This window comes from Nicotiana tabacum, chromosome 3 (assembly GCF_000715075.1).
Source record: "Nicotiana tabacum cultivar K326 chromosome 3, ASM71507v2, whole genome shotgun sequence".
NCBI lineage: Eukaryota > Viridiplantae > Streptophyta > Magnoliopsida > Solanales > Solanaceae > Nicotiana > Nicotiana tabacum.
This window is the reverse complement of record NC_134082.1, coordinates 94,756,644-94,828,732: the sequence shown is the minus strand read 5'-3', so window position 1 is coordinate 94,828,732 and position 72,089 is coordinate 94,756,644. Positions and strand designations below refer to the sequence as shown.

At 38.7% G+C, this 72,089-nt stretch overlaps 2 protein-coding genes across 3 annotated transcripts; one reads left to right on the top strand and one right to left on the bottom strand.

The window, feature by feature from the left end:
* The first annotated feature begins 41,846 nt into the window (after window positions 1–41,846).
* Window positions 41,847–43,209, top strand: LOC107805069 (chalcone isomerase-like protein 1). The gene is made up of 4 exons (XM_016629048.2): window positions 41,847–42,283; window positions 42,441–42,681; window positions 42,784–42,875; window positions 42,967–43,209. The coding sequence occupies exons 1-4, from the start codon at window positions 41,923–41,925 to the stop codon at window positions 43,098–43,100; spliced, it is 828 nt and encodes a 275-aa protein (XP_016484534.1). The 5' UTR covers window positions 41,847–41,922; the 3' UTR covers window positions 43,101–43,209.
* A 275-nt stretch (window positions 43,210–43,484) lies between these two features.
* On the bottom strand, window positions 43,485–53,320 carry LOC107805071 (putative glucose-6-phosphate 1-epimerase). 2 transcript variants are annotated; one of them, XM_075249652.1, is made up of 9 exons: window positions 53,222–53,320; window positions 52,884–53,001; window positions 46,444–46,518; window positions 45,134–45,190; window positions 44,896–45,053; window positions 44,653–44,784; window positions 44,282–44,384; window positions 43,978–44,077; window positions 43,485–43,882 (listed from the first exon to the last, which is right to left on the bottom strand). In XM_075249652.1, exons 2-9 carry the CDS (start codon window positions 52,962–52,964, stop codon window positions 43,665–43,667), a joined length of 924 nt encoding a protein of 307 aa, XP_075105753.1. In that variant the 5' UTR covers window positions 52,965–53,001; window positions 53,222–53,320; the 3' UTR covers window positions 43,485–43,664. The 2 variants fall into 2 exon arrangements, with proteins under 2 accessions (XP_075105753.1, XP_016484535.1); XM_016629049.2 differs by having other exon boundaries at window positions 53,100–53,304.
* Between the last annotated feature and the right edge of the window lie 18,769 nt (window positions 53,321–72,089).

Sequence of the window (72,089 nt, the reverse complement as noted above, 5' to 3'; positions counted from 1 at the left end):
TGAAGCAAGAAACTCACGGGGCATACCTAAATAACGAGCAAAGTATGATGACACATAAGAAAAGGTGGAACCGGGATCAAATAATACAGAGGCATCTCTGTGGCAGACTAAAACAATACCTATAATAACAGCATCTGAAGCAATAGCATTGGGTCTGCCTGGAAGAGCATAGAAATGGGCCTGACCGCCACTTGATCGACCTCCCCCTCTGGGACGACCCCTAGCTGACTGGCCTCCGCCCCTAGCTAGCGGGGTGGGTGGTGGTGGAGTAACTAGTGCTGAAGCCAATGACTGATTCACCTGCACGCCTCAAACTGGAACAAACATAGCACATAACCTTACAATTGACTAATTAATAGTGGATTCCCCCACTTGGCTCGAAACCATAGACCAAAACATACACAATAACTCATAACGCATATACTTTACTGCTGCCATAATACCATAGTGAGATTAAACTCAATCCTTCATAAGCTCATGGAACACAGATCATCCGGTACTTTATATCTTCTACAAATCTCGCATTCACTCTCGTAGTAGTCAAGCCTACTCTCTTGATTAACCCAAATTCAAATTGTAAAACATATATTTCCCTGGTAACAGAGATCTTCCAATAAATGACACAATTGGTTACGCAAACTTCAGAACAATCCGCAGGAGATAACCCCACCTGCTTTGCCTCAAACTAACACTTCTATATACCTTCCATCGTCATAAACATTACGTAGTCACTTAAACTTCCTGAATTGGAACTCAGACCGCAACATGAAATTTACTCCACTCCCAACTAAGAAACATGGAAAGATTCTTCACACACCCATAACTTGGGGCTATACCTCAAATCAAGATGCAAAACGAGCACCTAATAGTCCTTTTATCCTCCAGCAGACCCTTCTCGTCGCTTCCAAAACACATGAATACATTTCGCAGTTGTCACACCACCTTTTTAGACACCCGAGGGTATATAAGGGAGTTTTTCCAATTAAAGTGACATTATTTGAAATGGGATTATTCATTTATCAGAGTCGCCACTTGGAATAAATTATTTGGTGTTCCAAGTCACCGGTTTATTTTAAAATTCCAAATCGAGGAAATTCGACTTTCCTTTTGAAGTCTGCGAACCAGAAATTCTGAATAAGGAATTTTGTTAACCCGGGAGAAGGTGTTAGGCATTTCCGGATCCGTGGTTCTAGCACGGTCGCTTAAACTACTATAATTGGCCTATTATCTGATTTTAATACATGTTTTAGCCTATGGTATATTTTAACTTATTAACTGCTTTTTAATTATTTTAGGAAAGATTCAACGTTATTTAAAATACGCCTTGAACCACGCCACATGAAATTCACCCGCCGTTCATGATACATTTTATTTAATGTTGTTGAGAATTGGAGTTGGGTCATATGAAATGCATACCCGAGTTTAAGAAAATTAATTTAAATAGCGCACCTAAAGCAACTACGCCCTTTCAAGTTTGTGAGGGCCATGGAAAATTCAGCTAATAGCACACCTCGATTTCTAAAAAGTTAAAATTAATTATCCGAGGGCCGTGGGTTATCTATTTTTGCACTATGGCACACCTCGATTCTAATTTTAAATGAAGTTCGAACTAAACTTTTGAGGGCCATAAATTATATCTTACTTAATATGGCACGCCTCAAATCTAATGTTCAAATGATTTCTTTTTTTAAAATTATGAGGGCCATAAAATATTAGTGTTATTCAACTTAAGTAAAAGAAATATTTTAAACAAACACCATTTGGAATTATAATTTACACAATCACTAAAACTACGCTAGATTTTCATACATTTGGACCATGCTTGCTATAAACAGAGCTGACCACATCATTTAAGTGGACAAATGGGTTCTAAGTGCAAGCCCAAGCGTTATAAGGCTTGCCCTTCCAATTTGCAACTGACTTTGAAATACGAGCACAAAATAATTCGGCTCTTATGAATGAAGAGATGAAAAAACTCAATTTTGTAGCAGTACGTAAAACTTTGTAAGAAAAGAAATAAAATCACATGTTTGAACTTCTGAATTTAACCTTCATGCATTTTGGGCCAAGTCTGCTATGGAAAAACGCAACAGTAACAAACAAAACAAGCTACTGGGCCCAGGAGGCAGGCCCAAACGGCAATGGGCACTCCATTCTCCCTTGCAAATGACCTCAAAGTCTAAGGCCCAAGGAACCTAAACCTTGCAAAAGCTAAGGCTAAGGAGCAGGACTCAAGATCGAGTCCATCTCAATACAAAACTGCCATTTGCACCCCACAATACCAACAAGCCTGATAAACTTCATCACTACACAATAGCTAGGACGCCAGGAAGCTTTAAAGGCTATTAACTCATATTACACTCAAAAAAAACAACACGGTCTCGACTTCAATGGCATTGATAACAAAACCAATAAATGTCCATGCTTGAATTCAATTCTAGGCTAACTCATAAATAACATACGAAATTTAATCTTAGCTAGACCCCTTTCTTAATACCAACAGTAGCAAAAACCCAGGATGTTCACATAGCATTCACTTGAATCCAAAAATCTCACCCAAACTCTCAAATAGCATTGATTCATTTTTACAACATATTAATGACATGAGAAAAGCTAAAATAACATGCCTAGTATTAAATTTACAACAAAATACTAAAGAAATGGAAGAAACCAGAAAAAATAAAACTCAAATACAACTTGTATTCAATCAGGTTTCAACTCGAAATACATGTTCACATTCACTTGTTGTGCATAGTTTGAAGAGTACTTGGAATGCAATAGAAAAACAAGGAGTCAATAGCAGCAGCAAAACAACAGCAATGTAACAGTGCTAAATCAATAAATCAACCAAACTTTCAAACCAGCTCAACCAATTTAAAAGGCAGATGCCCGATTTGGATTTTCAGAAACTCTAGTGAGCCAAAAGGAAACAAAGAACCAGAAGCCAAAGCCAATTTTTCAGCAAATTTCAGTATTTTAGAATTTGAAAGAGACTCGGCATTTTCTAAATTTTTCAATGTTTTTCCATTCTAAAAAAATCTCTCTTGATAGTGAAGAAACAACCTTTTATAGAGAAGTTTTAAGGCAGCAGAAATGAACTTCAGATTTTGCCCTTTATTCCTTTTGAATTTTCGTTTTTGCTATCATGTCCTCAATTTTACAATCAATTTTTCAAGACAGCCCTAATCCCACCTTCCTAGCAATTTTCTGAGTCAGTTATAATAGATTCCCTAACTTAAAATTTCTAAACTACCCTTAAAACCCCCTATTTTTACCCTTAAGACCACATGGGTCAAATTGACCCAACCAAAAAAGACAGACCTGGGCTTGAAAAACCCGATTAATCCCTATCTTTGGGCCTCTGATTAATAGAGCCCAAGTTCAAATCACAAACAAAGCTCACAAATTAATGGGCTAAATGGAATTGCCCAAAAAATCAGAGTTCTCTTTTCTTGAAAACAAAAAAAAATGAAATAAACAAAAGAACACAGAAATTAAAACAAACATGAACTAACAAATTTCTAATTTTAAACATGAAAATAGAAAGTGATCCAAATAATCAAGAAAAGAAAAAATGAAATCTAAGTGAATGAAGATGAGGAGAAGAATAAAAGAACGGGAAAAAGTAGAAGAGCGAAGGTACCTAACAGAAGACGCGAATGAACATGGCTTGAAGGATCTCAAATTTCTTGATTTTGAGTCGAAATTGACCTCAATCGTATGTTCTTGTCAAGAACAAATGAGAAAGGCCATTTTCGACCTTTGCGACCATAATCGTATCTTCTGAACTATAGGAGAAAATCTGGTCTCGAGTCCTCCAGACTGGCCCAACATCAACGCACAGAGAACACACCTCGCCCCTTGATTGGGGAAATCACAAGTCGTCGATGCATATTCGATGCTGAGGGCTCATGAGTGCATACGAATGCGTGGAAGGAATTCAAAGAGTTACTTTTCAAGCTGAATCAAGGACGCACGATAAGAATTCAAGAATGTAAAATTTTTCCTAAAGGTTTTACAGCCTCTTGAGGATAAATACAAATGTCTATGTACCGATCCGCGAGACTCTACTAAACCTGCGCATGACTCGTGAAACCTATGTAACCTAGGCTCTGATACCAACTTGTCGCGACCCTAAACCCGGACCCGATCGTGATGGCACCTCTCGTGAAGACAAGGCCAGCCAATTAAACCCAATTCACTTTTTAAACAGTTAAACAACATAAAAGCAGTCTAAAACATGATTTAGCAATACTAAGTAGTGGATCATATCAATAAAGTGCGGAAGTACAACCCAACACAGCCCTAACTGGGGTGTCACAAGTCAAGAGCATCTATAAGTCAAAATACAATCCACTAAGTCTATAAACTAGTACAACTGTCTGAAAAGAAAGATAGAACTGATAAAGGAGTAGAGACATGGGGCTACGGACGCCAAGTAGCTACCTCGTGAGCTCCGAATGTCCGCCTGAAGCTGGAGGGATCAGCACTCGGGAGCGGAACATGCTATGCCTGAATCTGCACACAAGGTGCAGGGAGTAAAGTGAGTACTCCAACTGAGTGAGTAACAAATGTAAATAAAGATTTAAAGCAAGAAATCACGTAAAGCACAAAGCATTCTATAATGAAGCAGTAAAACCAATTAAAAATCAGTGATTCAGTGACAGATAGGCAAAATCCTTTGTATCAAATTTTACTTCTTGAAAAGCCTTTTTCAACAATTAAGCAGGTAATTGACAAGCAATTATGAAAAATAAACACATAAAGGTTCGCCCCTCGGGCACAGTATCAATAAATCCGCCCCTCGGGCAATCACATAGAACAATACCAACCCCTCGGGCTCAATCTCACATCATAATAGGTACTCGCGCTCACTGGGGGTGTGCAGACTCCTGGAGGGGCTCCTTACAGCCCAAGCACAATATCAATCCACCTCGTGGAATCATCACTAGGCCCTCGACCTCATATAAATCAAACCACTTCGTGGCATACATATCTCAGGCCCTCGGCCTCATAATCAGTATCAAATATTTCCTCACAACATAGGCCATCGGCCTTACTCAGTCAAAAATCTTCACAAGTCACTCGGGTAGTAGTAAAACATGTTTCTCAGACCAAAAATATCATTTAAAGATCATGTAAGTGTTTAAAATAGAGTAACCATGGCTGAATACAAAAACAGTAAAATATAACATGACTGAGTTCAAGTATAAAGTCAAAACAGAGAGGAAATACTAGTAAAAATCCCGGAAGGGTTCAAATAGTTGGCGCAAGGCCCAAATACGTCATTCAGGCCAAATAATGATGATAACAAATAGATTTCAGTCAAATACGCGGTAAAATTATCAATCGGGACGGACCAAGCCACAATCCCCAATAGTGCACGACTCCACACTCGTTATCAATCATGTGCCTCACCTCAATATAGCACGGTTTCAAACCCTTAGAACATCATTTACAATCATTACTCACCTCGAACCAGCTAAATCTCTAGCTCACGATGCCTTTGCCCCTCGAATTGGCCTCCACGCATGTCGAATCTATCCAAAATCAGAATGAGGACGTCAAAATATGCTAAGGGAACGAAGCCCAAGCGAAAACAATTAATTTACAACATAAATCCCGAAATTACCAAAACTCGACCTCCGGGACCACGCCTCGGAATTCGATAATTTTTACATCAATAGATTCCTTATCTCCCCACGAGTTCATACTTATCAAAAGTTCTAAAATCCGACCTCAAATGGTCCTTCAAATCCTCAATCAAAGATCTAAATTTCCAAGCCCTAGTTCTTCAATTTTTGGCTTATTTTCCATGATTATTTAGGTGGAATTCACATTAGAATCGAGTTTTAAGTCCAAGAATCTTACCTCCAAGTGATTCCCCTTGAATCCCTCTTCAATATCCTTTAAAAAGCTCCAGACTCGACCAACTATGGAGGAAATAAACCCCACATTCACGGACAAGACGACCTTTTAAACTTCTGTCCAGGCCTGAAAATCCTTCTTCGCGAACGCGATCAAAGCCTTGCATTCGCGAAGCACAAAAATAACTTTGAACAAAATCCTCTTACGCGAACACGACAAGACCCTCGCAAACGCAATGCTTTACCTGGACAACCTTCGCGAACGCGTTCCATCCATCGCGAACGCGTTGGGTTAATTCCACTGAAACTCAGCCTCTCAATTCCTTCTATGTGAATGCGACTACACGCTCGCGAACGCGTTGCACAATCTCGTAGCCCTTCGCGAACGCGTAACCTGCCTTGCGAAAGCAAAGGCTAAATTTTCACCTCCCTCAGCTGACTCTTCACGAACGCGAGGGTCCACTCGCGAACGCGGAAAAAAAATACCTGCAACTGCTGAACCTGCAATTTCTGCAACTTTCTTAACTTCAAAATGATCTGGTTGACCACCCGAAACTCACCCGAAGCCCCCAGGACCTCAACCAAAGGCACAAACATATCCCAATACCTTGTCCAAACTTGTTCCAATCTTCAAAACACCTCAAACAACATCAAATCAACCAAAACACATCGGATTCAAGCCTAACTTTCTAAAATATTCCAAATTCTGCTTTTGATCAAAAACCCAACCAAACCACATCAGAATGACCTGAAATTTTGCACACACATCCCAAATGACACAACGGAACTACTGCAACTCTTGGAATTCCATTCCGACCCATATATCAAAATCTCGCCTACCAACCGGAAATCGCCAAAATATCAACTTCGCCAATTCAAGCCTAAATCTACTCTGAACCTCCAAAACTCATTCCGATTACGCTCCTAAGTCACAAATCACCTTCCGAAGCTAACCGAACCATCAGAACTCACATCTGAGCCCTCTAACACATAAGTCAACATCCGGTTAACTTTTTCAACTTGAGTTTTCTCAAAAGAGACTAAGTGTCTCAAACCTTACCCAAAATCATTCCAGATTCAATCCGACCAACCCGATACCACATGACACGGATAACAAAGCATAAAGAAGTAGAAATTGAGGAAATGGAACGGTAACTAATGAGACGACTGGCCGGGTCATCACAACTTCTTCACACTTCTTCATCAAGCCTTATGTACAATCCTCTTTTCTTAGCAAATCCTTCAAATTTGAATACCACACTTCCTTAATTACTATGTATTCTGATATTTATTTCCCCGATAACTCATCTTCTGCCACTAAACAACACAGCCTTATTTTGACTTCATCTCTACTTTCATCCACCAATGTCAGTACTTGTATCGACGGCGGGCCATCCAAGAAGACCAAGTCCAAGAAATCTAATGTTGGACCTCTCATAACAAACACAACTATCCCTTCTCAATGGTCTTTCAAAAAGGATCTCCAGATCCGAAAAGAATCCTCTGACCCTAGCAACGATAGAAACATTAGTCGGTGAATATCCTTCATCTATTCACCTGGCCAATTTTTCCATCGTAAATGAGAATTGTGATTGGAAGAATATTGAAGTTTTGGCCCCCCTTGAAGTGGAGAGGGTAAATTTCAGCAAACCATAGTATATTTTTATTTATACATACCATTTTACCCTCAGACTTGGCAAAGCAAGAGACCCAATTATTTTGGAACTTTGCTGGAACTACTATGTTTGCTTGGCTGAAGTGGGTCAAGCCTTTTGGCATACAGTAACTTACCTCCGCTACCTGTGTTCTCAGACACACGAAAACCTCAACCTTGTACATCTGGTTTATCTTTATGCTCTTAAGATTTTTCGAGGAGGCGTGATAAAATTTAATAAACGTGGCCACAATGCCATCATCACCAGTATGGATAATGACAATGACCGTGATTGGATGGAGAGATTTGTTATTGTCACTCATTAAGATCTTTTACCAGCATCAGCATCCCCTATCTATGAATCTTGGAACTACACTCGTAAGCTTTCTCAAGTATCTCTTACTGTGTTATTTTAAAAGTGTTTTCACTCTCTTTTAAACTTTCCTTCCTTCTATTTTATCCACCCTCTAGGTTCTCCCAGTAGTAGAGAATTTTTGAATACTTTCACACCGGATCTACACTTGTGGAAGGAAATTTCAAGAAAGAAAAAATGGAAGGGTGAAGTTCACGGTGAGAAAAGCTTCATCTTTACCTTATTGACATATGCCTCCATACATTAATAGATTGCTTATTTTACTACTTCAGGCCTTCTAAAGGGATCATCCCCCCTATTATTGAGGTTTTACTTTATCCAAAGGTAGCTCAACAGCGGTTTCAAAAGGTCCTTGACTGAAAAAGAGTGTTTCCACTGAAGGTGCGTCATTGATCATTCCCCAAACCAAGGAGAGGAAACCAAAGATGAGGCATTCGTCTAAGACTGAGGCTAAAGAGAAGCCACCGATCATAGAGGAGATATCGAGTGGACACAGTGGTCATTGATGAAGAAGAAATCAAGGATGACACCGAAATTGTTTCTCTCCAAAGAAGAAGAAGAAAAATACCAATAGATCCATCGAAGGGTGGGGGGGGGCTATTTTGAGAGTATGACTTGGCTGATTCTCACTTTCGAGCTCTGATTATCCCTAATAATCAAAAAGGCTATGCTTTAGGTGCTGCCCAAACTTCTTCTACACCACCGGCACCTATCTCGCCACTGGTCTCCATCAAACAAGATCAAGGTGAATGTTCCCCTAATCACCTGATCAGGGGAACATAGGCATCTTTCCGGCTTTCATCTGAAATCCTAACAGTAAATGTTTTACCTTTACAGTTTCAGATGAATGCTACTTACTCTCCAAACCGATTGGGGTAGCCAACTACTTGAAACCTCTGGCTTCGAATAAGGATTGGAGAAAAATGGATGCTCTCTCTATTGAATGCTTAATCAACAACAGCATGCATCTCTCTGCTCAGGTATCATTCATCTTCCTCTCCTCTTCTTTACACTTACTTTATACCATCTCTGATAATTTTAAAATTAACCTTATAGACTAACCTTCTTTCCCTTGAGAGTTTGCAAAAGATAATACTGGTCAAAAAGCGCTTCAGCTTGAGTAGGATCAACTCACAGAGCGTCTTCTTATTCTAGAGGCCAAACTTTCTCGGATGGGCGAACTTGAAGCCCAACTCAGAAAGTAAGGTCCTTACATATAATTAAAACCTATAAAAAGGATTCCCTCGACAGAGCACTGCCGTGAATGGCTAAAACATTCAAGTAACTTAAAATGCTTCATTTTTATCGAGTATTTCGAAGCCTTAGCAACTCAGAGTTATTACCAAAACGGGGCCTTAACCGAGCTTCGGGGAAGCGATTAATCTAGGCTATGTCCATTTTTATGCTAAGATTTTAATGATAATCTTCAAAATAGGAAGTTGCAAAAAAATACTAAAAAGTAAATGACGCAATATAGCCGAAGGAAAAAAAAATTTTATTCCAAAAATATTTACAAAGGCACGATAAAAAGGCCTCAAAATTAAAAAAATGTACAAAAGAAAAAAATAAGCTAAGGCATCTCCGCCTAATCTTTACTAGAGCTCGACTCAGCACCGGAACCCTCGGGCTCATATCGCTCTTTTGCCTCGACCTCTTGGCCTCTTCAATCTCAGCTGACAGATCAAACCCCCTGGCATAAATCTCCTCGAGGGTCTCCCTCCGGGATACCCACTTTACATACTCGACCTTTGTTCCTAAGAGGGCCTCAGTTATTTTCATGTCAGTTTTTTATTGGGCCAGCATCTTCTTGACCTCATAAGAATCAATCGAAGTCGCCTCTAAATTGAACTTCAGAGCGGTATACTCCTGGTCGAGGTTGTCCTATTCCGAAACGACCGAACCTAGTTGAGCTCAGAGCTCATCATTTAGCCGAGACCATTTGTCGACCTTTTCCCTCATCACCCAGAGCTGGCCCTTGACCGATGCCAACTCCTCTTTGGTGGCCTCCTTTTCTAAGGCCAAAAGGTCCATCCTGCTCCTCAGCATATCGGCCAAAGCTTTGAGCTCATTCATCTCGGCCTGGAGCTGGTCAATCAATTCTACCTTCTCCTATACCTGTGAGGTTGCGTCGTTGCTACTACGATCAACCTCTCATTTTTAATCTCAAATATCCCTACCTTCTCAACCAGTTCTGCATGCTCCCGTTTCACGAACGAAGACTCCCTTTGAGCTTTTTCTAGCTCAGCTTGGAAGATGGGGAGATCCTTGAGGGCCTCATCTTTTTGCTCATTGAGGGCCTTGTACAAATCCTTCTGGTGGACTTGCTCCTACAGCTCAAATTCGAGATGGCTGACTTGCATCCGAGAGAGGTGGAAGCTTTCATGATGGAGCATCGAAGCTTGAGAAAAAATTGATGAGATCATGAAAAGACGCTAAGGTTAAATGAACTATACAAAGGACACAAAGGAAGGGAAACTTACCCGGTTTTGTGCTTGTTGTGCCTCGTTGAAGAGACCCGGTGTGCTCTCTTCGTTGATCATCGTCTGATCCTCTTCAGTCACCAAACAGCGAAGGTAGTTGGCCACTCCAAAGGGTCCGGACGGCACCCAGGTCCACTAGGATCGTAAATACGATCATTCTTTTGCGGTCGGGATCCACACTCGGAGCAGGGAACTGCATCACCAGCTTCGGGCTAAAGCTCAGCCCAACTGCTTCTGACAGCACGTCCTATTTCGGGATGTCCCGGTGACCGAACCCGAACTAATCCTCCAGTGCACCAATGTCCACACCCTCAAATAACATGTTGAGGGCCTCGTCTGTGGCCCGGGATGTCTAGTTGGGTTTCTCTTTGACGGCTTGAGCCTCATAAAATAAAAACTCTGTATGAGACGGAGACTCTGTAATATCAATAACATCGGAGGTTTCACTCGAAGCAGGAGTAGCTTCTCGGGATGCCGTAGCTACCAGTTTTCCTTCGGGCTCCCGAGCCAAGGAGGAGTCAACCTCCCGGTCACTCCCCCGATCGCCGCCCGCTCCTCTTCATCAACGGCCGGCCCATGGGCGAAGAACTTCAGATTGTCATCTTCAAGGTAATCCCTGAGCTGGAAAAAAGGAGTTGGGGCACAATGCCCTAGACCCAGTACTCTTCTTGTTTCTCTTTCAGACCCAAACTACGACCTTTTTTTTCTTGGCCTAAGCGTCCGCATCCAAGGAGCCCACAGATTTCTTTTTTTCTCTTTTTCTCTCCTTTGCAGCAGCTCCAGGCTGTCTCGAAGCAGAGAGTTTATCGAGTGAGGACGAAGCCTCGTCCTTGTCTAATGCCCCAAGCTCAGTGGTCTTGGGAAAACCTATGAAAGAAAGAAAACTTAGTTGAAATGACGGTTGAGTATGAGAATAGACTTGGTCGGGAGGAGCACTCATCATGGAACGGGCCTCCCACTTGCCCTTTGAGAGTTTGCGCCATTCGCACTCGAAATATGGTAGTTGTTTGCAGATCCCTCGACCCACTCGTTGAAGCGGGGAACTGCGTTGGGAACTCAGGCAACCGCTGCACGATGGTAGAAGCAAGCAATAAGAAAAAAAGAACAAAAGAAATTCTAAGTACTCAAAAGGGAAATAAACTTACGGGCTAAGTTCCACTTCTCAGGGAACGGCAAGAATTCAGAGGGAATGTGATCCTCGGGTTTTACACGAACGAATCCTCCTGCCAGCATCGATCGTAATCTTCATTGATGATCTAAAATAGAGCTTTTCTTGCCTCACGAACGAGTTTGATTAACCCCTCTCAAAAAATTCGAGGACTGTAGAGACGAAGCAGGTGGTAGATGGTAAATCTCGGTGCTTTAGTATTGTTGACAAAATAGTGGAGGAGGATTACTATCCTTCAAAAGGACGAGCGAATCTGCCCGAGGCAGACCTCGTACCTTTTGCAAAAGTTAAGTATTATGGGATCCATCGGGGCAAGTGTGAAGGGGTAAATGTGAATGCTTAGATACCCCACCACAAGAGTGGTAATATCCTCATCCGGACTAGGGATGACCACTTCTTTGCCCTCCCAATTACAGTCCTCCTAAATTGTAGGGAGCGTATCCTCGGTAATGGAGCATATGTACCTCCATAACTCTTCACCTTGGTCCTATTGGCTGGAGGCTTTTTCGATCTTAAACTCATTTCCAATGGAACAGCCTCCGGGGATGAAGTTCTTCAAGGGAGGCTCCGGGGCCACTTCAGGTATGTCTACCTCAGCATCCATGGTCGGGTTAAAAGCTGAAGGGCGATCTGTTGAGGTATAGATTTCGAAGTCTTCGCCATCAAATTCTAGGAAATATGAAGATTTGAAGGTGAGGATGAAAATTTGAAGATAAGAATAAAGGTTTGAAAGTCGGACTTGAAAATTTAAGTATGGCATATGAAGTTTTGAATATGGGAAGATGCAAAATATGAAGATATATGAAACAAAGTATGAAGTTTTGAAGGGGTTAAGAATAAGTGAAAAGTTCGGGGGTAAGTTAGGGAGTTCTGGAATCGGGAATTAAAAAGTGAAAAAAGGGGACCAGGGCTTTTATAGACACAGAGTAATTAATGCGTGACATTTCGCATTCAAGGACGGTCAACCGACGGCTGACACGTGTTTGAAGTCAGAACAATGCGACTGATGGGACATTTCGCTGACCCGTTGACTCAGTTATAGCGTACGGAAGAAGGAACCATGGTCAATTAATCGCTTTCCGTCGCTCTGATAAATATGTTCCCGGAAAAGCGAGGGAACTATCTATCTACGGGTAAAATCGGGGAAACAGTTATCCCCAATTCCCCGCTAAGGAAACAAGAGGGAAGCACGGGTCGACACCACTACAAGCAAAGCCGAAGAACCCCTTGTATCGAAACTCAGAAGGAGTGAACGATGTATCTGGGATCAGGCACAGTAAAATAAAGGACCCGGACCGAGAAGAGTTTCAAGACCACGGGAAAAGGAGGAACGGTTAGGCATGGCAAGTAGGAGCAGTAATATTCGCCCTTAACTCGATATTATGGTACGAATCCCGACCGATATCAACTGCGGATTGGCATTTACCAGGAAAAAAAAAAGATTTTTACCTTATTTAGACATGTATTAGGACTGAAATTCTCCTACTATATAAAGGGGAGAGTTTTTTATTTTGACATGTTGACACGAAAAACAAAGCAATAAAAGTTAATTTTCGTCTTCTAGTTATTATTCAAAGTGTTCTTCAGTTATTCTTTTCTTTATTTGCAACCGAGTTTATATCGAGGATCCAATCAAAGGCTGAATTTTAGTATTCAACTTAAGATCTTACTTGATCATCACATTATGATTGGTTCGACCATTCTTTTTTTCTTTAATTTAATTACTTATTATTTTTTAATCATGTATATTGAACTAAATCACGTATCTTTTAAATCACATATAAATTTAATTGTTACTCGTTTTTTATATGCGAAAGTTAAGCTAGCTTAAAGTTTGGGTTGACCTTGGGATCTCGATAAAGCCTTCTTCTTAATGATTTCATCTTCCAACTTCCCATGAAACTTGTTTAAAGAAAGAAAGAGGAGAAGTAAAACTTCCATTTTATATAATAATATATGTGCATAGTGCACGTATATATTGTTTTATGATAAAATATTTACTCGTATTTAGTATTTAAATCAAACTAAACATATAAGTCTCTAACATTACTCGATCTTAACTTGCATCTTCTGTGCTCATGAGAATTATTGAATAAACTTAATCGAGATAAAAGAGATAGAATTTTCGACAAATATAAATATTCTCTGACAGATAGCTCCGAAATTTACAATATCACCGATACAAATTTAAATCTATTCACACACTTTACTATTTTCTAAATAGAACATTATATGCAAAATTGAATACTATTCAACAAAATAGGCATTAGAAAAGCGCCAAAACTAATTCGGTTAAAAATTTTAATATAGCAAAAATAATTATAACCTAATCTACAACTTATGAAAAAGGCTGAAGACATAGCGGAGACCACTCTCAAATGTAAGTGCAATTCACTCTTACTCACATAATTGATCATGTATTTTTAATTAGTTAGCTCTTAGATTTCCTACGAATTGAAAAAAGTTTCAAGAGTTTTACGTTATTTGTTTAGAAATAATGTTTCTAAAATACATATTTAATATATGCGTATTTAAGTTTGATTTTTAAATATGTTCAAAAAGTTTCTCCTATTAAAAATAGAAAATCTGTCACACTAAAAAGGGGGAAAAAGTAAAATGAAGATAAATATCAATGCTAGCCAAAATGATGTTTGACATCACATTATTATAGATCAATTTTGTATTACGTGTGAGCACGTGATTTTTGCCCTATATATGAATTATTCCCAAAATTCAAACAAAATAATTTTTCTTTCATTATTTGGCAATTTTGTGCATTTTTGTGTTATTTTTGGTTAATTGTTGAATTTTATCTGTGCATTATAATTCATATGAAAAACACAAAAAATATTCATTTGCAATTAGGATTTAATTTCATAGTTTGATATTAATAAGAAGATTAATTTGTTTTAGAACGAAATATGAAGAAAATAACAAAATGGTCCGTTTTGCATTTTTAGTTTAAATTTGTATTAGTTTGCATTTTTTATTAAGGAATTAATTAAGAAATATATTTTTTAATGTAATTTGATTGTGAGTTTTTATTTCAGCATTTTTGATAAAATCAGAAAAAATATATACAAAATGAAAGCATTAAATAAAAAGAGAAGAGAACAAATTGGAAAAGAAAACAAAAGGGAAATGTATAGGAAGAGGGCTGTAATTCAAATTGGGCCACTTCTTTGCTAAATTCGCCTGGCCCAATGCCCCTTTTTCACTCATCCAAACCAGCCCAAGTACCAGCAACCCGGTCCGTTACCCCTTCTAATCGAAACGACGTCGTTTCGTGGTCTCCGAATCAGGACCGTTGGATCTCATCAATCCAACGGTCCGGAACTAACGAGGTTTCTGATTTAAAATGGTCGGAGAGCCCACCCCAGTCCCTCGTCTTCCTTACCCTACCTCTCCTCTCAAACCCTAATCCAAGCCGCCACCAAACACCTCGCCGGCGGGAAACGCAACATACGTCGTTCACCCCCAAACTTACACCACAGATTCCCCATGAACTCCTCTTTCCAACCATACCGTTGGTTTCCCTCGAATCACAACCAAGGCCGTCGAATATTGATTTTAAATTTTCCGACCAAGTCGTTACTTTGTCCAAACTGGCCCAAAATCACACCACACCATCCCCAGACTTCCCTCAACCCAAATCCATGACCATCTTCCTTCGAATCTCGGTGAAGCAGCTCGAATTTCAAATCTAAGAATTTCCGGCCAAAAACCCTAACCCCAAATCTTTGTGATTTTGGACCGTAACATCCTTAACCATGTGTTCTCTTGTGAAAAACACATGGTTAGGGATGTTGCGTATCAAAAATCTTGAAAGATTCAGACGGCAGTGGCTAACCGGAGTTTTCTCTCCATCAGTGAGTTTCTCCCCAACTTTCTAAGCTCGATTTCCATCAGTGTAGCCTAATAGTCTCTTCTTCTTCTCTGTTCCAGTTGGTCAATTTTGAAGACCGTTCATAGTTAATTTTGAGTTCATGCATGTTCGATTTTAATCTTGTCATGTTAATTTAACTTCGTTTGGATTCTTTAGTCTAATTCCTTATTGATTTTAAGTAACATTAGTCCATCCTTGCGTTCGCTTAAATGTTAGAGTAACTCTTTGATTAGTTCGTTGAATCCGGTCTCTCTAGTTTTGATTCGATTTTACCGTCTTGGTTTAATTCTTATTCTATTGGAATTGGTTGTGATTCAATTCACAATTATGTTCTATTTTTAGTGTTTAATCCGTGTTTACTGATTCATGATGCTAGTTTTATAATTTCAGGGTTGTCTGTCAATCACCAGTCTATTTCTTTCGTTTAACTGTTGTTTACTTTAGTTTAATGATAGCACTGGTTGAAGCATTTAGGTGAGTTAGGATTAAATCTTAAGTTGTGTTGGTTGGTTATAGCTGGTTTAGACTCATTAGGGTTAACTTCAGTTGGTTCTTAACAGGGGTAAGGGGTTTTGTGTAGTTAGCATTAGTTTGTAATTCCAGAGTGAAAGTAAGGGTAGTTTAGGCATGGAAAAGGGTAACTTTTATTAAGTTTGGCAATTTCAAAAGCAGGGCAGGGGTAGTATAGGCAATGTATAGCCAAAAGAACCTTCCAAGACATTCCAAATGGGGTTTTAGTGTAAGTTTTAACAATTTTGGTGGCCATTACTTAGAGAACAAACTAGGAAATAAGGGACTAAGTTTGAAGCAGAAAATTGAAGGGATGCCCTTATCTTTGCCTATAAATGGGCATTTTCATGCCTGGGGAAGGGGGATTCTTTTTGTTCTTCAGCCATAAAAATCACCCCTCGCAAACATTCTCTTCATTTTAGATCTGAGAACTGAAATTCAAAACTTCAAAAACCAAAAACAAACAAAAACTTTAGAAAATCCAAAAAAAACTCACTGTTTCATTGGAAATTGTATGTTAATTTTAATGTTCTAGTTATTAATTCACATCTCCTTTGATCTCTCTTTAATTGCTGAAAATCCAGAGGTGTTCTAGTTTGATTTCGAGCAGTTTTTGAGTTCAGTCCTTCTGTTTTGGGTGTTTTGTTGCTGCTGCTGGGTTTACCATTCTGTCCGATCTTGGTTGAGTGCATTTTCTGGGTTAAGTCCGAGTTTGCTGTGTTGACTGAGCAATTACTGGATTTTGAAACTTTCCGAAGTCGTTAGTTCTGGGTTTTTTTTCTGGGCTTTGCTCATTACTGTTGCTTATTCTCTGATTTTTGCTGTTGATCCTCATCTCCTCTTGTTGAAATTCAATTTCCAGGTACATGTTCGAAATTACATTGATATGACCACAACTTGGAGTGAATGCAATGGAATTGATTGTTCTGTGTTCGTCTTTGGATGCATATAGCTGTAACTGTTCAATTAGAAAAGATGTATGTGTGACTCATTGAATTCGACGTGTAATTAGGACCGTTAATGTAATGGACTGTATAAGTAGGTTTGTGAAAATTGATACATGATTTGATCTCAACAGTTATAAATAGATTCAAATGGACTTATATTTTCAGCTTGCTATACAGTGGTCCCGTTGTGAAGTCATGAACCATTTAGTTGACTAGTGTTAGCTCAAAAGAGATCTAGGAATTACATTAAGTTCGTTCCTGCAGAGTGCTACTGCTACTGTTGCTAGAAGCGATTTACAACTTTGCTTGTTAATTGTTGGCTTTAGTAAATGTTCACCAGTAAATAGGGATCAAAATGAGCAGGAACTGCACTTCAAACAAGCAGTGCTGTATAATTACCGGTCTCAATAATTAAGGGTATAAAATGTCAGTTGAATTAATTCGAAAACAGTTAGGCATGTTTTGTATTTCAAGCTGATTTGTTAGACGTTGCTTCCCTAGTTACCCGTGAATGCATGCTAAATTAATATTGTGGCCAGCTTTAAGCTTCTGTTAACTTTCACGTTAGAAATATTCAGGAATTAAAATTCAAAACGTTGATATCTAAATTGACTTGGACGAATGCCTTGATTTCCTTTTGTAAATGTTAAATGATCCCTCAGTTTTGCCATTCATGAGACTCGATCTGCTCCCCCCCCCCCCCTTTTCCTACGCTGTCTGATTTGATGTGGCCTGATTTGGGCTAAATTCAGGCCCAATGATGTTGGCCATAGGGAAATTAGACTAACGTGTACCTGAGTTGGTTTTCTTTTATTGTTTTCATTTTTGAATGGTTATTAAAATAATTAGACTTTGGGAGGGCCGTTTAGCGAATTTCACGGCCTTCCCCAAAATAATAACACGTTGGAATCCTTAGGCACTATTTAATTAAATTATTTTCTTAAACTCGGGTGCGTATTGATGCGACCCAAATCAAAATCTCGACGAAATCGAAATGTGTTGACAATCACGGATGCATTGATTGTGAAGTGGTTCGAAACGCATTTTCACGATGTCATAATTCTTATAAAATAAATAATGATCGAAAAATAGGTTCATAAAATGAGATGAGCCTCACCGAACAAAAATAAATAAATGTGGGGCCCTCAATAAATGGTTGTTAAAACTGATTAGAACTTGGGAGGGCCGTTTAGTGAACTTCACGGCCTTCTCCAAAATAATATTACGTTGGAACCTTTAGGCGCAATTTAATTAAATTACTTCTTTAAACTCGGGTGTGCATTGATGCGACCCAAATCCAAATCTCGATGAAGTCGAAATATGTTGACGACCAGGGGTGCATTGATTGCGACGTGGTTTGAAACGTGTTTTCACGACGTCGCAATTCTTTTAAAATAAATAATGATAAAAAGCGGTTTACGAATAAAAGGCACATAAGCTAGCATGTATCAAAATCAGATAAAATCAAATACAATATTTAAGCGACCGTGCTAGAACCACGGAACCCGGGAATGCCTAACCCCTTCTCTCGGGTTAACAGAATTCCTTATCCGGATTTCTAGTTCGCGGACTGTAATATAGAGTCAGTATTTTCCTCGGTTCGGGATTAAACCGGTGACTTGGGACATCATTAATCTCCCAAGTGGTGACTCTGAATAATTAATAATTAAATCTCGTTCCGATTGTCCTTTAAGTGGAAAAACTCCTTTATGCCCTTCCGCGGGTGTAGGTGTAAAAAAGGAGGTGTGACAGCTCTGGCGACTCTGCTGGGGACCGAACCCAGAATCTCTGGTTCGCGGTTCAGAATTCGAGCTTAGATAAATTGTTGTATTTGATTGTATCTGATTTTCCTACATGTTTTGTGCTGAATGTGCTAAATGTTACCGCTTTGATATTATCTGAACTGTATATAAACTGTGCCGACACCCTTCTCTGTTCACCTCCGGGGATGTGCTTACTGGTTGAGACTCCCTATTCTGTTAGTGTCATACCTTGAAATAAGAAAGTGGCCGAACAAGTTACGAAGCCGGATGGCCTTTTGGTTCCCGGTAAGTTGCCCCCTCCTCGACTTGAGTTGTCCGCTCGGGTATACAGTCTAGAACACCGACTCAGGATTTGAACATAGAATAACATGACTTCATGCCGGATCCCTCGTAGGAACGATTATTTGCATCATGTTGCATTTGACTTAGGGAACTCAAAACAGGGGTTGGGTAGACCATCCTGATGCATCATATTTGTGTTGTGCATTTCTTTGTTCCGAACCCGCATGTTGACCGATTTTTTTGAATCTCGGGAACGTTGGAAAATTGAAAAAAAAAGAGGAGAAAAAGAGAGAAATAACAGTTAGGGAGTTAATTGATTATTTTAGAAAAACCCAATGCCCAAACACTGTCGAAATTTTGAGAAAATGAAAAAAAAGGAAAATGTTTTGTTTTGTTTTACTAAAAAAGGTAAAGAAAAATAGGAAAAGATTCTTTTATTTCTGGAAAGTTGGTTGTTGAAAAGAAAAGGGATAAAAGAGTCTTTGTTTTAATTTGAAAAAAAAACATAAGTTGTTTCATTATTTGTTGAAAAGAAAAAGGAACAGAGTCTTTTATTTTTAGTTTGAAAAAATAGGTCGTTTATTGTTTGTCGAAAATGAAAAAGAAAAAAAAGAGTCGTTATTTTGTCTTGTTTTCAAAATAGAAAAGGAAAAATAGTTTGTCTTGCCATGGAAAATGAAAGGAAAAGAGTCTTGTTTTCAAAGATAGTTCGGTTAATTTGCCCGAACTACGCCGGTTTGATTCTCACAGGGTGTGGGATACGTAGGCAACCCTCATCGGGTCCAACCTTTCCTTTGCAAAAATAGCCAAAAAATGTCAAAATTTTTATTTTCGTCGTAAATAAGTTGGGTGATGCCGTTTTGTCAAAAATAGCCAAATGTGCCCAAACGGAACGCCGGAAGGCTGACCTTGCATAAATAGCCACCTTTGGTCATGTTTTCATTTTTCAATCCTCACAGCCTTATGTTTTCGCCCTCAAGGCATTGAAAGGCCGTGTTGCAATACTGGGTCTTTTATTTTAATTTGAAAAAAAAAAGTGAAGAGTTATAAATAAGTCAAGTAGGGTCATCTTGTCATAAATAGCCAAATGTCCCCAAAAGGAACACTGGGAGGATGACTTTGCAAAACGGCCGTCTTGGGCAATTTTGATTTTTGACCGGTTGACTCTCGCACACTTAAAATCTTTGTTCCCGAAGTGCTGAAAGGCCGCATTTGAGAATCGAGTCCTTCATTTTCAAAAAAAAAACTGAAAAATATACAAATAGTTTTTTTTGAGTCGAAAATATATAGATAGTTTTATTTTGAGTTGAAAAAATATATAGATAGTTTTTATTTTGAGTTGAATAAAAGTTTTTCTTTTGCTTAATCGTCTTAATAAATATGCAAGATGAGCACGATGCTAAATGAACCCTTTTCAATAATGACCAAAATCCCTTTTGAGTTGCGATTATGGTGGAATGACTTAGGCAAAGAAGGGCAAGACGAAGTGAAAAAGTATTTGAAAGATCTCCCGGATTTATTAGACATCCAGCCTCGGGAGGATATTATCAGGGCATTGGTCGCTTGTTGGGATTCGACACATAATGTATTTCATTTCTCGGACTTTGAGCTCACCCCGACATTGGAAGAAATAGCAGGGTACATCGGAAGTGATCAAGCTCCGTTGAGGTTCAAATACTTAATTGCTCCCAGGGCCGTTACCGTACACCGGTTTTTGGATTCCTTGAAAATACCCCGAACAGTTCATCATCTAGATTTTGAAAAGGGTTTCTGCAGTTTCCGCTTCATATATGATAGATATGGCCACGTGGGCGGGTTCAATAATCCAGACTTTAAGCTATGTAGTAGAAGTAACCGACAAAAATGGGAGGAACACAGACGGGTGGCTTTTATGATAGCCTTTTGGGGCCTCATAGTATTCCCAAGGAAAGATGGAAATATTGATTTGAAAGTAGCTGGGGTCGTCAGTACCTTGAAAACCATGGGAAAAAGCACTTTAGCACCTATGATCGTGGCTGACATCTTCCGGGCTCTCATTGCTTGCAAAGCTGGGGGCAATTTTTTTGAGGGATGTAACTTGTTGTTACAAATGTGGATGACTGAGCATTTATGCCGCCGCTCTCAGCTCTTGAGTTATGGTTCGTTTGAGAAAACCTGTATAGGAGAATTTTACACAAGAATCAAAGGGGCTAGTCTACCTGAAGGAGTCACGGCTTGGACATCATTATTTCGGACCCTCACTGCCAGCCAGATACAGTGGGTTCTCGGATGGTTGCCTGTCGAAGAAGTCATATATATGCCAGCAGCTAGGCCGCATTTTCTGTTGATGGGACTCAAAAGCATCCAGCCCTATGCGCCGTATCGGGTTCTGAGGCAACTCGGGAGGTATAAAGTAGTACCGAGAGATGAAGATCTGAGTACCCAAGTGGTCAAAATTAGTCCTGACGGTCGGTTCCCCGAAGAAGAAGTTCGCCAAATCTGGAGTGAGTGTCAACATTTGATGGCGAACACTTGTGTGTCAGATAGGGATAAAGGGGAAGTTGCCCCGGGGTATCATGATTGGTTCAGAGGTGACTTGGCGTGCGGGAGACCGGCTAAAAGACCTCATCTCGAAGATTTCGCCGAGTCGTCCCAAGAGCAGTGGGACTGGTTAGCAAAGGAAGAAGGCTATCGAGCTGAGATTGGTAAGCTGAAGCAGCAAGTTGAGAGTCTGAAATTCGAGAACAGTGTACAGGTTGCCGCGGATCAAGGTGATAAGAACAGACTGGCTCGAGAAAACGAGACGCTTAGGGCCCAAATCCGGCAATTAAGAATAACCGTCGATAAGCAACCAAGGAGCCGATCAGATGAGCAATTGATAAAATGGCTGGAAAATGAAGTCAGGGAATGTCGGGATGAGTTAGAAAAATCTGAGAATATCATGGCAGAGCTTAAGGCGCAGTGGGATACAAGAATAGAGGAGCGTCGCCAGTACTTGAATCAGTTGAAAAGGGACCACGAGAAAATTGTAGCCAATCTAAAGAGAAAGGTGGTTGCCCTTGAGGGTAAAGCGGTTAAGCAGGCTAGAGATTTTGAAATTGAAAGTGGACATTGTTACGACTTGTTGGCCCAAATGGAGACAGAAGTGCAACAGTTGCAAGATCAACACCTGCAGGACTCTCGACCATTAAAGACGTGCAGCGATCAGATAAAACGCTTGCTTATAGAAAAGAAGCAAACAAGAGACAGGATTGGAGCCATTGCTCACGCCATTTTCAGGAGATGTCGGGTTTGTGAAGACATGACCTATACTACTTTTGTCCCAGCAATAATGATCTATGTGAAGCGAACCATGAATGAATTAGAATAGCCTGAAAGGGATTTGGATCCTAGGCCCGCGGCGAGGCCGAACGACGCCCCGCGGACACCTAAGTTTGAAGCATTAGAGTATGCATAGTCCGTGTTTGTAGTTCTCTACTTTTGAGTCTGTCTTTTATCTATCCATTGTCTTTTCATGTCAAGTATGTTTGTAGTCTTGGAGTTTGTGTTTGTTTTAGTTTGCGTCTGTTATTTTCATCCTGCAAAAGTGTCTAATTTGTAATAGTTTGTTTTAGCAATGAAACTAAGATTCCAAAAAAGTATTTTATCCTTTGTTTTTGCAGTTATTTTCACGAACTACGCTTGGTATGATTCGTGCGGGGTCACGATACGTAGGCAATCTCCATAGAATTCGACCGTAATCGTAAAACGGGAAAAGAAAAAAAAGAAGAAACAAAGAAAGAGAGGGAGATAAAAAGAAGGGAGCGAAAATAAAGAGAAAGAAAAAAAAGAGCGGAAAAACAAAAAGAGAAAGAGAAAAAAAAAAGAGTGGGAAACAAAAGAGAAAGAAATAGAAGAAAGAAAAGGACACAAGAAAGGGATAGAGTGAGAAAATTGAAAGAAAGGTAAAAAGAAACAAAGAACGAAATGCCGGGATGACGCATGCAATCGAGCAAACGCATAATAGAAATGATTAACTGTATAAGTGCATTCATGCCAACGTGCGGTTGTCAAATCTGTTAAGACTTAATCACTAACAAAGTGGTTGTCTAAATGTGTGAGTCCAGGCAGGTGGTTAGTTGATTGGCAGTTCTGGCAACTCACCCGTACAACACCCGGTCGAAAGATAAAGTAAACATGACAGGAAAGGACTCGGAAATCAGCCTCGTGGACCCTTCAAATGAAGTTGAGGTAACAGATATGGGTGCTATGAAAGAAGATATGAGGAAACTAAAAGCGCAAATGGCCGAAATGCATCTGGCATGGTCTCAGGGACATCCGGCACCACTATACCCCGCTAATCCATCTTATATCCCACCTCTGGCTCTGGCTCAGGAGCCTACCACTCCCCACACATCTTCAGCCTTCCCCTATCATACCCAGGGCTATGGTACCACTTCATATGCCCCTCCAGCTCTACCACCCAAACAGAACCCTCCCCCACCTATGCGTCCAGTCTTCGTGGCACCTCCCCCAGCCACGTTACCTAGATCGTCCAGTGAGCCACTATTCCAAGCTCACGACACCCAAATTTACCCTCCTAAACCCACTTTTAAAACGCCTGAGCCATATACCTATATTCCCCATTTTGAAATCCCGGGAGAAGTTGAGAAACCGGTTAAGAATGCAGAACAGGAGGAAGTGATTCGTAAAGTCAAAAGCCTGGAGCAATCCTTCAGGAACATGCATGGTTTAGGCAACCAAGTCAGCGTTGCATACAAAGATTTGTGCCCTTTCCCTGATGTCCAGTTGCCCGCAGGCTTCAAAATGCCCAAGTTTGATTTGTACGAGGGACATGGCAACCCGGTGGCCCACCTTCGGGGTTTCTGCAGTAAAATGAGAGGAGCCGGGGGGAAGGATGAATTGCTGATAGCCTATTTTGGTCAAAGTCTGAGCGGGTCCGCACTGGAATGGTACACGAGATAGGACCCCGGCCGATAGTATACATGGGATGATTTGGCACAAGCATTCATTGGCCATTTTCAGTATAACCTTGAGATAGTCCCCGATCGTCTGTCATTGTTGAAGCTGGAAAAGAAGCCCGGGGAAAGTTTTAGAGAGTTTGGTTTCCGCTGGAGGGAACAAGCAGCAAGGGTTGATCCTCCGATGAGGGAGAGTGAGATGGTAGATTACTTCTTGCAAACATTGGAGCCTACCTATTTTGGTCATCTAGTGACATCTATCGGAAAGTCATTTAATGAAGTGGTAAAAATGGGAGCCATGATTGAAGAGGGATTGAAGTCTAACAAAATCTTGAGCTACTCGGCATTGAAAGCAACCACCCAGGCCATCCAAAGCGGTACTGGTGGTATGCTTGGAAAGAAGAAGAAGGAAGAAGTTGTTATGGTTGAAACTAGAACTTGGGCCAGGCCCAACAACCCTCCACCCTACTATAACCAACCCAGACCCCACCATCCAAATTATCCATATACCCTGTATGGCCCACCACAACATTACTACCCACCACCAGAACCCACTTTTCTGTCCACCACGCCCAGACATATACTCAACCTACGGCGCATCCGCAATGGCGTGCACCGGTTCTCCAAAACACATATCCACCTCCACAAAACGCCTACCCACCTCCAAGGGCTAGTAGACCAGGAACTGGCTTTCGCCCAAACCAAGCTTTTAGAAATGAGAAGGCCTCGAAACAAAAAAAACATTTACTCCGCTGGGAGAATCTTACACCTCTCTCTTCCACAGATTGAAACAGTTGGGAATGTTGACCCCAATTGAGCCCAAAGTACCAAACCCCCCTCCCAGAAACCTGGACCATTCTGTTAGCTATGAATATTGCTCAGGGATGTCGGGGCACGATACTGAGAAGTGTTGGAAATTGAAAAACGCCGTGCAGGAACTTATTGACAATCGCCGTATTGAGGTACAGGCTCCAGAGGTGCCAAACATCAACCAAAACTCGTTGCCATCACATCATGAGACTAACATGATTGAACTGATACATAAGGGAGCAGAGCCTAAAAAACCCTCACAGACGGTCATGGTGATCCATTCTACGGAAGCCAAGGTCAAAGAAAAGACAGTTAGCGCGAGGCCAGCGGTTCAGCTAAAAGCGATAAAAGATAAGCCAGTGTTGGTAATGGGAAAAGGACCATTTGTTGCTGCAAAGAAGCCAGAGCCAGTCAAGTTAGTGGTACCAGGGTCATCATCTGCACCCGTGGTTGTTGTGAAAGGGGCCTACATAGAACCAGTTGTCATAAAGCTGGTAGTCCAATTACCCGTGGCTGATAGCAAAGTCATGTCGTGGAAATATGACAAGGTAGTGGTGACATACAAAGGAAAGGAAATTGAGGAAGAGAGTTGTGAAGCACAAGGATTAACTCGGTCGGGGCGTTGTTTTGCTCCCGAAGAGTTGATAAAGGCTAGGGGCGCTAAAGACAATCCAGTGCTAGTCAAGAAGGCGGTGACAGAAGAAGAGGCAGAGGAATTTCTGAAAAAGATGAAAGCACAGGATTATTCCATTGTTGAGCAACTGAGAAAAACACCGGCTCAGATCTCGTTGTTATCATTACTGATCCACTCGGACGAGCATCGCCGAGCTTTGATGAAGATATTGAATGAAGCTCATGTGCCCGACAAAATTTCAGTCAATCATCTGGAGGCAATCGCCAACAAAATCTTTGAGGTAAACACGGTGAAATTTTCCGACGATGAGTTGCCTGTGGAAGGCACAGAACATAATAAAGCTCTCTACTTGACGGTCAAGTGTGAAGATTCGGTGGTTACTCGGGTGTTGATCGATAATGGGTCCAGTGCCAATATCTGTCCTTTGTCTACATTAAACAAGTTGAAGGTTGATAATGACAGAATTCGTAAGAATAGCATCTGCGTTCGAGGGTTTGATGGTGGTGGTACGGATACAGTGGGCGACATCATACTTGAATTGACAATTGGTCCGGTTGAGTTCACCATGGAGTTTCAGGTGTTAGACGTGGCGGTGTCTTACAATCTTCTGTTGGGGCGACCATGGATCCACGCTGCTAAAGCGGTGCCTTCTTTATTACATCAGATGGTCAAATTTGAGTGGGACAGACAAGAAATCGTGTTATATGGGGAAGATCCCACATACGCCATGAATGATGCCATTGTGCCCTTTATAGAAACTGAAAATGATAAGGGACCATGGGTTTATCAGGTCTTCGACACGGTCCCGGTGAACAGAGTGCCCGAGGGAAAAAGCATTCCATGTCCCAGGGTGGCAGCTGCGACCGTCATGGTAGTATCAGAAATGCTGAGTAATGGGTTCGTGCTAGGAAAAGGTCTGGGGGCTGAGCTTCAGGGCAGTGTTCAACCTGTTTCTCTGCCCAAAAACCTGGACACCTTCGGACTGGGTTTCAAACCAACAGCAACAGATGTTAGAAGAGCTCGTAAGTTGAAAAAGAAAGCTTGGGTTCTTCCCAAACCGATTCCACGCTCGTCGAGGTCATTCGTCAGGCCGGGTGTCAAGAAGTAGTCATTGGCAAAGGTGTCGGGTCCACTGATTGGTGCAGAGGGGAACTTGGATAAGGTGTTCGAGAGGGTATTTGCTGAAGTGAACATGGTTGAGGTCGGGGAAGGGTCAAGCAAAGCAGATATACAGTACATCGGACCATGTGCTAATGTCAACAATTGGGAAGCTACTCCTCTTCCAATTCGGAAGGAGTCGTAGTAGTGGGTTTTGTTTTCCTTTTGTTCACCTGGATTATTCCAGGGTTTGTAATTCAGTTCCTATGATCCGTCCGTTTGGATGAGTTAAAACCCTGTTATTTTTACATTCAATGAAATGCAATTTTCTTCTTTTTTCATTCCTAATTTTGTTTCCATTTTTCTTTTCTTTTTGTACAGTTCTTTTTATGCTGATATCAATGACATGACATGTATGAGGAATCTTTGGCCCAGTTTTAAAAGTCAATCTAACTCAGAAATAATAATAATACAAGAAATCGAGTGTGATGACGGGGTGGATTGTAACGATGATGAGGCTTATGAGGAAAAACCCAAACCTAACCTAAATGACACAGAAGTAGTTAATCTAGGGGACCAAGACAATGTGCGGGAAACTAAAGTAAGTGTTCATCTGGAGCCACAACTCAAGGAGGAGATAATTAAAGTATTGCATGAGTACAAAGATGTTTTTGCATGGTCGTATGATGATATGCCAGGTCTAAGCACCGATTTGGTGGTTCACAGATTGCCCACTGACCCGGCATTCCCTCATGTCAACAGAAACTGAGAAAGTTCAAAACAAAGATGAGTGTAAAGATTAAAGAAGAGGTTACCAAGCAGTTCGATGCGAAAGTCATTCGGGTCACCCGGTATCCCACTTGGTTAGCCAATGTTGTGCCTGTGCCGAATAAGGATGGCAAGACCAGGGTGTGTGTTAACTATCGGGATCTCAACAAGGCAAGCCCAAAAGATAATTTCCCACTGCCAAACATCCATATTTTTATCGATAATTGTGCCAAGCAAGAGATTGGTTCTTTCGTGGATTGTTATGCGGGTTATCATCAGATTTTGATGGACGAGGAAGATGCAAAAAAGATGGCATTCATCACTCCGTGGGGAACATACTGCTATTGGGTCATGCCATTTGGTTTGAAGAATGTTGGGGCAACCTACATGAGGGCGATGACAACAATATTCCATGATATGATACATAAAGAAATCGAGGTGTACGTGGATGATGTGATCGTGAAGTCTATACAGCAGGCCAACCATGTCAGAGATTTGAGGAAGTTCTTTCAAAGTCTTCGCAGGTACAATCTTAAGCTCAATCCTGCAAAGTGTGCTTTCGGGGTGCCATCTGGGAAGTTGTTGGGGTTTATAGTCAGTCGTCGAGGTATTGAGCTAGACCCGTCAAAGATCAAACCTATTCAGGAATTGCCGCCTCCAAGAAACAAAACTGAGGTGATGAGCTTGTTGGGAAGATTGAATTACATCAGTAGGTTCATCGCTCAGCTCACGACAACTTGTGAGCCGATTTTCACATTGTTGAAGAAAGACGCTGCAGTCAAATGGACTGATGAATGTCAGGAGGCTTTTGATAAGATAAAGCGGTATTTGTCGAACCCACCCGTGTTGGTCCCGCCAGAACCAGGGAGGCCTTTGATTCTATATTTGACGGTTTTGGATAATTCATTCGGCTGTGTACTGGGGCAGCATGATGTTACGGGCAGAAAAGAGTAGGCTATCTATTACCTCAGCAAGAAGTTCACATCTTACGAGTTTAAGTATACTCATCTGGAGAGGACGTGTTGCGCCCTAACCTGGGTGACACAGAAGTTGAAACATTATTTGTCGTCCTACACTACTTACCTCATATCTCGCTTGGACCCATTGAAGTATATTTTTCAGAAGCCTATGCCCACAGGGAGACTTGCAAAGTGGTAGATCCTGCTTACAGAGTTTGACATTATCTATGTGACACAGACTGCGATGAAAGCACTAGCACTAGCCGATCATTTGGCTGAGAACCCCGTCGATGAAGATTACAAACCTTTGAAAACTTATTTCCCTGATGAAGAGGTGATGCACATTGATGAATTGGAACAAGTTGAGAAGCCGGGATGGAAACTTTTCTTTGATGGGGCTGCAAATATGAAAGGCATAGGAATAGGAGTGGTACTTATTTCTGAAACAGGTCAGCACTACCCTGTTACAGCTCGGCTTCGTTTTTACTGTACGAACAACATGGCAGAATATGAGGAGTGTATATTAGGATTGAGATTAGTTGTAGATATGGGTGTACGGGAGGTCTTGGTCATGGGTGACTCGGACCTACTGGTACATCAAATTCAAGGAGTGGGAAACACGGGATTTGAAGCTTATACCGTACCGGCAATGTTTGCATGAGCTTTGCCAGCGGTTTCAGTCTGTAGAGTTCAGGCACATTCCAAGGATTCATAATGAGGTTGTCGATGCTTTGGCTATTTTGGCATCGATGTTGCATCATCCGGATAAAGCTTATGTTGACCCACTGCAGATTCAGGTCCACGATCAGCATGCTTACTGTAATACGGTAGAAGAGGAACGCGACGGCGAGCCGTGGTTCCATGATATCAAAGAATACATCAGGATGGGAGTATATCCGGTACATGCCACCGGTGACCAGAAAAGAACGATTCGGCAATTGGCAAGCGGGTTTTTCCTTAGTGGAGGAGTGTTGTACAAAAGAACTCCAGACCTCGGGTTGTTGAGATGCATGGATGCAAGACAGGCCACATCTATCATGACTGAAGTACATTCTGGAGTTTGTGGACCGTATATGAGTGGGTACGTTATGGCAAAAAAGATTCTCTGAGCAGGTTATTATTGGCTCACTATGGAGCGGGACTGTATCAGTTTTGTGCGTAAATGTCATCAGTGCCAAGTGCATGGAGATTTGATTCATTCTCCACCATCAGAACTACATACAATGTCTGCGCCATGGCCTTTTGTTGCATGGGGCATGGATGTTATTGGGCCAATTAATCCAGCAGCGTCAAATGGGCACAGGTTTATTCTGGTAGCTATAGACTATTTTACCAAATGGGTGGAAGCAAAGACGTCCAAGTCTGTGACTAAGAAAGCTGTGGTTGACTTTGTGCACTCAAATATCGTCTGTCGGTTTGGGATTCTGAAGGTAATTATCACGGACAATGGGGCTAATCTTAATAGTCATTTGATGAAGGAGACATGTGAGCAGTTTAATATTACCCATAGGCATTCTACTCCATACCGGCCCAAGGCAAATGGTGCGGTGGAAGCAGCCAACAAGAATATAAAGAAAATACTCCGGAAGATGGTTGAAGGGTCTAGACAGTGGCATGAGAAGCTGCCTTTTGCATTGTTAGGGTACCGCACCACCGTTCATACCTCGATGGAGGCGACTCCTTATTCATTAGTGTATGGCACCGAGGCAGTAATACCTGCAGAGGTGGAAATCCCGTCTCTACGTATCATCGCGGAGGCTGAGATCGATGATGATGAATGGGTAAAAAGCCACCTTGAGCAGTTGAGTTTGATTGACAAGAAGAGATTGGCATCAGTGTGTCATGGTCAACTGTACCAGCAGAGAATGGCAAGAGCATACAACAAGAAAGTGCGTCCGAGGAAGTTTGAAGTCGGACAGTTAGTGCTAAGACGTATTCTGCCTCATTGGGCTGAAGCAAAAGGAAAATTCGCCCCAAACTGGCATGGGCCATTTGTTGTAACCAGAGTGTTGTCTAATGGTGCACTATATCTGACAGACATAGAAGGAAAATGTGTAGAAACGGCCATCAATTCCGATACGGTCTAGAGGTATTATGTATGATTCTTCATTCTAAATGTACTTGTTTGTATTTGGCACCTTTTAAAGGTTGAAATGACGAAGGCGTTTTGTTCTGCTATCCAAACACTTTATCCTTTGTTATACCCTTTGAGCCTTAATTGTTTTAGTTCATACCCCTCTTTCGGGATCAATGGCACTATCAAGGAACACAGGCGCTGAACACAAAAGAAAGAAAAGAAAAGGAAAGAAAAGAAAAAAAGAAGAGAGAAGAAGAAAGAAAAAAGAAAAAGAAAAGAAAAATGAAAAGTTAAGGAAAAGGAAAATAAAAGAAAAGAAAAAGAAGAAAAGAAAAGAAAAAAGAGGAGAAAAGAAAAGGAAAGAGAAAACACAACAACAAAGGTAATTATGATACAGTGAACTACGTTTGACTTGATACCGAAAGGGTACGTAGGCAGCCTTACTCCGAGGTTCAGTCATACTCAAAATAAAAATCCAAAAGTCCCCAAGCAAGAAACTGGGGCAGAAGTTGTGATTGTAGTGAGTAGTTGGATTCCGAAAGTTGTAATTTGAACTCATTTGAATTGTTTTGAGCCTTTTATACCTTTCTTTCTAACCCAATCCAAAATCCTACATTACGGTCCAAAGAAAGACCTTCTGATCAGTTTTTGAGAAATGTCAAGTTGAGCAGGTAGGAGTAACTCACGATAGGGGCAACACACTAGTTCAAGCAAGAAACAACAAAGTAAAAATGAGAGAGTCTTATTGGTGAAAACCTTCACAGGCACCATAAGGCGACGGGAGCTGAGAGAAAAATAAATGAGAGAGTCTTATTGGTGAAAACTCTCGCGGGCACCTTGAGGCGAAAGTGAGTTGAAAATGGTTATTTGGCAAAAGGCCTGTGGGTGGAAAACTATTTCGAGGCACCGCAGGATGAACAAAGTTAAGATTTAGGTAAAGTAATCAAGCGATGGAAATTTTGGGGCAACAAAGTATGGCAATTGAAAGTTGGTTAGTTGGACAGATTGGAACGATTAATCCAAAATGCATGTCATGACCATTGGTACCGGTTGTTCCGCTCAGATAAGTTTCTTTTCCTTCTCTTTTTAAACAGTCATCTGGTTTTGGATTCTTCTTATCCTTAACTCAAAAAATCATTGCATCTCATTTTCTTTTGAGGGTTTTATCTAGTTAAGATGTTTCAAGCGCCAGTTTTGTTCAATGCAAGCAAAAAGGACTTCAAAGCTCACTACTACCTTCCGAAAATGGTAAAGCATAATGTTGTTCGAGCATGTCAATAGTAACATGATGTAGAATGGAATATGGGAAGTCGCTGGAAGTTCTATCGGTGGAATAATTGGGAAATATTGTGGGAAATGTAAAGGTTCAGACAAAGGGATCGGAGGTAGGAAACAACAGCATGGGTGCAAGGCATTCGGGTCGTCAGAGGTTGGGGAGGTCGAAAGTCAGTCAGAAAGTCAAGCGGTTCATGGTCAGTTCAAGGAAGTTAGTCAACACAAATCAAGGCAGCGGAAGGATTTTTCAGCAAGAATTCCATCAACTAACCACCATTTTAAACTAACGGAATTTTCTTTGATTAAAATAGGGGCAAAAATTGCTGTCAGGAGGAATTCGTCGTGAGGGAAGAATAGGTATTAATAAAATTTAATCGCAAGTGTGGCATGGTTAAAATACAAGAAAATGAGGTGTAGCATAGAGAGATGTAAGTTGTTTCAGGTCTGCATTTTAGAGTAAAATTGTATAGTGTTGAAGTGGGGAGCCCGACCCTATAACAGAGGAATACGTCTCAGTCTGTAAATTCTAAAGTATGCAGGTTTTAGTTTTCAACCCTTATTATTATGTGGTAACAGGCCCCAGTTTTCCCAAACTGGGGCAGAAGGTTTTCTTGGTTCGTCTATTTTTGTGAAATCAGGAGCCCGCCTAGATAATAGAGGACTACATTTCAAGTTCAAAAGTCAGGAGCCCGCCTGGAGAACAGAGGCATACAGTTCAAATTTTAAGCAATCAGGAGCCCGCCTGAAGAACAGAGGTGTACAATTCAAATTTTAGCTTTCAATCATTTCCTGGTCTAATTTGAAATCAGGAGTCCGCCTGGAGAATAGAGACATTCAATTTCAAAATTCAGAAGTCAGGAGTCCGCCTGGAGAATAGAGACATATAGTTCAAGTTTCAGCAATCAGGAGCCCGCCTGAAGAATAGAGGTGATACAATTCAAATTTTAGCTTTCAATCATTTCCTTATCTAATTTGAAATCAGACGTCCGCCTGGAGAATAGAGACATTCAATTTCAAAATTCAGAAGTCAGGAGTCCGCCTGGAGAATAAAGACATATAGTTCAAGTTTCAGCAATCAGGAGCCCGCCTGAAGAACAGAGGTGATACAATTCAAATTTTAGCTTTCAATCATTTCCTTGTCTAATTTGAAATCAGGAGTCCGCCTGAAGAATAGAGACATTCAATTTCAAAATTCAGAAGTCAGGAGTCCGCCTGGAGAATAGAGACATATAGTTCAAGTTTCAGTTAGCAATTTGCAAAGAAGGAACAGCATCTCAGTTAGCAATTTGAAATAACAACAATGGATTTCACCAAGGGAATACAAGACCACAAGACAACAAGGAAGTACAAGAGCAAGTTTGAAGACTTTAGATAGGACTTTTTGTAATTCATAGTTTAGTCTAGCTTCTTTTATTTTGCCACGGTGTAATAAGGAAGGTCAGCAAGCAGTAGCAGCAACAGCAATCGCAGTGAAATCACAGCTCCCGGTAGTCGCAGCTACCGGACACTCCCGAACTACACTGACCTGATTCTTGTTTAGCCCAGGATATGTAGGCAACCTCTGAAGCAGGGTGCGGTCAATTTTCAAAAATGCTTCACAACAGAATATTTGAACGGGCAAAAATCGCTCGTATTTGCTCACTTATCTTTGCACAAAAACTCCTCACGTTTCCGAGCAAAGAGGGGCAGCTGTGAGCACGTGAATTTTTCTCTATATATGAATTATTCCCAAAATTCAAACAAAATGATTTTTCTTTCATTATTTGGCAATTTTGTGCATTTTTGTGTTATTTTCGGTTAATTGTTGAATTTTATCTGTGCATTATAATTCATATGAAAAACACAAAAAATATTCATTTGCATTTAGGATTTAATTTCATAGTTTGGTATTAATTAGGATATTAATTTGTTTTAGAACGAAATATAAAGAAAATAACAAAATGGTCCGTTTTGCATTTTTAGTTTAAATTTGTATTAGTTTGCATTTTTTATTAAGGAATTAATTAAGAAATATATTTTTTAATGTAATTTGATTGTGAGTTTTTATTTCAGCATTTTTGATAAAATCAGAAAAAATATATACAAAATGAAAGCATTAAATAAAAAGAGAAGAGAACAAATTGGAAAAGAAAACAAAAGGGAAATGTATAGGAAGAGGTCTGTAATTCATATTGGGCCACTTTTTTGCTAAATTCGCCTGGCCCAATGCCTCTTTTTCACTCATCCAAACCAGCCCAAGTACCAGCAACCTGGTCCGTTCCCCATTCTAATCGAAACGATGTTGTTTCGTGGTCTCCGAATCAGGACCGTTGGATCTCATCAATCCAACGGTCCGGAACTAACGAGGTTTCTGATTTAAAATGGTCGGAGAGCCCACCCTAGTCCCTCGTCTTCCTCACCCTACCTCTCCTCTCAAACCCTAATCCAAGCTGCCACCAAACCCCTCGCCGGCGGGAAACGCAACATACGCCGTTGACCCCCAAACTTACACCACAGATTCCTCATGAACTCCTCTTTCCAACCATACCGTTGGTTTCCCTCGAATCACAACCAAGGCCGTCGAATATTGATTTTAAATTTTCCGGCCAAGTCGTTACTTTGTCCAAACTGGCCCAAAATCACACCACACCATCCCCAGACTTCCCTCAACCCAAATCCATGACCATCTTCCTTCGAATCTCGGTGAAGCAGCTCGAATTTCAAATCTAAGAGTTTCCGGCCAAAAACCCTAACCCCAAATCTTTGTGATTTTGGACTATAACATCCTTAACCATGTGTTCTCTTGTGAAAAACACATGGTTAGGGATGTTGCGTGTCAAAAATCTTGAAAGATTCGGACGGCAGTGGCTGACCGAAGTTTTCTCTCCATCGGTGAGTTTCTCCCCAACTTTCTAAGCTCGATTTCCATCAGTGTAGCCTAATAGTCTCTTCTTCTTCTCTGTTCCAGTTGGTCGATTTTGAAGACCGTTCATAGTTAATTCTGAGTTCATGCATGTTCGATTTTAATCTTGTCATGTTAATTTAACTTCGTTTGGATTCTTTAGTCTAGTTCCTTATTGATTTTAAGTAACATTAGTCCATCCTTGCGTTCGCTTAAATGTTAGAGTAACTCTTTGATTAGTTCGTTGAATCCTGTCTCTCTAGTTTTGATTCGATTTTACCGTCTTGGTTTAATTCTTATTCTATTGGAATTGGTTGTGATGCAGTTCACAATTATGGTCTATTTTTAGTGTTTAATCCGTGTTTACTGATTCATGATGCTAGTTTTATAATTTCAGGGTTGTCTGTCAATCACCAGTCTATTTCTTTCGTTTAACTGTTGTTTACTTTAGTTTAATGATAGCATTGGTTGAAGCATTTAGGTGAGTTAGGATTAAATCTTAAGTTGTGTTGGTTGGTTATAGCTGGTTTAGACTCATTAGGGTTAACTTCAGTTGGTTCTTAACAGGGGTAAGGGGTTTTGTGTAGTTAGCATTAGTTTGTAATTCCAGAGTGAAAGTAAGGGTAGTTTAGGCATGGGAAAGGGTAACTTTTATTAAGTTTGGCAATTTCAAAAGCAGGGCAGGGGTAGTATAGGCAATGTATAGCCAAAAGAACCTTCCAAGACATTCCAAATGGGGTTTTAGTGTAAGTTTTAACAATTTTGGTGGCAGTTACTTAGAGAACAAGCTAGGAAATAAGGGACTAAGTTTGAAGCAGAAAATTGAAGGGATGCCCTTATCTTTGCCTATAAATGGGCATTTTCATGCCTGGGGAGGGGGGATTCTTTTTGTTCTTCAGCCATAAAAATCACCCCTCACAAACATTCTTTTCATTTTAGATCTGAGAACTGAAATTCAAAACTTCAAAAACCAAAAACAAACAAAAACTTTAGAAAATCCAAAAAAAACTCACTGTTTCATTGGAAATTGTATGTTAATTTTAATGTTCTAGTTATTAATTCACATCTCCCTTGATCTCTCTTTAATTGCTGAAAGTCCAGAGGTGTTCTAGTTTGATTTCGAGCAGTTTTTGAGTTCAGTCCTTCTGTTTTGGGTGTTTTGTTGCTGCTGCTGGGTTTACCATTCTGTCCGGTCTTGGTTGAGTGCATTTTCTGGGTTAAGTCCGAGTTTGCTGTGTTGACTGAGCAATTACTGGATTTTGAAACTTTCCGGAGTCGTTAGTTCTGTTTTTTTTTCTGGGCTTTGCTCATTACTGTTGCTGATTCTCTGATTTTTGTTGTTGATCCTCATCTCCTCTTGTTGAAATTCAATTTCCAGGTACATGTTCGAATTTACATTGATGTGACCACAACTTGGAGTGAATGCAATGGAATTGATTGTTCTGTGTTCGTCTTTGGATGCATATAGCTGTAACTGTTCAATTAGAAAAGATGTATGTGTGACTCATTGAATTCGACGTGTAATTAGGACCGTTAATGTAATGGACTGTATAAGTAGGTTTGTGAAAATTGATACATGATTTGATCTCAACAGTTATAAATAGATTCAAATGGACTTATATTTTCAGCTTGCTATACAGTGGTCCCGTTGTGAAGTCATGAACCATTTAGTTGACTAGTGTTAGCTCAAAAGAGATCTAGGAATTACATTAAGTTCGTTCCTGCAGAGTGCTACTGCTACTGTTGCTAGAAGCGATTTACAACTTTGCTTGTTAATTGTTGGCTTTAGTAAATGTTCACCAGTAAATAGGGATCAAAATGGGCAGGAACTGCACTTTAAACAAGCAGTGCTGTATAATTACCGGTCTCAATAATTAAGGGTATAAAATGTCAGTTGAATTAATTCGAAAACAGTTAGGCCTGTTTTGTATTTCAAGCTGATTTGTTAGACGTTGCTTCCCTAGTTACCCGTGAATGCATGCTAAATTAATACGGTGGCCAGCTTTAAGCTTCTGTTAACTTTCACGTTAGAAATATTCAGGAATTAAAATTCAAAACGTTGATATCTAAATTGACTTGGACGAATGCCTTGATTTCCTTTTGTAAATGTTAAATGATCCCTCAGTTTTGCCATTCATGAGACTCGATCTGCTCCCCCCCCCCTTTTCCTACGCTGTCTGATTTGATGTGGCCTGATTTGGGCTAAATTCAGGCCCAATGATGTTGGCCATAGGGAAATTAGACTAACGTGTACCTGAGTTGGTTTTCTTTTATTGTTTTCATTTTTGAATGGTTATTAAAATAATTAGACTTTGGGAGGGCCGTTTAGCGAATTTCACGGCCTTCCCCAAAATAATAACACGTTGGAATCCTTAGGCACTAGTTAATTAAATTATTTTCTTAAACTCGGGTGCGTATTGATGCGATCCAAATCCAAATCTCGATGAAATTGAAATGTGTTGACAATCACGGGTGCATTGATTGTGATGTGGTTCGAAACACGTTTTCACGACGTCGTAATTCTTATAAAATAAATAATGATCGAAAAATAGGTTCATAAAATGAGATGAGCCTCACCGAACAAAAATAAATAAATGTGGGGCCCTCAATAAATGATTGTTAAAACTGATTAGAACTTGGGAGGGCCGTTTAGTGAACTTCACGGCCTTCCCCAAAATAATATTATGTTGGAACCTTTAGGCGCGATTTAATTAAATTACTTCTTTAAACTCGGGTGCGCATTGATGCGACCCAAATCCAAATCTCGACGAAGTCAAAATATGTTAACGATCATGGGTGCATTGATTGCGACGTGGTTTGAAACGTGTTTTCACGACGTCGCAATTCTTTTAAAATAAATAATGATAAAAAGCGGTTTACGAATAAAAGGCACATAAGCTAGCATGTATCAAAATCAGATAAAATCAAATACAATAGTTAAGCGACCGTGCTAGAACCACGGAACCCGGGAATGCCTAACCCCTTCTCCCAGGTTAACAGAATTCCTTATCCGAATTTCTAGTTCGCGGACTGTAATACAGAGTTAGTATTTTCCTCGGTTCGGGATTAAACCGGTGACTTGGGACACCATTAATCTCCCAAGTGGCGACTCTGAATAATTAATAATTAAATCTCGTTCCGATTGTCCTTTAAGTGGAAAAACTCATTTATGCCCTTCCGCGGGTATAGGTGTAAAAAAGGAGGTGTGACATTAATATATAAATATACAGGAAAACATAAACAGCCCGTTGGTGTACTTGTAGAGGAAGAGAACTATAACGACCCGGCCGGTCGTTTTATGAGTTACCATTCCGTTTCTCCTCATTTTTGTTTCTTTGCATATTGTTCAGCTATATTTCATTGCATTGTGTTGGTTAGTTTGGGTTCGTAGTGGTTTTGTAAAGAAATGAGACACTTAGTCTCTTAAGTTGGCCTTTAGTTGGAAAAGTCAACCGAAAGTTGACTTATGAGTAAACGATCTCGGAATTTGGTTTTTATAATTTGGATAGCTTCAGGAGGTGATTTGGGACTTAAGAGCATGATCGGAATGTGTTTTGGAGGTCCGGGGTAGATTTAGGCTTGAATTGGCGAAATTGGGATTTTGGCATTTTCCGGTTGGTAGCGGAGATTTTGATATAAGGGTCGGAATGGAATTCCGGAAATTGGAGTAGGTTCTTTGTGTCATTTGGGACGTGTGTGCAAAATTTCAGGTCATTCGGACGAGGTTTGATAGATTTTTTATCGAAAGCGGAATTCAGAAATTTTAGAATCCTTAGGCTTGAATCCAAGGGTGATTTGGTATTCCGACGTTGTTTTGAGTGTTCCGGGGGTTGGTACAAGTTTGAATATTAGTATGTGACTTGTTTGCACTTTTGGTTAAGGTCCCGGGGGCCTCGGGATGATTTCGGGAGGTTGTCGGAAAGAATGGAGTTGAGTTTGAGCATATTTCAGCTGTTGAAGTTCCTGTCATAACCGCACCTGCGAATTGGGAACCGCAGGTGCGGACTCGCAGAAGAGGAAAAGGTGTCTCAAATGCGGCCAACGTGGAAAAGGACTAGAGCCGAAGATGCGGAGATTTGGGCGCACCTGCGATAGCGCAGGTGCGGGTGTTTGAGCGCAGGTGCGAGTTTGGGGCAGATAAGTGATTTCCGCAGGTGCGCACCTAGGACCGCACGTATGTGTCCGCAGTTGCGAGAATTTTGACCGCAGATGCGGTATTCCTGTGGCAGAACACATAAATAATGGCCTTCGCAAAATTTGAGTTGTTCTTCACCATTTCTATCCGAGATTGGAGCTTGTGGATGATTTTGAAGAGGGGATCAAGGGGGTTTTCATTGAGGTGACTTTCTTGGACCTAAAACTCGATTCTATGATGATTTTTACTTGTTTAAGCATGGAATTTATGAGATTAAGGGTGAAAATTGGGGGTTTAGGGTTTGAAATTGGAGACATTTGATTAGGGATTTGAGGGGTCGTGTATGGTCGGATTTTGGTATAGTTAGTATGTATGAACTCGTGAGGACGTGAGAATTCTTGTTTGGGGAATTTTGTCGGAATCCGAGTTGTGGGCTCGGGGGTCGGGTTTGGCCAATTTTGGGATTTTTGGTGTAAATTGATTATTTTCGGGTGGGTTGTGTTCCCTTTGATGATGTGAATTTGTTTTTGGTTAGATTTGAAGCACTCGGAGGCCGAGTCGAGAGGCAAAGGCATCGCGGGCTAGAGTTTGGACGGGATTGAGGTAAGTAATGATTGTAAATGTTGTCCTGAGGGTATGAAACCTCAGATTTCACATCGTTGTGCTACTTTGAGGTGATGCACACGCTAGATGATGAGTGTGGGGTCGTGCACCATTGGGGATTCTGACTTAGTCTGTTCCGTATGACTATTAAACTGCATATTTGATTAAAAACTGTTTGCTATCATTGTATTTTGGAAAGTATTATCATGTTTTGGGCTAAATGCCATATTTGGGCCTCGTGCCAACTATTTTGGACCCTTAGGGGATTTTTATTACTATTCCTCACTGTTTTTACTTCATATTTGTACTCAGTCATGTTGTATTCTATTGTTTTCATAACTCGACCATATTTACTCCGTTTTGACATTTTTAAATAATATTTTGGGCTGAGCACCATGTTTTATTGTGCCCGAGTGGCTTTGAGAGATTTTCTGACTAAGTGAGGTTGAGGGCCTGTGTTGTGAGGATATTATGGGATCGGGCTGCACGCTACAGAGGTATTGTACTGATTCATGATTATAAGGCTGAGGGCCTGAGTTGTTACGCTACAAGGTGGCTTGTTATGAGGTCGAGGGCCAGTTTGATTATGCCACGAGATAGCTTGATATAGCGCTTGGGCTGTAGGAGCCCCTCCGGAGTCTGCACACCCCCAGTGAGCGTGGGTACCCAGTGTGAGATGTGATATAGCCCGAGGGGCTGATATTGTTCCAAGTTATTGCCCGAGAGGCTGATACAAGTGATTGTGAGATAGCCCGAGGGGCTGGTTCTGTTGGTATTTTGCCCGATGGGCTGATATATGTTTCTCTCTTTTCTCCATGTTTTCATTTACTTGATTGAACTGATAAAAGAGGTTTTAAAGAGGTTTTTACTGAACTAAGGTGTTTCTACGAGCTTTTACTATTTTATTGTATTATTCTGGTTTTTATACTGCCTCGTTGTAGCATTTTGCTGTGTTTTACGTGTTTTCTTATCGCTCAGCTACCTTTACTTTTATTACTTACTGAGTTGGCGTACTCACATTACTCCTTGCATCCTGTGTGCAGATCCAGGAGTCTCGGGTCACGCTAGCGAGGGCTGATTGCTTTCTAGCAGGTTGTTCGGAGTTGACTAGGTAGTTGCTCGACGTTCGCAGCTCAGTGCTTCTCCTTCCTACCTTTACTTTCCTTTGATGATTCTGAGTGTCAAACTTGAAAGACGGGATTTAACGTAAAATAAAAATAATTTTAAATATATAAAAATAATTTTTTAGTAAAAAAAATAGTTAAGTATGTTTAAATTTAAATTCAAAAAGAGTAACTAATTATTAACAACACATAATATATAATTGTTTTTTAAATTTAAATTCAAAAAGACACTAATTAGTATTACCTAATCTTACTAACTTTGTCCTAATTGCCAAATGGCCTATTTTCAGGCAGTCACTTGGCTTAATGTGTGATGCCTTTCTTCTTTTATTTAATAATATATAGATAGATTATGCGATGGAATTATAAATGTATTCTTATTTGTAGGTAATTTTCATAAATTAGATTTGATAACTGTTTTAAAGGTTCGGGAAAGCATATAACAGAAGAAATTATAAATGATTATTTTTAGGAAGAGATTTGATAGTCCAAAGAAGGATGTAGATAATTTACTTTAGTGTGAAAAAAGAAGAAGATAATTTAGCAAGTTACAAGACATTACACAAAGAACAAATCAAAAACAAAAAAAGTCAATAAAGAAGTTGGAAAGTTACAGTATAATTAATTCTTGTATATGATATCTTTAATTTTAAAAGAATGGTAAAAACTAGAAACAAAAATGAAAAGAAAAAACTTACATTTGTAAGTGATAATTTGAACATTATAAATTTATAGTGAGGATAGTTTTGTCTTGAATACATTAATTTCTCACTTCTGTTTTTGCTTCTTGGAAGAAGCTAGAATTTTCTGCTTCTTCTCAAAAGCAAAAAAAGTGTTTCTGCTGCTGGCCAAAAGTAATTCTCTGTATTGGTCAAATAGCTTAAAAAAATTTAAAAGTACTTTTTTAGAGGAAAAAAATATTTTTGGCCTCCTAGAAGTTTGGCCAAACAGGCTCTAAGAATAATAGGAAAACAAAAGGAATTGCTTGGCCAATACAGGCATCATATTCCGTCAGCACTTATTCACTACCTTGGAATTTTTTGAAAAGAACATATTCACATTGAAATGGGATCATACATTTATGATAGCCAACAATACAGGTCCTTGAAATGTGTTCCGTAAATTTTTGCCAAAATATGCAAACTAGTGCAAGGAAATAAACCACACTAGTGAGTTAATGAGCTATAGTGGGTGATAATATGTGTTCCTCTTGTTCACAATAACTGATCAATTTGCTTTTTTATTTTGGTTCAAATAAGTATCCAGTTATGTAATCAAGAAAGAATTTAATTTGTTTTTACAAAATAACTCCTATGTACATATCGCTAAAAAAATTTCTTACTCCTGACATTAAATATTTAATTAGGGGTAGTTTAATCATAATAGGTATTTTTGTAAAGAATTTAATATTTTCTTAATGTGCGTGCTAAAAGCAATGCTCAATGCTCAAACCGGAGGGAGTAACATTTGCCTCCCATTACCTCAATGCTCAAACCGAGGAAGGACGAAAAGATGCCTCGTTTCTGTGCAATGAGACTCCCACTTGCATGAGACATCAATAATGAGTTACAGTAACCCTCGGGCAAATCTCTTCCTATATAAACCTCATTACCCTTCAATCTTCAAACCACAGCAAAACAGAAAACAATTCCTATCTCTTCCTCTTGGCTTATAACTATCAGTGTAAAATGCCGACCACCATGGAAGATGTCACAGCAAAGACTGAGGCAATTGAAATTGACCCCAAGAGTGGTCTTGCTTTAAAACCAACAATGGAGAAGGGGAAGGTGAGCGAAGGTGAACCAAAGATTACAGAAACAGCAGAAGAGAAGCCAAATTGTACGAATGAGGCCAAAACTGAAGAGGAAAAGAAGGAGAAGAGCGGTCAGGAGAAAGACGCAACTGTAAAGGACGAGGAAGTTCCAGTTGAGGTTGAACCTAAAACTGGAGTCTCTTTTCCTGTCAAACTTGAAGATGGGATGCAGTTGAAAGCTGTAGGTTTAAGGAAGAAGAGCATGCTTGGCATGGGCCTTAAAATTTATGGCTTTGGTAATACTCCATTTAAACTATCTTCTTTACACAAACATACAAATAGGGATCATACTGCACTTTGATTAAAGTTGTAACCTAGATCAAGCTCATTCTAATAGGGTACAGCAACACAAACTGGCCTCCGCAAAATTAACCACTCATTATTTGACTGCAGGAATATATGCAGACAAGGAGAACTTGAAGGACCTTATGCAGTCCAAGATTGGGAAAGCACCATCAAAACCAACAAAGGAAATGTACCAAATGGTGATTGATAGTGATTTTGGGATGATTGTGCGGTTGGTAATTGTTTTCTCTAACCTAACCATAAGCATGGTAAGAAAGAACTTTGACGAAGGCCTAGGAGCTGCCATAAAGAAACTCACTGGTGGGAAGAACGAAGAGCTCACAAAGAAGTACATACAACCATTTTAAATGCTAATCAGCCTTAACACAGAATGCTTTTTTGATTACGAAAACTTGAATGCTTAAACTCTAATATCCTGTTTTAATATTAGGATCATGGGTGAAGCATCTGATGACATAAAGCTGACTTCTGGTTCTGTAATTGAGATTTCAAGGCTTCCGGGATATGTTCTTCAGACCAAAGGTAAAATCTACCACAAAATTCAATCTTGTCAATTTCATGCCATCAAGTTGAATTGCTAACTTGATTAAACCTTAACTTTAACTAAATGCAGTAAAGGGTGAAATTGTGAGCAAGGTGGAAAGTGAACTACTCTGCCGGGCCTTCATCTACATGTATTTAGGTGACGATCCCTTTGACAAAGAAGCCAAGGAGAAGTTCGGGGCATCCATGGTCTCTATGTTCTAAGTTGTGGCTTTCCAGCAATTTCTAGGTTGTTAAAGAATAAGGTGGTCTATTTGAACTGATGAATAATTTCTCAATAAAGGAATGATTAAAACACGGTTGATTTTCATAAGTATTTCGTAAGTTCTAATACGCAAGCTTCAAAACTCCCCCCCCCCCCCTCCCCAAAAAAAAAACAAAACCCATGTTACGTCTCTCAACTCGTACGTTATGTAAGCGTGCACTGTGTATTTACATTTAGATGTTATATTCTGTTGTTCAAATTATTCATCCATCGAACTTTTGCAACGCCAAGAAGGAATTTCTTGGCTCAGGAAAGTTTATGCTATGAAAAACTGAAAACATACAAGATATCTCACAGTATGAAAAAAGAAACAGAGAAAGCTCAGTGAACCACCTGCAGCTAAAATTATGTGCTTATAGAATAGATACAGTAATGTTAGATTTAACACTCCAGAAACTGACAAACCAAACATGAATAGGAGTTTGTGGAATAGTAAAACAGTGCGCGTAGTATACAAAAAACAGACTCGTAGAAATAGCACCTTAATCACACCATGGATGAGATCAGGCAAGGCCATAAAGAACTTTCCTAGGGTCCAATTGCCCACTGCAGTAACTTGAAGATACAGTAGAGAGCTCTTGCCGCCCCTTCCACTCCTCAGAGGGCTTTAAGACAATCGGAGTTTCAACAGCAGCTGAATCCACGCATAGCATTTTTTTGTAATCTTCATCACCTAAATCAGGGAGAGACTTGGCTTTTTTGTCCCAAGGATTCCAAACAACTGCATATCACATCCAAATTGTACTTCAAAATATTCAATGCAGATTGGGAACAAAATAGATCCAGATCAAAAGAAAAAAAACGGTAAAAATATACCAGCATCTAGCATGCCTTCTTTCTGAATGACATAGGTTCTCTTCTTCTCATGGTCTATTATCGCAATTTTCTTTGGTGTGCTCAGATATACCCTGTCAATCTAACAAAAAGAAAAGGTCTAGATCAACATAATAATAAGGAGAAATCAAGTAATTCTCTTTTCGATGAATTATGAAAAATTCAAAAAAACAAGCATACTGAATTGATGGAAGAGAAGATCCTCTGGCACCTAGTGGTCCTGAGTTCAAATGAAGGTGTCTATCCTCTATTAAATACGGAGAACAGCCTAACATAGTAATGTTACCTCACTATCAAAGGTAATTGCATCTGCCTGCTCTGTGTATCTTTCTCTCTGCTGCAAATTATCGAAGTAGTCAAGCGTCTCCAAGCCCTCCACACGCACTTCACTGCAAATCAAACTGCATCATGCAACCTATCTGAAAAGGATAATTACGTATCTAGCAAATTTCAGCTATAAAGAGAAAAATAAGAGAAAGCTCATGATTGAATGAGCAATATACATTAAATTATAGGTCTGAATTAATTGCAAGAAACCCTAAAAGGGGGACAATAATAGCTATTACAAATTCCAACGTGTTAGCACTACTTAGCGGAAAAATAACTAGCAAACCACATCTCAAAAGAAAAAAAAGATAGTGAACCAACAAGGCAAACCTGATATCAGAAACAGATAAATAGTTACGCAGAGAGATCGTGAATGAGAATGGCTTGTTATCTATATTTCTCACACGAGGGATCAAAGTCAGCTTGCCAGCAGCGAGAGAGACACGTAGCCGCACCTCAAACCTGCCAAACAAGAACAGGGTTTACCTTTGTAGATCTAGATAAAATTGTTGAATTGGGAATGTGTGTATTACTATAGGCTAATAGAAGTGCAAAACCATGTATACTCCCCACCTATGTGGCCAAATTTTCAGATCCTCCTCTGTGGATTTTAAGATGAGATCCACAGTTGACTGACTGTTTGCTGCAGGTAGAGGAGAAGGAGAATCATCCAAGGACCACACTCTGTTTCTTGCAAAACCATGTCGCTCTAAAGAACCAAAACTTCCAAACTACAATAGATATTTACAGTTAAGATGCAGAACTGAACAAGGAAGAACCCTAAAATTGCTAGTTCAGTTAGTGGGCCAACCTGTGGGAAGCTGATAGGTATTCCGCCTCTGATGGCTTTAGGAGGTTTCCAGAGGGTCTGTAAGACAGTGCAAGAACCCTCAGTCAGGACAATGATAAGACAAGAGGGCTACAGAAGAATCTAGCAGCCAAGGTAAATGATTGAACAATGTCCTAAAGTCAATATCCTGAGTGTGAGGTGTATCATTAACCATACAAGCAGATCAAGTTATGTGAGGTATCTAGGAAATTTTACATATTTGAAAACTGAAGAAGTTTCCTTACACCACAATCACATTTATGTTACACGAGCAAAATGAACTATACTCAACGTTCCATGCATTGCTGATTTTGAATTAAACTCGACATTCCTTGAGAGATTTGAATTATCTAGGCAATTGAATAGCATTACACTCCGCAACGACTCATAAGAGGATAAAATTTTATGGACTGTAGAGAAGAGCTAGAATTTTATTTTTTTTTGATAAGGTAACGTTTACACAGGAGCTAGACATATTTTATCTTCAGACATTGGCCACCTGCTCAGTGATGCACATCATAGATAAAACACTGATCAGCCCTTCTAACCTGCGAATCCTAGTAGAAGATGTCGCAAAATTGCATAAAGGAAAAGCCCTCTCATAACACTTGTAGCCCGTTAGATGTGAGTCCTACTTGATATGTGTAAAAGTGAATCTCATGATATAGGAACTAATCAAATATTGGTCATCGTACTGAACAATGCTGGAGAGGCCAGTGTAATTAGTTGGTTCCAGAAGTATGGTAGACCAAGTGAAGACACAAGTAACAAAAGCAATTCAATCTTTTACTAAATGTAAGCACCTATAAGATGCTAAGGCTGGAAAAGAACAATGGCGTCATCTTGTGCCTTTTCAGAGATTTCTCGAAGGAGAAAGTACTTTTCAACTTTGTTTTTTAAACTACAATTTATATTGTGATCCTAATTCCAAACCTTTGGGGGTTTTTAATTTTTTGATTCATAAATTGATCTTAATTCAAATTTGGTGCCCCATATCTTCAACTATCGAGTCAAGACTGAAGAGGATCCAGCTGAAGATGCAAATCCTTTTTTTTTAATGTAAATGTCCAAAACTGTGAACTTCCAGATGAGGCAAATATCCACTTCATGTTCACAAAGATGCAGGATGAACAGGATTATGAATGGAACCGTTGCATTGACACGTTAAAGTTGATAACATTAAGTCGCAAAAGCTTTGTGCCTGCATGCATGTCATGCAACATATTGCTATCCAAACAGTAGCAGAAAACAGAGTCGGTTACATAAGAATATAAAGGAAGGTCATTTTAGACCTTATTAATCCTGAAAAGCAGTTCTTCTCTTCGTTCATTCTTCCAAGAAACAACCTGTCCACCATGAAAAAGCACCTGCAGCAGAGAATATGTACTAGAATTAAGTGAAATGAAGGAAAAGATATCTCCAACCCATAAAGCTCATCATCATTGTAGTGCTACAACATTTACTTCATGCATTTGGATCTTTCCGTTCAGGGGTTAATACAGGATCCTCTGTTTACCAATTTAAAAAGATAGCACATCATCTCTAAGTTAAATGGACAGCGGAGAGCTTTTCATTGGTACAATGGGGAGCCTAGGATATCACCATCTCGTTTGTTTTCCCAAAAGCATTGAGCTACGTAGTTTGACTACAAAACAGCTACTCTCTAAAGACTAAACTTCAAGGCAAGATCATATATAAGAAAGACTAAACCATTAGCAAAACGAATTAATTTCAAAGTGTTGCGGAAGCCAAATGTATATAGTGTGAATAAGTCACAACTACTATACCAAAAATTATGACAGCCACCAAATAATAAATAAGACAATAAAACAACAATAAAGGGAACACCAGAATTTACGAGGTTCGGCTAATTTTGCCTACTCCTCGGACACAACCAATATTTTATTTCACTCCAAAAATACAAGTGAAATAATACTAAAAAAGAGAAGATACAAATGCCTTAAACAGATGAGAAGGCAAATGAGGTGTGTTTCAATCCTAAACATTAGGCCTTCTTTTATAGGGGAAAAATCCCCTCCAAACTTAACTCCCAACCAATGTGGGACTTTGGCATTTTGCCAAACTTCAACAAATCTCCACCTTGGCAAAATTCCACATTTTCAATTCTCTCTCAATAACAAATTTTGGTTGTGTCTTCATCTTCAATCTTCAGTGTTCAACAATGTTGATCAAATCCAAACAATGTTGAAACTTGACCGCAGTCACCACCTTTGTCAGCATATCAGCAGGATTCTCTGTAGTATGAATTTTCTTCACCGTGACTCCACCTTCTTCTATGATTTCTAGTACGAAATGATACCGAACATCAATGTGCTTCGTCCTTGCATGATAAACTTGGTTCTTCGCTAATTGAATAGCACTTTGACTATCACAAAAAATTGTGATACCTTTTTGTTCAACACCAAGCTCCTTTAGCAATCCTTGAAGCCAAATTGTCTCTTTCACAGCATCTGTAATAGCCATGTACTCTGCCTCTGTTGTAGACAAAGCAACTGTTGACTGCAAAGTAGACTTCCAACTAACTGGTGCCTTTGCAAAAGTAAACACATAACCAGTAGTTGATCTTCGTTTGTCCATATCACCCGCAAAATCTGAGTCACAATATCCAACTACAGACTGATTGTCTTCCTGCTCAAAAACTAACCCGACATCTACAGTATTATGAATATACCGTAGAATCCACTTCACAGCTTGCCAATGCTCCTTCCCTGGATTGTGCATATATCTGCTAATAACTCCAACAGCTTGTGAAATGTCAGGCCTTGTGCAAACCATTGCATACATCAAGCTACCAACAACATTTGCGTATGGTACCTTTGACATATACTCTCGTTCAGCTTCATCCATTGGCGACATAGTAGTACTTAGCTTAAAATGGGAAGCAAGTGGAGTACTAACTGGCTTAGTCTTGTCATCTATGCCAAAACGTTGAAGTACTCTCTTCAAATATTCCTTTTGAGATAAACAGAGTTTCTTTGAACGTCTATCTCTAATTATCTCCATGCCAAGAATTTTCTTTGCCTCACCCAAATCCTTCATCTCGAACTCCTTCTTCAGTTGAATCTTCAACTTATCAATTTCTTCCAAATTCTTGGAAGCTATCAACATATCATCAACATATAGGAGAAGATATACAAAGGAACCATCTTTAAGCTTGTGCAAATACACACAATGATCGTATTTGCTTCTCTTGTACCTTTGCCGCAACATAAACTCGTCAAATCGCTTGTACCATTGTCTAGAAGATTGTTTCAATCCGTACAACAATTTTTCAAGTTTGCACACCATATTTTCTTTTCCAGCAACTTTGAATCCTTCTGGCTGAGTCATGTAGATTTCCTCCTCCAAGTTTCCATGTAAAACGCAGTTTTTACATCCATCTGAACTAGTTCCAAATCCAATTGTGCTACCAAAGCCAACATAATTCTAATGGAGGAATGTTTTACAACTGGAGAAAACACTTCATTGTAATCAATTCCCTCCTTTTGAGCATATCCTTTGGCCACCAATCTTGCTTTGTAGCGAACATCTAATTGGTTAGGAAATCCTTCTTTCTTTGCAAATACCCATTTGCACCCAATTGTTTTCTTTCCCTTCGGGAGATTGGCCAATCTCCATGTATGATTCTGATGAAGGGACTGTATTTCATCATTCATGGAAATCCTCCACTTATCTTCTTCTGAACTTTGGACAGCGTCTTTATAAGTAGTAGGAACATCATCAGCTACAATTGAGGTTGCACAAGCAACCGTCTCTATGAGACGAACAGGTTTCGTTATTGTTCTTTTTGGCCTGCTGGTTGCTATTGATTCAAGTTGTTGTTGAGATTCCTGAGTTGGAATCTCCTCTACTGGCTCTCCTTCCAGAGGGTAATCTTCATTTGTTTCCTCCTCTGCTTCTTGTGTAGGAAAAATAAATTTTCCCTCAAACTCCACCTGCTTAGAAGCACCTTCATTTTGTTTGGTATCTTCTGTTACCTTATTTACCATAGCAAATTCATCAAAGGTAACATCTCTGCTGAATATTACTTTCTTTGTCATAGGACACCATAAGCGATATCCTTTGACTCCAGAAGTAATTCCCATAAAAATAGCCTTCTTTGCCCTTGGATCCAATTTTGACTCCGTCACATGATAATATGCAGTTGAGCCAAACACGTGCAAAGAGTTATAATCTACAGCAGGTTTTCCGTACCATTTTTCAAATGGTGTTTTGCCATCAATAGCAGCAGATGGTAGACGATTAATGAGGTGGCATGCATATGTAATTGCCTCAGCCCAAAATTCTTTGCCCAAGCCAGCATTGGACAACATACACCGTACCTTCTCCAGCAAGGTCCGGTTCATACGTTCTGCCACTCCATTCTGTTGTGGTGTATGTCTAACAGTGAAGTGTCGGATGATGCCATCATTTTCACAGACCTTATTGAAATGATCATTTTTGTATTCACCTCCATTGTCTGTGCGAATACACTTGATTCTCCTGCCTGTCTGATTTTCCACCATCGTCTTCCATTTGAGAAAAATTCCCAACACTTCATCTTTGCTCTTCATTGTATACACCCATACTCTTCGGGAAAAATCATCAACAAAGGTTACAAAATAGTGCTTCCCACCCAATGAAGGTGTTTTGGAAGGACCCCAAACATCAGAGTGTACATAATCCAAAATGCCTTTAGTATTATGGATCGATGTACCAAATTTAACCCTTGTCTGTTTCCCTTTAACACAATGCTCACAAAACTCCAAGTTGCAAGCCTTTACTCCTTTTAACAATCCTTGATCTGATAGAGTTTTCAAGGATTTTCCTCCAGCATGTCCCAAGCGCATGTGCCATAGCTTGGTTGCTTCTGCCTCTTTGTCGTCACTGGATGTTACTGTCGCTGTCCCAATAACTGTACTGCCACGATAGCGGTACATATTATTATTCTTCCGATTAGCCTTCATTACCACTAGTGCACCGGAGCATACTCTCATCACTCCATTTTCTGCAATGATTTTGAACCCTTTTGATTCTAGGGCTCCCACAGAGATGAGATTCTTCTTCAAATCAGGTACATATCGAACATCTATCAATGTTCTGATCATTCCATCATGGTTCCTTAATCGTATTGAACCAATGCCATATGAGGTAAGAGGGCTGTTATCCGCTGTGTGGATGACTCCATATTCTCCTTCTTGAAATTCCACGAACCAGTCCCTGTTGGGACACATATGATAGCTACAAGCCGAGTCCATCAACCATATGTCTGATGATGTTGATGACTCTGTTGTAACTAATGAGAAGTCTGAATCATCACAATCAGCTACATTTGAATCCATAATAGCCTTTCCATTGTTATGTTTGGCCTTATTCTTCAACTTCGGACAGTTTTTCTTCCAGTGCCCTTTTTCTCGACAAAAGGCACATTCATCTTTGCTAGGTCTGGATCTTGACTTGGATCTTCCCTTCTTTGTCCTCGTTTGATTTTGAGGACGACCCCTCACAAACAGTGCTTCTCCTTCTCCGCCCTTCTGTTTTTCTCGCTTTCTTTGTTCATAGCTGTACAAAGCTGAACAAACTTCTCTGAGAGAAATTTCGTCATTTCCATGGAGTAGAGTAGTTTCAAGGTGCTCGTACTCATCAGGAAGTGACGCCAACAACATTAAGGCCAAGTCACCATCATCATAAGTTGTATCCATATTTTGCAAATCTGTGACCAACTTATTGAAACTGGTGATATGTTCATTCATCGTGGTACCAGGAACATAGGTGAAGTGAAACAGTCTCTTCTTCATGTACAATTTATTTTGACTGTTTTTCTTCAAAAATTTATCCTCCAGTGCTTTCCATAATTTACTTGCAGAAGTTTCCTTTGTGTATGGATATTTCTGCTCTCTAGCAAGGTAGGATCGAATGGTACCGCAAGCAACACGGTTGATAATTCTCCAATCTTCTTCTCCAATAACATCTGGTTTCTTTTCTTCAATGGCCAGATCTAACCCTTGTTGAAAAAGGACATCTAGAACCTCGCCTTGCCACATCCCAAAATGTCCGGACCCGTCAAAAATTTCTACCGCAAATTTCGCATTTGACACAATTCTTGTCATAAGCGAAGATGCCAATGATGACGTATTGTTGACACTTGATGTAGATTCTTCTTGTTTATTGTCCCCCATATTTGACACAAATATTATTTAATAGCTGACGACACAAATCAAGATTATTTCCTTTCTGATGTAGAAGATCAGACTAAGCTGCAACTACAGAGCATACTCAGACAGAACCTTGACTCAGTTACCAAGATAAATCTTTTCTGATGTGGAAGATCAGACTATGCTGCAACCACAGAGCATACTTAGACAGAACCTGGCTCTGATACCAATTGTTGCGGAAGCCAAATGTATATAGTGTGAATAAGTCACAACTACTATACCAAAAATTATGACAGCCACCAAATAATAAATAAGACAATAAAACAACAATAAAGGGAACACCAGAATTTACGAGGTTCGGCTAATTTTGCCTACTCCTCGGACACAACCAATATTTTATTTCACTCCAAAAATACAAGTGAAATAATACTAAAAAGAGAAGATACAAATGCCTTAAACAGATGAGAAGGCAAATGAGGTGTGTATCAATCCTAAACATTAGGCTTTCTTTTATAGGGGAAAAATCCCCTCCAAACTTAACTCCCAACCAATGTGGGACTTTGGCATTTTGCCAAACTTCAACAAAAAGATCAACAGGAAGTGAAAGCTTAGAGGCCGAAACAGTCATTGAGATAAAAATGAATTAAATAGGAAAAAAGGAAAAGAAAAGCTGCGTAAAAAATTTCCTTTCTGATTTGTTATCTTCCATTAACTATTTCAACTTCTCATGAGCAACACACTGCGCTTGTACAGACTAGCTTCAACAAAAAGAGTCCATCTCTTATATTAATTGTTTCATTTAATATTCTCAATCGACAGGTTGCTCCCGATCCAAACTATGTGGTTTCGAGAACTTCTGGAAAACGTTCGAGATAGGAATAATAAAGCCATGATTCATCAATGAGCTGATATTTTACTTTTGAAAGGCAAGCATTCCAAATACCAAAAACAAATTAATTAACGAACTACAAATGCTAAGTTGAAATACATAATTCACTTAGATGAAGATGAGATTTAGGATTATTGATTTATGGAGAAACCAAAACACTTTCACCAACAGGCTTCAACTAAAGTAAATCTCGAGATATTAAACCTAATATAATCCACAAGTATGATCAATAATTTTTTGATTAAGGTGGTGTTCAGGTCAGCTCGACTATTCCACCGGCTACCTGCTACTCCCGCCAGCACAAGTATTGGACTAACTCTACCCACCATGGCTTAGGTAGATTGGAATAAATCACCTAGTACTTCTTGACTCTTGGGATTCTGAGACCTTATGATTCTCCTTCCACTTCATTCACCAACAGGCTATAAACAAGGAATGATCAAACTAAAGGAAAGTTTCTAGCATTCATTAAACTTTAAAAATGTAAAAATGGGTGCACCTCAGGAACTAAAACAAGCATGTACAAAAAAACCCAAAAAAAAGGGAACTTAATCACAATTATACAGCAGAAATAGTCGTAATTATAGGAGAAAACATTTAAAATCCTTCATTAGCTAAATATAAAGCAAAATTAATCACAATTATCCAGCACAAATAGTACGAAAAAGGAATACAGAATTTCGAAAACCTCAGCAGTTGATCCAGTAGGCTCCGACAATACGATTCGCGAAGGCGATCCATCGGCGTCGTGAATTATGTTCGACGACATAGTTTTTTTGTTTCGTTTTTCGAATACTGATCAAAATCTACAAGCAAGCAGTTTATAATAATTAAGCACGATCAGAAAGGACGAAACAGAAGAAGACAAAAGATGCAGAAAAAGGAAGAAATGAGAAAAGTAAACCTGAAAACGCAAAGTGTGATGCGATAAACAAAGAATATTGTGAATAATTGGCTGGCAGAAACTGAACCGCTAAAACAGAAAGGATGAATTATATTAATAGGAAATCAAAAGATTAAACTTGCATTTTTTGGAACGATTTAGTGTTGTTTATTGTGTAGAACAGGCCACCAACTTCTGCTTCATGAGAAATCCATGTCGTACATTAGCGTTTTTTGTACGACTTTATATTTTTATAATAATAAATTGACCGAGAAAGAAAAAGCTTCTCCGGAAGAGGGAGGTGGATGTGGACGCGTAGTGGGCGACGGGAGGGACCAAAGAAATTCTGATTGAGACGTGTTTTATTTTGTGTCTCATACAACTTACACTCGTTGTATGAAACTCCTTTTTGTCTTACAAATTTGTAGACTTCAATCTTACACTTCTGGATCCACAGAAATCTGAGTCCACAAAACGGTAAGACAAAAAAATTGTCTCATACAACTAGTGTCAGTTATATGAGACACAAAATAAAATTTTCCATGATTCGATTATCATGAACCAATACATAAGAGTTAGGACAAGGTAAACTATGTGTCTGTCACTTTAGTTAAAAGATTTTTATGATCCTTTGGTTAAAAAAATAGTGCTTTACATTTCTTAGATCTTTTAAACTACTAGTTTTAGTGTACGTGTGTTGCACGTGCATTCTGCGGCTATTGATAAAAAAATATATGAAATATTGAATAAAAATAAATTATGTGTAATAGCAATTGATGTAGAGATAGATACAACGATCAATTAAATGAAAAAAAATATTTTATCTAAAAATACAAATGTACTAACAAGGTTAAATTCTAGGGATAAATTCATGCTTAGAAGCACTTTGGCCATACTTATCCGAAAATGTACTTTTTTTAAGCTTTTACTACTGTCGAAAGCACCTCTAAACACCTTAACTCTCTAAAATAAGTATATTTAAAAAGAAATATTTACCTTTCACTTTCCAAAAACTTGGTCAAACAGGCTTGCCTGCCTATTTTGGATGTGAGTAATGTGGCTGGAACCGACTTTTTTAAATTTGTCTAACTCAATTTAAAGTTTGATCATCCAATTCGTAGAGTCATCAAAAAGTCACTAAACAACCAAACTACATTATCTTAACGAATCCATTCTACGGGTTATTGTAGGTTCGATAACTTTGGGAAAAAATATATATGGACATATAAGTATATAACGAAAATAATTACAACATTAAATTAAAAGGAAAAAAAGAAAGGAGAAATTAAAACACAACCCTAAAATTTGAGAATTCTAATCAACCTAAAACTGTTTTGGAGTTTTTCAAATTTTCGAAAATTTTCAAAATTCATTTTCAAGTGAAAATTAAAAATTTTATGGCCAAACACTTATTTCGAAAAAAAACTGAAAAAATTCTTATGTCCAACGGACTCTAAATGACTTTCATATAAAACCACTGACTTAATCAAGATATAGATTCATGTGATAAATACACGAAAGAGAGACTCTTACGGTTTATCATTGATGGCACATTGTTTTCGCAAAAGCCAAAAAGTGTATGCTATCAAATGACAATTGTTGCAAAATCACATGTAAGAACAAATAACCACAATTTGTTTCTATTTAAGTTTTCATAGAGGAACTATCAATTAGAATCCATTACAAATAATGATCGCTGTAGCGGCGGTGATTTACAAAAAATTATACTCGACAAATTTATGTTTGATTTGAAAGTCCTATTACGATCAAGATCTTAATTAATTTTCGAGTCCTAAATATTAGGACTTTTTAATTACATGACTATTTTGTGTAATATGAAATTTGTTTTTAAAGGGAAAAAAGGTGAATGATATTTTGATAGGAGCTCCATACTTTTAATATCGTATAGATAGATAGATGTAGATAGATAAATAGATTCGAATATATCAAGCCTTCATTGGAAGATAAAAGTTAATCTATACAATTAGGATACATTTTGTGCTTTATTATTTCAAACTGAGATGACGGAGGACTTTTCAGTAAAATTATTTAATGAAAAAAAAATTATTTCTCCAAGTACCAAATTATGAGGTTGTTTAGACTATTAAGAACTTGTTTCTAGTGTTAAGTAAATTAAAACTTGTGCATGTAAATATCATAATTGGATACAATTTTTATGCCCACAAGTTGTTTACATTCATCCCTTTTTGGAGCAAATTTCTTGTGTCTTTTTAAAAAAAATAAAAAATTATTGTACTCTTTGTTTTTAATTATACATATATCACTATGCACAAGGTGAATTAAGTCTCATTTCTTAAATAGCATAGTTCCTTCTAACTTTTAAATGTCTATGAAATATTATTAGGGTATATGCGTGTTCATGAATGGTTTTTGGTACGATTTGTTGCATAGTAAGTGCAAACTGCGATATGGCAATACTGATTTGATACACATGAATTTGCTTACAACAACATTTAGTTTTTAATATAGCAATCTTTTTTTATTTTATTTTTTTGTTTGCTAAAAAATGATCAAAAGTACATAGTAGAAATTGAGGAAATTCTAGGACCTTTCTTTTGACATGTATATTTTGATGGCTTAACATCTATATAAACTAAACTCAATTATTGCCTTCTTTTAATTGGCACAGGTTATAAATGTAATCCTACTTGAATAACGTACAAGTGAAGAACTTGAATAATTATAAATTTTTCAATCGTCACTCATGAAAGTCGAGATATATTATTTATTATTTTCAATGACTTATACATTTTAAATTTTTATTTGATAATTTAAATATATTATTTAATAATATTTACGTGCCTCTTTAATATTGTGTAATTATAATTATGAGGTAGCATAATGGGATCATTCGTAAAAACCAATTAATTTTCTCGTATAAAACTTAGAAAAAGTATTAATTAATTAATTAATGAGTCTCGTAGAAATATATTTTCTTTATATAACTTGTTTTTACTTCGTTAGACAATTATTAGGAGTAGGAGATTTGACTTCCGTAAAAATCAATCAATTTCCTTGTATAAAACTTAGAAGTATTAATTAATTAAAAATAAAGCTTTTATGAATTAAAGATACAATGTATGTGCAAATTAGGACTCATACAAGTTAAAATAGGAAAATATTTAGTAGTTAATATTTTAGTTTATTTCAAACACTTAACTATTAGAAAAAGAACTAAATTACTATTTTGTCTAGTGCAAAATCTATTTTAAAAAGGTAAAAAAGACGAACGATATTTCGCTAAGGGCCCTCGTGCTTTTAATATAGTATAGATATAGATATAGATATAGATAGATTAGTATTTCTTTCCAATACTTTATTTCACAAAACAGGGGATTACAACTTAGATCTACTTATTTTATTTTATTTGGAATATGATTTCTTGTGCTTAACGTTTTTTCTAATATTTAGAAGTTTAAATCAACTACATTGTATGCATTAAATTCTCCATTATCTGAATATATAAAAGATTCTCATATTAAATACCTTGTGTAAAACTTTTCTTATTTTTATTATGTAATATATATTTTTTTGCAAAAAGTAGAATAATCTAAAATTAAATGGCAAAGTTCATAAAGAATAAGTGAGAACTAACTCTTATAAAAGACGGTAATACTAGGCGACAGTCCTTCAATATTTAAGGATATTTAGATTCTCAGACTGTAAGTCTTTTGCTTTGTAAATATATACGATATCTAAATTTCTTTTTTGCAAGGTGTTCTAACTCATATCAATTAAGGATCTTATTAGTTTATATTTTTGTCTATGTTTTATAACTATAATTACTAATAGTTATACCAGTTCAAATGGCTAGCCACCTAAAAAGAGTCGATATATATCATTTTCAGAAACTTTTACTATTTTTAGTTTATATTTAATGACTCAAACACATTGATTAATAATATATGTGTAATTTTAAAAAATATATACTCATTGATATAGAATACACGCGCAATGCGCGTAATCTGAGACTAATTAGATAAAAAAAATGCAATTTACCTTATTCAATGATACACAACGACGAACTTAGACTACAATGTGAAGAGTGACAATCAAATAAAAAATATTTAAACTATACAAATAGTAATAATATATTACAAGAAACTTGAATGTAATAAAGATGCTTAAACAATAGTAGAGATGAAAGCATATTTCAAATATGTAGACTGATGTTCTACTATTCGAGAAATCACATACTTCATCTCACACCAACATTATTGTTTGACCAAAAAGTACAAAATATTTTGTTAAACTAATTAGATAAGATGATAACGGGTAAATCCTAGTTAAGGATAACAATTTCTAAATCAGAAATATGTTCATGCTTGTCACGATCCGGATTTTCCACCCTCGGAAGTTGTGATGACGCCTACCAATGGGAGCTAGGCAAGCCAACCTTAACTACTTGCTACACTTTCATTTTTTTGCTTCTTTTAACAAACACAAGCCGATAATATAATAAAAATGGAATTTTAAATAAATAAGCGGAAGTTAACAATTATATATCTTAAGGCTACGTCTATTACATCTTTTAAAACCTTTTATACCTAAAACCTGGTGTCACAGTTGTCACACCTCCTTTTTCGCCCGCGCCGCCCGCGAAGGGGCGCGGAAGGGAGTTTTTCCAATTAAAGGACAATCGAAACGGGATTTGTTTATTTATTTCAGAGTCGCCACTTGGGAGATTTAGGGTGTCCCAAGTCACCAATTTTAATCCCGAATCGAGGAAAAAAATGACTCTATATTACGGTCTGCGAATCAGAAATCCGGATAAGAAATTTTGTTAACCCGGGAGAAGGTGTTAGGCATTCCCGAGTTCCGTGGTTCTAGCACGGTCGCTCAACTGTCATATTTGGCTTAAATATCTGATTTTTATACAATTATGAGCTTATGTGCAAATTTTTAACTCTTTACCGCTTTTATTATTATATTTTTAAAAGAATATGAACATCATTTAAAAACATGTCTTTGGATTGCGTCACATGAAATGCACCCGCGATCCGGAATGCATTTTTATTCAATGTTTTGGGATTTGGATTTGGGTCGCATAAATGCGCACCCGAGTTTAGGGATGTATTATTATTAAAATCGTGCCTAAAGTGATTAGCGTATTATTATTTCTGGGTAAGACCGTGGAATTTTGCCAAACAGTCCACCTCGAAGTCTAAGCAATTTTAAAACAAATATTTACCGAGGGCCCCGCAATTTTTGTATTTTTATTCGGCGAGACTCATCTCAGTCTTATTTTTTAAGGAATTTGCAACGTCATGGACATGCATCTCGGACTACGTCACAATCAATGTACCCGTGATTGGAGACACATTTCGATTCCGTTGAGATTTGGATTTGGGTCACATAAATGTGCACGCGAGTTTTAAGAAGGTGAGATTAATTAAATCGCGCCTAAAGAGTCTAACGCGTTATTATCTTTGGGGAAGGCGGTGAAATTCACTAAACAGTCCATCCCGAATTCTAAATATTCAACTAAACATTTATTGAGGGCCCCTCAATTGGTGCGTTTTATTGGGCGAGGCTCATCTCATTTATTTTTAAAGGACAGTCCTAAAATGCCTACATTTCTCTCTATTAAATTTGTCTCTACAAAATAAAAGAGAACATGTCTTAATTTATTTACATGCTTGAATTGTTATAGATGGCTTTCGAATATGATTTATAAAATCTGAAAATGAGGCAAACAGGACAGTCCGTTGCCAATGCGGGCCCAGGCCCAACGTGTATGGCATAAACTAGACCTGGGTCATCTTATTCACATGTTACTACCTAGTTACATTATACTAGGCATGTTCACAGTTTGTCAAATTAAAAAAAAACTTAGCAATCTAATTTTAATTCTAAACCATTTACATGATGAAATTAACCAATAGTATTTAACTAAACAATATTCCTACAAGTTCCAAAATGGTCTATTTGCTTGATGAACTAACGTGCTTTTTGAGACATGGTAATCATCCAACAATAACGAATTAACTAGACGAAGTTACTACACAATTTATTTATTTATAGGCAATATATAGATAGTTCGTCCGTTAAGCTATCGTCAGATGTTCCACTATATATATTAAACAGCTACATGATTCTGATTAGAGTAAGCTAAATAATTTATATATACAAATAAAATTCAGAATATAATTAAAATAAATTTAGAACTTCAACTCTTCATTTTCGTATTCATGCTTCATGTTTCAGTTTACAATAATCAACGTGTCAGTTGTGTACCTGATATTGGAAGCAAAAGAAAAGTGAGATCGGCAGAAATTCAGTAGCATACAACAACAGCAACCCCAGCAACCAGTAACAACCAGCAACGAGAAACCAGTGACAGATTTTAAAATCAAGATAAAAATCCAGAAACACCGACAACAATCAACAGACAGAAGCCAAAGGAATCTTTTCAGATTTGAAAGACTAATTAATGTTCAACCCTTAATTTCTGAATCTGTATATCAGAATATTTAAATTGTATATCAGGTGTATACTATTCTTCTCTTGAATTTCCAGAATGTTTTTCTTTTTATTTTTGAAGTCTTAGTATTTTCGAAACTTTTCTCTCTCTTAAAATTCAGCTCCCTTTTTTATCTCTCTCCCCCTTCTTCTTTTCTTCCTTTTTCTTCTCCTCCCTTAAAAATCTGATCAAGTCTCTCCATTTATCTCACATCCCAAACCCTTTAATCAATTAATAAAACAATCATTTTCTCCTACCAAACTCACTACTACATAAAAAAATACAATTATTATTTATTTAAACAACTTTTCTTGAGCCCCGCAATCCCACTATGTCTTGTTCCCCATGCTTACATTAAACAAATACATTATTCCCCACCATTATGTCTTGTCCCCCATGCTTATATTAAACAATTGCATTATTCCCCACCATTATATCTTGTCCCCCATTATTGATTATTTTAATATTATTTTAATCCTAATTGACAGAGCACTCAAAATAAATAATTGTTCAGAATTTTAATTCAAAAAATACCCCTCTAACCTTACTGAAATTACCATTTTACCCCTGAACGTACTGCAAATTACCAAACTACCCCCATCAGCTATAACCAATTCACCTAATCAATTTCAACCAAAATACAACAAATATGACCAATTTCTAAACAATTTTCAACAACAAATTCAAACTAAATGATGAACAACAAAGAAACAACTAAAATTATTTTGATTGAACAATATTTTTTAACAACAAACAAACCTACTTTTAGATTCAACAACAACAACAACAACAAACAAGTATATTCAGATTTCTAAATTCAATAATCATTTGAACTTAAAATTAAATCTAACAACATTACAACCAACAATTTCTATATTAAAACTAAACAAGATCATGAAACAAACTGAAGAAATAATTAAAAATGATAATCAACAAACAAGAAGATCAAACTTATACTAATTTCGGATTCAAGAACAATCAAACAAAGTATGGACATAAATGAAAAGATTCAACAACAATAACAAGCAAGTTTTATTCAAATTCGAATTAAACTCGAATTAAGCTTAAACAAAACAAATAAACATATTCAAATCACTAAACTTCAAATAATCAATTGATCTTTTTAAATTAAATCCAACAAAATTATAACAAAGATACATTGAATCAAAAAAATTAAAAACCAAAACATAACTTCACATTAAATCACTGGATTAAAAATGAACTTCAAACAAAATGAACACAAATTAAATCTATATTAAACAACAAACAACGGATTCAAGCGATTTAAACTAACACTCTTCTATATTAAAATTAAATCCTTTTAAATTAATAAGACAAACTGAAAAATAATTAATTGAATCTTCAACTTAAATCTAGCAACATTGTAATTAAGCTAATCAATTTCTTCATAAAAATAAACAAGAAGAATGAATGAAACAAACTAAAGAAAATAACAAAACGATAAGCATGAAATTAATATCGAACATATCTAATTTTAGATCTGAAAATATCAAACAAAAATACGGAAGAAATAAAACTTAGAACAACTGATCGTAAATGACTAACGACGAACTCGAACGAACTTAAATGAAACCAACGAAACTTTGACATAAACGGACTTGAAGACGACGAAGCAACAAGTTGCGACGGCAGCCATGGCGAAAGAAACGAAGATGAAGGAGCAGCAGCAGTACGAAGCAGTTAGCAGCAGCACGAAGCAGTAGCAGCAGGCGACGAAGGAGAAGAAGACGCAGTCATGGCAGTGGTGGCGGAGCTGGAAGGAGCAGAAGCTCGTCGAGGGTCGTTTGGCCGCGACGAAGAAAAAGCAACGGGCAGTAGCAGGTGAGGGCTTGTTTGGACGACGCAGGCAGCAGCATAAGCAGCAGAAGGGACTGTTTCAGGTGGTCGTCCGATATGGTGAGGAGGGGCTACTGTTGAGGCCAACGAAGAAGATGAAGGAGTAGCCATGGCTGCCATGGGAGCTCGAGCTTGAGCTTGATGACGAGTAAGATGAAGGCAGAAGTAGCTGGGTCGTTGATGGGGTTCTGCCCTCGATGAAGAAGAAGAAGAACGATGCAGAAGGAGGTGGTTGTTTGGAGCTCGTTCGACGGAGAGGGGGGTGGTTTGTTGGTTGAAGATGAAAGGAGAGGGCAGCCATGAACGAGCTTCGAGCTCGACATGGAGAAGACGAGCTTCGTGGTGGTGTGTGTGTGTGAGTGTGGTGAAGGGGAAGGGCTGGCTGGAAAAGGGCAGCCATGGGAGGGGAGCTTGGGGTAGGAGGAGAAAGAGAGGAAGAAGAAGAGAAGGGGGTGGCAGATGGTTTTTTGTTTTTTTAGGGTTTTTTGGTTTTTTGTTTTGTTTTGTGTAAGATAGGGGGGTGTTGGGTATTTGGGTTATGGACCGGGTCGACCCGGTTTGAAATGGACCGGGTCATGGGGAAGGTTGGGTATTTTTTTGGGCTTGTGGCTTGAATTTGAAGAAGAGCCCAATTCCGATTTTCTTTATATTCTGCTCTCTTTTCTTCTTTTATTTTTCTAAAACTAAATTCTAAAAATCCTTAAATTATTATTAAGTTATAAAAGCGCAAATTAACTCCCAATAACAATTAACGCACAATTAAACATTAATACAAATAAAAATCACACAATTTGGACATTAAAATGCTAGAAATGCAAAAGATTATTTTTTATGATTTTCTCATTTTTGTAAAACAAACTTAAATAAATACTAAATGAAAAATGCGACATATTTTATATTTTTATTAATTTAAACAAATAAACAGCACAGACAAAAATACAAATAATTATACAAAAATACCAAAAAAAAATACAAAAATTGCACACAAAGGAAAATTATTTTATTTTGAATTTTTTGGGAGTAATTCTTTCATAGGGCAAAAATCACGTGCTTACAACAGTATCACAGACTGTCTAAGAGTTACTATATACAAGGGCCGAAGAAATACAATACACTGTTTCTAAACAAAAGGAAATGAAACAGGAAATAGAGGTAGAGGGAGACACCAGGGCCTGCGGACGCCTGCAGGTCTACCTTGGGTCTCCGGGTGGACTGAAGGAAGCCCTCCAACTACTGTCCGAAAGTTGTTCCTGGATCTGCACACAGTGCAGAGTGTAGTATCAACACAACCAACCCCATGTGCTGGTAAGTGTCTAGCCTAACCTCGGCGAAGTAGTGACGAGGCTAGGACCAGACTCCAAATAAACCTATGCAGTTCATATATATATATATATACAGCGGAAAAGAAATACAGAAATAACCAGTCAATGTGGGAGGGGGGAACATGCTGTGGGGGAGGTAATAGTTCCGAATAGAAAGGCATCAAGTAAGGAAAGAAACAACATAACTAGAATATCAACAAGGAAGCAGAAATCAACAATTTGCACGGCATCACCCTTCGTGCTTTTACTCTCGTTCTCACCAAAACAATACACGGCATCACCCTTCGTGTTTTACGCTCTTCCTCACCCAAACAACAATCACAAGGCAAATATGGTAAGGGAATCTAATACCTCGAAGTAAATCAAATAACAACAAGTAATGAAAGAAACAACATAACTCGGATATCAACAAAGAATCAGAAATCAACAAATGCACGGCATCATTCTTCGTGCTTTTACTCTCGTCCTCACCAAAGCAATCATATAATAAAAATGTGCACGGCATCACCCTTCGTGCTTTAACTCTCTTTCCTCACCAAATAATCAATAAAATCGGCACGGAATGATACATTGTACGGCACGGCATCACCCTTCGTGCTTTACACTCTTTCCTCATAATAACAAACAATGTATGGCATCACCCTTCGTGCTTTAACTCTCTTCCTCACCCAAACAATAATCACAAACAATAGGGTAAGGAAATAAAGGAAATTTGCAAATAAGAATCCCGGCAAGGGAACAACAAGTCACCAATTAAATCCCGACAAGGGAACAACAATTAAACAATTAAATCCCGGCAAGGAAACAACAAATAAATTAACAATAACCCGGCAAGGGTAACAACATAATGACCTCTTCTCTTTCTCAATTTTACTTCACAATTCACTTCACAACTCGAGCCAATGCTCTAGAGGTTAGATTACCACTTATTCTTTCATAACTCGAGCCAAAGCTCTAAAAGTTCAATTGTCACTTATACTTTCACAATTTCGCTATACAACCTGAGCCAACGCTCCTCAATGCCCATCGGTCACAATTCTTTCCACAAACTTTATACAACAATTAGAAATTTTTACCAAGGCATGAATAATACAACGAAATCATGAAAATCACAATATAAGACCCATGGTCATGCTTGACACCAACGTATAGATACTCGTTACCATCCTATACGTCGTACTCGACAAGAAGCAAATAGCAAATAGGACACAACTCCTAATCCCTCAAGCTAAGGTTAGACCAAACACTTACCTCGATGCAATTAACACAATTCAAGCCTCAACTACCTCTTTACCTCTTGTTTCCACCACCAACTCGCTTGTATCTAGCCATAATTTGCTTAACGATATCAATAAATGCTAAATGAATCAATTCTAATGCATGAAAACAGGTTTTATAAAGATTTTCCCAAAAAGTCAAAAATCGACTCCGGGTCCGCTTGGTCCAAACCCGAAATTCGGACCTAAACCCGATTACCCATTGTCACACCTCCTTTTTTCGCCCTTCGAGGGGGCAAGGGGAGTTTTTCCAATTAAAGGACAATCGAAACAGGATTTGTTTATTTATTTCAGAGTCGCCACTTGGGAGATTTAGGGTGTCCCAAGTCACCAATTTTAATCCCGAATCGAGGAAAAGAATGACTCCATATTACAGTCTGCGTACCAGAAATCCGGATAAGGAATTCTGTTAACCCGGGAGAAGGTGTGTCAGGCATTCCCGAGTTCCGTGGTTCTAGCACGGTCGCTCAACTGTTATATTTGGCTTGATTATCTAATTTTATACAAATATGAACTTATGTGCAATTTTTTAACTTTTTACCACTTTATTATTATTATTTTAAAGAATGTGAACATCGCTTAAAACATGTCTCTGGACCGTGTCACATGAAATGCACCCACAATCCGGAACGTATTTTATTTGATGTTTTGGAATTTGGATTTGGGTCGCATGAAATGCACACCCAAGTTTAAGAAAGTAGATTATTAAACACGCGCCTAAAGAGACTAGCGTGTTATTATTTTGGGAAGGCCGTGAAATTCGCTAAACGGACCTCCTGAACTCTAAGTAATTTTAAAACAAGTATTTACTGAGGGCCCCGCAATTTGTATTTTTATTCGGCGAGGCTCATCTCATTCTTATTTTTTTTAAGGAAATTGCAACGTCGTGGACATGCATCTCGAACCACGTTACAATCAATGTACCCGCGATTTAGAGACACATTTCAATTCCGCTGAGATGTGGATTTGGGTCACACAAATGTGTACCCGAGTTAGGGAGAATAAATTATTAAAGGCGCGCCTAAAGCAACTAGCGCATTGTTATTTTGGGGAACGTAAAATTCGCTAAACGACATGTCCCGAATTCTAATTATTTTAATATATACATTTAGAGGGCCCCGTAGCTTGTGCATTTTTTCGAGGCTCGTCTCATTTTATCTATTTACAAAGGCAAACCTAAGGCAGCTACATTTTTCTACTTTTGCGAGGGCTACGGAAAATCCAACCAATAACACACCTCGATTTCTAAAGAGTTGAAATTTAATTAAGGGCCATGAGTTGTGGAAAACTTTTATAAAAGGAATGTACGACTTAACTGTTAAAACCAAAAGACATAACGCAAATAAATTTTTTTTTCTCTACAAGTTACTTTACAAATCACAACGAAAAAGAAACGGAAATTAATTTATTCGAATCATCATTCCATGCCCAAAATGCCTGCCTTAAACAGATTATTTACCAAAATATAACTATAATATGAGTGATTTTTCTTGCCTGCACCAACAGTTCTTAATACTTGACTATCCTAATAGCTAAGAATTAAACCATATTGAACATCCATTGCAGCAAACTACAAGTAAGATGCATTTGAATACAATAATAACATTTATAAGAAAATAGCTTTATTCAACTACCATTCATCAATTTACGAGAATAAGATGACAAGAGAAGGATTAGAAGCGGACCTTACTTTGTCCTCCACGTAACGGACCTCGATGAACAACGACGACCTCAACGGAAACGACGACTCGAACCAAGATTGTCAACGACCTCGACACTCACCTTCTCTCTCTCGACGACCTTGACGGGCTGTGGGTTATTTGGGCGATGACTGACGTGAGGTTGAGCTGGAGGTGTGGTGGACTGGTTGTCGACTGGTGGTATTTGACGACGGGGGAGTTGGGGAAGCTGGACGGGAACTACTGTGTGCTGGACGTGGAGATGGGGAAGGATACCATGCTTCGGTTGGGTAAGGAGAAGAAACGCAGACGCAACTTCTCAACAACGCAGCAACTGGGCATGCGAGTGGCGACGGGATAGTCGCCTGATATGGCGTTACTGCTGGTTCGTTACTGGGGCGAGGAGGTGGCCTGGGGTTATGGTTGCCGGACCGTTTGGATCAGCTGGGCGCGAGGGAGAAGCTATGGTGGGTCGTTTGGGCAAGATGGTGCAGCAGCCATGGCTGTCTTGGTGGAGCTGAAGACGTGGTTGACTGACGTGAAGATGGAGAGGGAGCTGGGGCGACGGGATAGTGACGACGCAGCAGCAGCTGCGACGAGCAGCTGGGGACGAGGGTGATGGTTTGGGTTGTTTGGTCGTCGACTGGTTATAGCCGTAGATGGTATTTGGACGGTGTTTGGGTGGTGTTGGACGGGCTGGTGGGTTTCGGGTGTTGCGACGAGCAGTGGTCGACGGAGAAGCTGGACGAGATGGACGGAGGGAGTCGATGGGTGGCTGATGATGGTCGTGATGGTGTGGGACTGTTGGTCAGAGTCCGTAGGGTTTTTCTCTTCTTCTTCTTTAGGAAGAAGATGATCTACAGTACCCGTTCCAAAATTTCAAAAATCCTCCCTTCCAACAGTGTTTGTCCGTGTATTTAGTATCCCTTGCCAAGGAAAATGAGCCCCACGCGTGGTGGGGTTCGAGACTTGTGTCCCTCATGCGTGGTGGGGTTCCCCGTGTACGGTGTTCCGTCCGTGTTCCCCACGCGTGTCCCCCACGTGTGGTGGACTCGGATTATTGTAGGCTAGGTCCGAAAATTAGGCCTAAAATCGGGTAGTTTGAACCCGAATATTATTCTTTTGCCCGGATCCGAGAATAAGAATACGACGTTGCTTAACTAATCCTATGTAAGCAAAATAACTACCAAAAATAAGATTAATATTTAAAACGAAACTATATCTTTTTTAATATTTTTCAAGATTAAAATAGCTACAAAATATTAATAAAACTATTTTTTGTAATTTTCATTTATATATAAAGATAAAATATAAAGTAATTTTTTTTTGTATTTTCTCAAAATTAAAATGACTACAAAACATTAATAGAACTATATTTTTTGGTAATTTTCGAAATTATATAAAGTACAAAAATAAAGTGCAATTTTGTGTTTTTTTCAATTTTATGATAAATACATAAACTAAAATTTATATATATATTTTTTGTAATTTTTCTTTTGCGATGAAAATAAAGTAAAAATAGTTAAAAATAACTAATTAGACCCAATTTCACATATTCACGCTAAAAATGTGAAAATTCTCGGGGAGGGTCAAAAATCAGGTGTCTACAGCTGCCCCTCTTTGACTGGAAACACGAAGAGTTTTCCGACAAAGAACGACTAGACATGTTTTTGACCCGACCATTATTTGGAGGGACTACACTAAGGAAAGGGAGGGAATGTGACCGAGCCCTGGTATCTGAGCTGCCTACATATCCTCGGTTATACAGAAATTAGGCCACGTGTAGTTCGGGAATGAGAGAGATAGTAGAGTGTACCGAGGTGAAGAGCCGATTGAGGTGTCGTTCCGTTGAGGTTCCGGTCCGCGGTCCTGTCATTACATTAAAAATGAAAACTGAAAAAGGCTAACTAAACCTATCAGCTACTAGTTACAAGGATTCCTATCTTTAAGTCTTCTGAAACTTGGTCTTGAGTCTTGAATGGTGCTTCATACAGACTTTGGATTTGAACCTTGATACTTGCTAGTTGTAGGCGCTAGTTCTTGAGCAGACCACATTTGTTCTCCACTTCCGTATTTTTCTCTCTTTTTTTCTTTTCTTGTTTTTTTTTCTTTTTGTTGTGTCCAGTTTTTGTTGACCATCTCAGAATGTTGACTCGCATTCTTGAGTCGAGCTTCTGCTATTTATAACTTGGTTGAATGCTGGGGATTTTAGCTGTAGCCTTCTGCTTCCCAGTGCTGGGGATTTTTATTATTTCCCGCTGGGGATTCCTGTTGTAACCTTCTACCTTCCGGCGGGGTTACTGATTTCCAAAATCTGTAGTATAAGACTAAAAGTATTCCTCTTGTTATACAGGTGGGCGCCTGAAATATGAAATGTAAAGACTGAAAAGTATTCCTCTCGTTATACAGGTGGGCGCCTGGTAAGAAATGTAAGGACTGAAAAGTATTCCTCTCGTTATACAGGTGGGCGCCTGGTATGAAATGTAAAGACTGAAATGTATGCCTCTGTTCTATGGGCGGGCCCCCAACTTCAACACTTGAAATGAAAAGACTGAAATGTATTCCTCTCGTTATACAGGTGGGGGCCTGGCAAGAAATTTAAAGACTGAAAGTATTCCTCTCGTTATACAGGTGGGCGCCTGGTTTTAGGAAAAACTAAACATTGATAATCTTCAAGAAAACTAAAAATGACTCTTTTTTTTTCAAATTCAAACGTTTTTTTATTATTATTATTATCTTAGGAGAAATATTCATCAGACTAAGATTTTGATCCTAGGAGAAGGTTCGTCAGACTAGGTCTTTTTGTTTTTTTGGTTATCTTAGGAGAAAGATTCATCAGACTAAGATTTTGATCCTAGGAGAAGGTTCGTCAGACTAGGTCTCTATCTTAGGAGAAAAATTCGTCAGACTAAGATTTTGATCCTAGGAGAAGGTTCATCAGACTAGGTCTTGTTTTTTGGTATCTTAGGAGAAAGATTCATCAGACTAAGATTTTGATCCTAGGAGAAGGTTCAACAGACTAGGTCTCTATCTTAGGAGAAAGATTCATCAGACTAAGATTTTGATCCTAGGAGAAGGTTCATCAGACTAGGTCTTGTTTTTTTGGTATCTTAGGAGAAAGATTCATCAGACTAAGATTTGGATCCTAGGAGAAGGTTCATCAGACTAGGTCTCTATCTTAGGAGAAAAATTCGTCAGACTAAGATTTTGATCCTAGGAGAAGGTTCATCAGACTAGGTCTTGTTTTTTTGGTATCTTAGGAGAAATATTCATCAGACTAAGATTTTGGTCCTAGGAGAAGGTTCGTCAGACTAGGTCTCTATCTTAGGAGAAAAATTCATCAGACTAAGATTTTGATCCTAGGAGAAAGTTCATCAGACTAGGTCTCTTTTTTTGGTATCTTAGGAGAAAGATTCATCAGACTAAGATTTTGGTCCTAGGAGAAGGTTCGTCAGACTAGGTCTCTATCTTAGGAGAAAAATTCATCAGACTAAGATTTTGATCCTAGGAGAAGGTTCATCAGACTAGGTCTCTATCTTAGGAGAAAAATTCATCAGACTAAGATTTTGATCCTAGGAGAAGGTTCATCAGACTAGGTCTTTTTGTTAACAACTTAGGAGGAAATGCATCTCCTATGGGTGAAACTAAAACAAACTTAGGAGGAAATGCGTCTCCTATGGGTAAAACTTAAACTTAGGAGGAAATTCATCTCCTATGGGTGAAACTAAAACAAACCTAGGAGGAAATGTGCCTCCTATGGGTAAAACTAAAACAAACTTAGGAAGAAATGCATCTCCTATGGGTGAAACTAAAACAAACTTAGGAGGAAATGTGTCTCTTATGGGTAAAACTTAAACTTAGGAGGAAATGCGTCTCCTATGGGTGAAACTAAAACAAACCTAGGAGGAAATGCGTCTCCTATGGGTAAAACTAAAACAAACTTAGGAGGAAATGCATCTCCTATGGGTGAAACTAAAACAAACTTAGGAGGAAATGTGTCTCCTATGGGTGAAACTAAAACAAACTTAGGAGGAAATGTGTCTCCTATGGGTAAAATGTCAACGATTTCAAATTAGGAAGTGCGTCTCCTATTAATGAAAAATTCACTTAGGAAGTACGTCTCCTATGCGTGAACCATTTCCTTCCTTTTTTTTTGAATTATTTACTTACCTGTGTTGTCTTCCCTCGAAACTGTTGGGGATTATTTCGATGGGGATGACTTTCCCCTTTTTTTCATTATATTCTCTTTTTTTTTATTATTCTTTTTTTTATTATTCTCTTTTTTTTGTTTTAATTTTTGCATAGCTTCTTCCTTCGAAGACTGCCTCCCTTGAGAGTCGTTTTGCCTTTCCCCGAAAGGAATTGCTGAGGATACTGATTTTCACCAAACTTGTGTTGGACTCCTCGAAACTGCCGCGGATAACACTGTTGGGGAATTATTTACTTACCTGTTGGGGTGTAAAATGTTATCAGCCGGGGATAACGCTGTCGAGGATAACACTGCTGGAGGATTCTGATTCCTTCAGAACTAGTGCTTCACTGAGCTCAAGTTTCATCCCTTTTCTGGGGGACAACTTCCTCCCTTTGAAACTTATTATGTTGGGGCAACACTGGTCCTAAGACCACTTCCCTTGAGATTTGTGTTATCTTTATTCTTCCCCAAACGGGTACCTGACTTCCAGAAAATTTTCTAAATGGAAGGAAAATTTTCTGCCCCAATTTGGTAATATCCCTTGTGCATGCGTTTCTGGCATCAATGCCATTTCCTTTACCTGTTTCAAATCAAACAAAATTTGTTAGTTTAAAACATGGTGGTTGGTTGTGATACTCCTACTGGGATGGTTTTCCCTTTCTCCTTCCTTGCTCTGCGCTCCACAATTTGTTGGGGACGATGACATTTGCTGGGGATAATCCCTTTCTGCCGGGGGTATCCCTCTTCTTTTGTGGCATAGCTCGGAAACTGGCATTTCCCCGACTTTTAGTCTTGTATGAATTTCCCACAAATTCATGCTCACTGCTTTCCTTGCTTTGTTCACGGGCCTTGGCCTTGAGGTTTATAACCTTGGTTTTGGCAAGGGTATCCCTCTTGACACTCGTCAATCCTTTTGTCAATTCCCTTTTGCTGGGGATATTTTTGTTGACACTGGCCTCGCGCTTGTTCCTTGCTGACTAAACCACTTGGATGTACTAGTCAGATCTCATTTTGGAAAGCTGATGGCCTATTTTGAAGTCAATTCACACTTGTTCTGACCAAGCAGACTCTATTGGGGATTTTTCTATGAAAGGTAAAAGATAAAAAGAGAACAGAATAAAAGGACAAAAGGAAAAAGACGACCTTTTAACAAAAGAAACTATAAATAAAAACCTATCAAACGCAGATACCGACTCTAATGGTCATGACATGCATATGTGGCCTATCCTCCGCCGTTAATCATCTTTCCAGACCTTCAATTGGCAATTCCCCATCTGATTCTCAACCCTATTCGACTTGTAGTGCCCAAAGGGTTTTCACTATCAAGCCTCTCTCATTTCTGGTTTTTCTCTCAGCTTTCATCGCCTTATGGTGCCTGTGAAGGTTTTCACCGATAAGACTCTTTCATTTGTATCACTTTCCAGCTGGGGGTTTGGAGTGTCGCCGGTATGACTCTTTCTGCTGGGGATCAGAGTCCTTTCTGCTGTGGAACAGAATGTTATGCTCACCGGTGAGACTCTCATTTGTCTGACTTGGCATCTTTTGAAGACTGATCAGAAGGTCTTTCTTTGGACCGTAATGTGGGTTTTGGACAAGGTTAGAAAGAAAGGGTATAAAAGGCTCAAAAATTCAAAATAAATTCTGGGTTAAAAATTACAACCTCCGGAACTAGATTTATTTACAACAAACGCAACCTTTGCCCCAGTTTCTTGCTTGGGGATATTTTGATTGATTTTTTTTCATTTTTCCAAAACTATGACCGAGCCGTGAAGCGCCTACGTATCCTCTTTGAGGAATCAGGTCAAACGTAGTTCCCAATTCCTATTTTTTCATTTGACTTTCCTTTTTTTCTTTTTGTTATCATTTTTCTTTTCTTTTCTCTTTTCTTTTTCTCTTTTTTTCGTTTTGTTGTTTTCTTTCTTTTTTTTTCGTTGCTACTGATTCCGAACGAGGGGTATGAAAGAAGATAAATAAGGCTCAAAAGGGGCAACAAAGGATAAAGTGTTTAGGTAGCAGAACAAAACGCCTTCGTCATTCCAGTCTTCAAACATGCCAAGTGCGAACAACACAATTTAAATTTGCAGCCTCTTCTAATGGTGCTGGACTTGACAAATATATTCAACCTCTGTTTGTTCATTTGTCACTTTTTAAAGCACCGTTGGGCGACACTCTCATTATCATGAACGACCCTCATGCCAAT

Coding starts and splice junctions, on each gene's coding strand:
- LOC107805069 (XM_016629048.2), top strand. CDS start 41,923: ATGCCGACCACCATGGAAGATGTCACAGCAAAGACTGAGGCAATTGAA. Junction 42,284..42,440: donor CCTTAAAATTTATGGCTTTG/GTAATACTCCAT, acceptor ATTTGACTGCAG/GAATATATGCAGACAAGGAG. Junction 42,682..42,783: donor AACGAAGAGCTCACAAAGAA/GTACATACAACC, acceptor TTTTAATATTAG/GATCATGGGTGAAGCATCTG.
- LOC107805071 (XM_075249652.1), bottom strand. CDS start 52,964: ATGTCGTCGAACATAATTCACGACGCCGATGGATCGCCTTCGCGAATC. Junction 45,054..45,133: donor TACCTATCAGCTTCCCACAG/GTTGGCCCACTA, acceptor TATCTATTGTAG/TTTGGAAGTTTTGGTTCTTT. Junction 44,385..44,652: donor TTATCTGTTTCTGATATCAG/GTTTGCCTTGTT, acceptor TTTGATTTGCAG/TGAAGTGCGTGTGGAGGGCT.